Source organism: Meriones unguiculatus, chromosome 4 (assembly GCF_030254825.1).
Source record: "Meriones unguiculatus strain TT.TT164.6M chromosome 4, Bangor_MerUng_6.1, whole genome shotgun sequence".
Classification (NCBI taxonomy): domain Eukaryota; kingdom Metazoa; phylum Chordata; class Mammalia; order Rodentia; family Muridae; genus Meriones; species Meriones unguiculatus.
The window spans coordinates 105746937-105817222 of record NC_083352.1 but is presented as its reverse complement, the minus strand read 5'-3'; the positions used below and the strand labels follow the sequence as shown (position 1 = coordinate 105817222).

General features: G+C 47.4%; 2 protein-coding genes across 7 annotated transcripts; both read left to right on the top strand.

Annotated features, from left to right (window-relative positions):
- The first annotated feature begins 19306 nt into the window (after window positions 1–19306).
- Stx16 (syntaxin 16) lies at window positions 19307–42456 on the top strand. Of its 6 annotated transcripts, none has more exons than XM_021644404.2 (9): window positions 19307–20225; window positions 27561–27572; window positions 33454–33561; window positions 34394–34534; window positions 35287–35452; window positions 36337–36428; window positions 36859–37002; window positions 37764–37844; window positions 39714–42456. In XM_021644404.2, exons 1-9 carry the CDS (start codon window positions 20094–20096, stop codon window positions 39816–39818), a joined length of 981 nt encoding a protein of 326 aa, XP_021500079.1. In that variant the 5' UTR covers window positions 19307–20093; the 3' UTR covers window positions 39819–42456. The 6 variants fall into 6 exon arrangements, with proteins under 6 accessions (XP_021500079.1, XP_021500081.1, XP_021500082.1 ...); XM_021644406.2 differs by having other exon boundaries at window positions 19308–20174; XM_021644407.2 differs by lacking the exon at window positions 27561–27572 and having other exon boundaries at window positions 19308–20174.
- Window positions 42457–52731: 10275 nt separating this feature from the next.
- On the top strand, window positions 52732–66954 carry Npepl1 (aminopeptidase like 1). The gene is made up of 12 exons (XM_021644416.2): window positions 52732–53007; window positions 53512–53697; window positions 54060–54230; window positions 56338–56427; window positions 56886–56967; window positions 58538–58680; window positions 63368–63445; window positions 64398–64498; window positions 64800–64923; window positions 65201–65377; window positions 65733–65843; window positions 66370–66954. Exons 1-12 carry the CDS (start codon window positions 52858–52860, stop codon window positions 66529–66531), a joined length of 1575 nt encoding a protein of 524 aa, XP_021500091.1. The 5' UTR covers window positions 52732–52857; the 3' UTR covers window positions 66532–66954.
- The last annotated feature ends 3332 nt before the right edge of the window (window positions 66955–70286 follow it).

Here is a 70286-nt window from a genome sequence, read left to right as displayed (position 1 = left end):
GGCATGGTGTGGAAGCCAGATTCAACAGCGACATAAGCTTGCACAGGAGACACAGTTCACCCTGCAGCTTTCCTTAGGGAAGAGGTGAGAGCTAGGACCAGTATTACACAGCGCTCCACAGAACGCTGGTTTTCATGGGCAGTGGGAATGAGAGGCTTGCTTACTACCAGCCTTCTAGAAAACCATCAGAGCCTCATCCATCCTCCAGTCTGCGGACACTTCTATGCAGCGGCTAAATGCGGTGTCAGGAAGGCAAGCAGACCGGGCCAGCTCACGCCTTAGAAGAGATAAACATAAAGAGATGAGGTGCCAGTATCTCCTGAGGAGAACTACTGAGAACATGGCTGAGGAAGCAGTCATCAGGTTGGGACCTGGACACTAAGGAATAATGATCCAGGAAGAATGAGCAATGTGTGTAACGGTAGGGCAACTTGGCTAGCTCTGGAGACATTTGGCTTTATTTTTTATTTGTTTATTGTATATTTGTTGTTATTGTTGTTGATTTTTGAGACAGAGTCTCTCTGTTTAGACCTGGAACTCACTCTGTAGACTCACAGAGATCAGCCTGCCTCTGCCTCTCAAATGCTGGGATCAAGGCATGCATCACCATGTTCAGCCTTTCAGAGACATTCTTGAGGCCTCAATGTCTGGATAGCAGGAAGACCTGGTGGGCCCCTGGGAGGAACAGGCTTTCTGATTTGTTGTTTAGCGGAGGACAAATGCCTAGAAAGGAAGGCCCTTCACCACTTCCCAGAAGTCTTTCATGACTGCCTTTAGAGAGGTGAGCAGTGCCTCTGAGGAGTTGGGGCTTCCTGTACCAGCATCCTCAGGCTGGGGGATCTTCCGGCAGAGATGTTTGACAACTGATAGCAATGACTGGCAAGCATGGGCGGGGGGTGGTGGTGGTCATCCTTCCTAGAGACAGCTTGTTCTCCTCCCCAAACCCTAACCCATTGGCACATGTATGATGGGCTCTTAGAAATATTTGTTATTTGACTGGTTCTCCAACCTAGGTGAGAAGAGAGAGAAAAGTGAATAGAGGTGCGTGGAAGCATGTGACTGCTCCATGACAGATGAGATGGCCCTCAGAGGAAGGCCAACCATCGCACAAATCCGAGCACAGGAAATTGCTTTGTGTGCATGACACCAGGGGCTGGGGGCTGCTGGGGCTCTGCCCAGGAAAGAATCTTTTACACGTGGGCTTGAGAGAGGGTTTTAAGTAGCCTAGACTGACCTCAAAATTCCTATTTAGCCAAGGCTGACCTTAAGCTTGACCTTAGTTACTTTTTGTTGCTCTGACAGGATACCGTTACCAAGACAACTTATAGAAGAGAGAATTCATCTGGGACTCAGGGTTCCAGAGTGTGTCCATGATGGTGGAGGAGAGGTAGCTGAAGGAGGACAGAGGAGACTACAGCAGCAGGAAGCTGCGAGTGCACTGGGGATGTCAGGAGGCTTTTGAAACTGCAACCCCCCTTTCCTGGCCCCCCATACACACCCCAGTGACACACAGTCTCCAAGAAGGCAATACCTCTGATTCTAAAAAATTCTACCAACTGGGCCCAAGCAATCAAACACATGTGTCTGAGGAGGGTCATGCTCACTCGGATCAGCACAGGCTCCTCTCCTGCCTTCATCTCCTAGGTGCTGGAGTAACATGTGCATCTCTGCACATGCAGCTTTCGTAGCCCGGGGGGCCTGGAACTGAGTATCCAGCCCCCAAACATGGGGCAAATCTCCTGTCTCAGCCTGGGCTTATGGGTGTAAATCAGCCCACCCTTTCCCTACCCCAGGGAGGGGTTGACCTCAGGTCTCTGTGCTTTGAAGGCAAGCACTCCATCACTCAGGTTTGCCCTTAGCCATACTTTTTTCTCTTTTAGACTCAGCGAACCTTTTCCTGGAGACCTTGCTGGCCTCCCAGCATGTTTAGTTTCTGTTGCCATGGCAAACCTCCCTGAGGAAAAGTAACATAAGGAAGAAAGTTAACGTCAGCTCACAGTTCCAGGTTGCAGCCCACCATTTCAGGGATGTCAAGACAAGAGGACATTAAAGCTTCTAGTCACATCATATGCACACATAACCCCAGAAGCCAATTCATGGATGTTTATGCCCAGGTCACTTGTTCCTCATTTTATCCTCAAACCCAGGGAATGGTGCCACTCACAATGAGCAGAATTTCCCACTTCAGTTAAGGCAATTAACTGTAACCACAGATATGACCATAAGCCAACCTGCTCTAGACAATCCTTCACTGAGATTTTCTTCCTAGGTGATTCTAGATTGTGTCAAGTTGGTAACTAAAACTAACTACCACAACCTAACAACCATTTGCCAATGTGACACACAGGCATACCATAGTATTTTAAGCCATAAGTCCGCATCTTGTCCTCAGTTCTTCATGGTTCTTTTTCATAATATACAATATAGTCCAACCTTTAAAGTCCCAATAAGTAACAATTCTATTTTTTTTAAACTCCAAAGTTTCTTCACTGTGAGCTCTTATAAATGTAAGCAAATAGGTCATATACACCTACCATATAATGGCAAAGGAAAAAAAAATCCTATTCCAAAAGGAAGGGTGGTGGTTTGAATGAGAATGGCCCCCATTGCCTCATAGATCTAAATTTGAGATCACCAGGAAGTACCACTATTTGAAAGTATTAGGAAGTGTGGTCTTGCTGAAAGAAGTATGTCACTGGTGAGTAGGCTTTGAGGTTTTCAAAAGCCTAAGCCAGACTCAGTGGCTCTTTCTTTTCCTGCCTGTAGATCTGGGTGTAGAACTCTGAGCTCCTTCTCTAGTACCATGTCTGTCTGTGTGCCACCATGCTTCCAGACGTCATCATAATAGACTAAACCTCTGAAGCTGTAAACAAACCCCAATTAAATGCTTTCTTTTATAAGAATTGTGTGGTCGTGGTGTTTCTTCACAGAAATGGAACACTGACTAAGGCAGGAAGTATCTGGGCATTACCGGTGAACAAGAAGGTGAGCAAAACCAAAACCTGACAAGGAAACATGACCCTTGTGGCACCATATCCAGCATCTTGGGCATGTAACATAGCCTTCTAGGTTCCACAGGACTTAGAGAGCCCCACCCCAGCTCTGCCACCGCACACACAACTTCTCTTTTGAAGATCAGCCATCTCTAGTCCTGGCAACTCCAGTATCCTGGGTCTCTTCACCTTCACAGGTTCACACAGTGGCTTTTGGGAGCTTCTTTGCAAGGACTCCAACCCTACCAGACAGTACCCAGCCTTGGCTGAGCTCCACAAATCCCCTCAATCTTCCATCTTTGCCTTAAAACCTGGCACCATGCAGACAATGCTATGGCATTGATAAGCTCTGTTGTCAGACTAAGATGCATCCCTGCCCTCTTGAGAGACAGCCACATTCACCTTGTGTGCTGTCCTTGAGAAAAGTGTCTTCACATCGTCCCAGGAAGTACAGGGAGTTCCTCCACACTGATGCTGAGCTTTCTTCCCATTGGTTGCAGCTGGCTCTGTCATTCCTCCCTCCCCCCAACAACTCCAAGAGCTTAAAAACCACATGGCCAGGTTTATCAGAGCCATGCCCTTTCTCCATACCAATCTTTGCTCTGGTTTCATTTTTGTCACAATTAAAGTCCTCTGACAAAAGCAACTTATGAGAGAAAGGGTTTATTTTAGCTCATGGTTCCAGGTAACAGTCCACAACTGCAGGGAAATCAAGGCAGGAGGATCAAATCACATTAAGAGCAAAGAGAAACGGAGGAATGCATGCTGTGCTCAGCTCACTTTTAACCTTTTTATGATACAGTCCAAGACTGAAACTCAGGGAATTGTGCCACCCACAGTGGGCAGATCTTCCCACTTCAATGAACATAAATCAGGACAACCCCCTCTAGGCATGCCCATGGTCCAAGCTAATCCAGACAACCCCTCGCTGAGATTCTCCTCCAAGTGAGTCTAGATTTTGTCAAGTTGACAAATTAACCATCATACAGCAGAACAGGAGAAGGTGAATCCCAGGCCCCTGGATGTGTGCCCATAGCTAGTGGTACAAAGCCCTCCTTCACGTGTCAGAATGTGCAGAGTTTCAGCTTTCTTCTCAGAATGGAAAGTTCCCTGGCCGCCAATGCATACATGTGGGCTTGACTTACTTGACTGCTTGTTGGCCAGGACTCCTCTGGTTACTGCGAATTCTTTCCTTCTCTCCAAGTGAACAGTCACAGGGTGGTCTCCCAGAGGACTTTCTCTAAACTTGTCCTTGGTGGAACCTGATTTTGGGAGCTTCCAGAAGCCCTGTCTCTCTCCTGAAGTCTCCACCTTCTTCCCCTGCACAACATCCATGGGAGACACCGAGCCATATATTTCCAGAGTCTTTCTGCTGTCCCCAGCTTTCCAGGTGATCAAAGGAGGCCTTATAGTGAGCTCACTATATAGGCTTTATATATATAATATATATATATATATACTCACTATAGGCCTTATAGTGAGCTCACTATATAGGCCTCACTACCTTATAGTGAGTTTTTGGGTCAGTGGTCTGAGCGACATGGCCCGGCAATGTGGAAGTGCTTCCGGCCTTGAGATAACAAGAGTTTCGGGAAGCTGCTAGCAACAGCACACTCTGGTTGTCAGCTGGGTGATTTTGCCCCACAGTACATCTGTAACATCTGGAGCCTTTGGGATGGCAACGTGTGGATTATGCTTTGGGGATCTAATAGACAAGGGCTGGAATGCTGCTGTGGTTTCAAAAGCCACCTGGCCCTGGTGTGGGACATCTTGAACTACAGAGATACTCTCCTGGCCTGCCTATTCCCCAGGCGTCCCTCACTGAATTCCCTTGGGCTCTAGAAATAGTCAAACTTACCCATGGCACAAACTGGCCAAAGGATCCATGGGAAGAAAATGTTCTCAAAGGCACAGTGCTATTTTCTGCCTTGGACCCTTCCTTCTTTACCTAAACTTCCTTTTTTATTCCTCCGGGTATAGCCTGGTATACCTTAAAGACAGAATTGAGTGGAAAGAGAGTACACAATATTCCTGCCATCATTCCAGTAGAGGGGAGAATAAAGTCACTTGACAATATGTCAATCAGTGACAGCATACACATCAAGATGGTTGGGGAGATGGGAGGAAGGAGGATGGAGAAGGTAAGAAGTCCCTGCTGAGTCTTCTTTGCTGGCCTTCATGTGTGGCTCACACAAGTCCCGATGCTCTGTAGAATCTTCTGGCTTTGCTGTCTTTCCATCTGGAGAAGCAGTGTGGGCAGCCGATCACACGGATGTGGGAAGGAGACCTCCCAGCAGATTGGGAGCCTGCCAGCCAAGCTCTGAAAAAACTAAGTCCGTCCCAGATCACTGCAGCTGAGAAGGCCCAAGTTCTTGCTTCTGTCCTCCTCAGGGCTATGAGCATTTCAAAAGCAGAGGTCAAGGCCTCTCAGAGGCAGCTCAGTGGGTAAAGGTGCTTGCTGCCAAGCCTGAAAACTTGAGATTGATGCCTGGGACCCACATGGTGGAAGGAGAGAACTGACCACAAGTTGCCCTCTGATCTCCATACCTGTATGAACTGGCACTAGTCAGTTTATACTTACTACGGGCAAGTCCTTTATCAGTGGTCTTATTGGCCTCTCACCCTCTGACCTCTGCCAGATTTTTTTGTTTTATATCCCCTTCCTTTACTGTTTCCTCTCCCTGCAACACTCAATTCACTGGAAAGTTTCTTGGTCTCTAACTCAACACCACTTTCTCTAGAGGCTTTTTTTGAGCATACTTCTTCCATGTCTACTGTGTGCTTGAGACAGGGGCTTTGTGCCTTGCTGTCCATGTTTCTACAGCAGCTGCTGTGTAAGAGGGTCTGAATGCTTTGATTGACTTCCCACCTGTATGGGCTATTACGTAAGACCACTGTGAGTATCACAAGTAGTTCTCCAAATGACATCACTGAGAAGTGAGGGGATAACCTCAGGATGTCCACAAGAACTCTTTGAAGCTACTTCTTTCACCTGAAAATGAGACAATAGAAGAGGGTTCACGGAAATGATTCATTAGGGGTGCAGAACATTTATAAAGATAGTACCTGACAGGGATGGGCACTGTTAGACAGCTTCCCAGAGACATGTGTGTTGTTTTTTGTTTGTTTGTTTTTACCATAAACCAAGATCCTGGGATGTTTCTCATCAACTTGTACCACATCCCATTTGCCTGTCATCTGAAAATACCAAGTTGCTGTGGCAAAGGAGATCTGAGATCACCTCCAGGTTGGCCCCTCCATTACCCTACCCCTGTGAAAATGGTCTGCCGGGGCCTCCTACTTTGAAAACTAAAATATCCTTGGTTCTGACACCATCAACACATGCCTAACACTCTGCTGGCTAGGCCCAAAGAAGCCAGTGGGGAACAAGCAGAGACACCAAGATGGCCACTTTCCATCTCTCCCCCATGTCATGCTGGCCTTCAGCAATCCAACTTCAACTCAAAAGAAGACCCGTTCATTACACTCCAGTTTTGGTGGGTGGGGGCTTGGCTTCCAAGTGGCAAATAATTTGATTGTGTTCATGACTCTCTTGTTATCCCAGATCCACCTGATTCCTCAAAATATCCCTAAGATTAAGGTCTGTCCACCTGGATTGCTCTATCAGGAGCAGCCCCTTACATCATAGCACACTGTTTCCTGAGCCCACCTGTGTGTCCTCCATCTGCCGGCTCATGAGGTCACACTTTCAGATGTGACAACTGCCTGCTGCATGCCACCCCCCTTGTTGTCTTAACAATCTGGGTCCCCAGGTAAGCCAGTCATGTCAGATGTGGAGCCCACGGTGGCCTCCTGTGACACTCGGTTGGGCGGTGGCTTTATCCTCACAGTGAGGACTGCTTTTATCTCTCAGGAGGTTCAGCCATCCGTTGACTATTCATTTATTCCTTCATTCACTCAACAAATATTTACCCAGCCCTTGCTCTGAGTAAGGACAGAACAGAAATGAATTACGCACACACAATCTCACAGCTCTCCATGGTGCCGGAGGGGAGATAAGAAAATCTGTGCTTGCAGCTCATTGTGGAGCTTGCTGTTCTTTTCAGCAGCTGGGGTCTGCTGCTAACAATACCCTGATTTTCCCTGGGAAAGTTCTCACCCAGTTCCCTGGCCCCTGTTCTCACCCAGTGTGTCCAGGATGGAGGTGGGGTGGACAGTGCTAGATAGCTTGTTTGCAGATAAACTAAATGAGGCTAGGGAAAGCTCAGTGGCTTGGTGGTGGCCTGCCAAGGATGGGGGAGGTGATCTGATTTCATTTTGGTACTTTTGCAGAGGTTCCTGCCTGGAAAGAACCAGAAAGAAGAAAGCACAACCAGTATCTACATGTGGCCACAGGCTACCTGTTGATCAACTGTCCCGTGTTGGGTACAGACATTTGTCTGCCCGGTGGGCTCAAGTTCTTCCACTGAGTGTGTCGTTCCCTTCAACCTACCTCCACTTTTGAACTACTCTAGGACTAAGTGATTTTACCCCAAAGTGAAAAATAATAACAATTAGTTAGCTGGATGTGGCCCTTGGAGGAGACTAAGGCATGAGGATCGTGAGTTTGAAGCTAACCTGGGCTACATTGAGAGATTTTGATAAGATAGTGGTGGTGATGATGATGATGATGATAAAGAGATCAGTGTCAGCTAAGCAGTGAGACACTGGTTTTTGCAAGGGCAAGGAATGATAATAAGATAATTCTCTGAGATGTGCTCAGGGATGCTCTCAGCTTTCCAAAGCTTGACTTTGAGTTCACATTGTTCCCAAGCTACTGTGTGACTCTGGGCAAATAGCTTCTTTTTCCTGGACCATACAATGTTTAGGTATTTGTCGGGTACATGCATTATTTCTGTGTATTAGTTACATTTCTCACTGCTGTGACAGAATGGCTGACCAAAGCAACTTAAGAGAAGAAGGTCTTGATCGGAGTCAGCATTCAAGCAAGACCATCATGGTGGGAAGTCATAGCCACAACACTGAAAGGCATTTTATTTGAATTCAAGAAGCAGAGAGAGGCGAATGCCAGCATCAGCTTGCTTCCTTCTCATTGTAGGACTGTAGCCTACAGGGTGGTGCTGCCCACAGGCAGGATGGGTCTTCCCTCCTCATTACCCCAGCTTAGAAACTATCTCAGAGATATAGCTGGTGGCTTGGCTCTTCGATGATTCTAGATCCTTCCAAGTTGATAATCAGTATGCACCATCATATTCTAAATCAGTTAAAGAGAAATCAGCCAGGAGGCTTGAGCAGGAGCTAGAAGAGGCAGGTGGTGACCTGGGAAGATGGCTGCAGGACTCCAAACCCTGCAATGGTCACACTGTTCCCAATAGGATTGCTCAGCATTGATTCTCCCCTGTTTTTCCTTTGCCCTCAGGCATTGCAGGGCAGGAGACTGCCTCAAAGATCAAAGTATTTAGGTGTTGCTGTGACATTCGGTCTGGGACCCCAACCTTACAGATGGTGCTGCCTACACTCAGGATGACTCCTCCCTGCTCAGTTACCACAGTTTAGAAAGTACTAGGAAAATAACATGGCAAGCCACACAAATTACCCAGATTCACGTGGTACTTTTATCAGAGGGAAAAACTTTTAACTGAAAAGAGCTCCTTTGTGGGAGGAAGTCTGCTCCCCATGGAAAGATGGGATTCTGAAGAGGACAACAAGGAGCCTGGCCCCGAACAGGGGTGGGCGAGAAGGTCTTTAAGTGAAGCCCAAACTCACCTCCTACCCTCTCTCTCCAGCACACCCGGGGAAGAGAAAGACAGAGACAGATACTATTTTACCCTCACTCTTCAAAGGGAAATCTGTGTGGCTTTTCTGGCCCAGTTTGAAAGATGCCTTCCCTCAGGCATGCTTTCAGAGTAAGATCCAAGCTCCCTCCTGTGTCTTTCCAAGCCCAACAAAAGCGGAGCCAGCTTCAGGTTCCCAGCTCCTCCCCTTCCCCCCCCACCCCCGGCACCCTCCTCCCTATTCTGCTCTAGCCTTCTAGACTCCTTCCTGTTCCTCGAAGACACCCCGCCCATGCCACTACACAGCCTCCCCCTCAAAGTGCCTTCTGTCCTGGTGGCCTTTGCACAGCCACACCCTGCTTCCCTCCTGACTGTGTATGCTCAGAAAGATCTCTTGAACTATCTTGCTCTACAACAGGATGCTCTGCTTTCCGTTGGCACTCATTCCTCTCAGAGGTCTCATTATTGGCTGCTTGCTTTCTGGTTCCTCCCCTTAGAAAGAGATTGCAAGGCAGGGCTACTCAGTTCTTGTTCATCTTCTGCGAGTTGGGAGCCAGGCCTGGGCCATGATGGGTGTGTCTACCAGGAAAGCAGAAATAAGAGCTGTGTATAATGAATGTGCTAGGGTTTATAGAGACTGCCTGGACGGTTCTGGAAGCTGGCTAGGGAACCTGTTTAAGAATGTGTCTCTGGACTGCTGTGGATGCCTGAGATCCATAGCGCAGGCCACTGGGAGGAAGGCAGATTTGAAGTAGAGGGGAGGGGGAGCCACCTGGGCAGAGACCAGCACGATAGAGCTGTTATCTTTGTCCCTGACTGTGGGCTGAACATCTGAGGCATGCACACTTGGCCAGGAGTCAGTTCACAGACACGGGTGTTGTTGGGTTGCACGTTGCTTTTAGGCGGAGAAGTCCTCCACACAATGCTTGTCAGTTACAAAAATGGCCACTACCTCCCCTTCCTTCCACGTCTCCTGTAAGAGTCCCTGGTGACCCATTGAACTCTAATCATACCAGGAAGAGAATTCCGAGAAATGCAGTTGCATTAGCCAAGGGAACACATTCCCCAGCCATCATCACAGGTCTGCAGCAGCCCTGATTGATGGAGTGAGAAACAGCTTTGGGCTCCTCTATGACCCCCAGAGATAGGTATATCAGCCTTTGGGTGGTTCAGTTTCTGCTGCCACCTCCCAGGCCCCCACCTCCAACATCTGCAGGCCTGTGGGACTGTCCCCTTTATCCAGAGCCTGAGCCTCACCCACCTTTAAAAATCCCAGCTTCATATAACACATCCTTGGAGGCAGTTTACACTGAGGCTGAGTTGAGCTCATGCCTGCACATGTTGCTCAGGTTTTTTTCTCCGGAACAGCTATTATCTCGGTTGGACAAATATACAGTCAAATATACAGTTCTGATTTTTTCACATGATATTCTGTATCTTGGGTTTTCATAACTTTTTTCTTAAAAAAAATTTTTTTTTACATGTATTTACTTGGGAGGGGTGTATGTGAAGGTCAGAGGTCAACCTTCAGGAATCGTTGACCTCCTTCTAACACGTGAGTTTTGGGGGTTGAACGCAGGTGCTCAGGTTAGTGCCACCATGCCTGCATTGATTGAGTCATCTTGTCTGCCTGGGTTTTCTTCTTTTAATACTGTCCCAGAGCTCCTTCCAAATAGACACACACAGATCGACTTTATTTTGCTGGCTGCACTGGGTTCCATAGAGACGGATATTAGTTAACTTATCTTGCTAGTTTTTGTTGGACACTCAGAAAGTTTCCATTCCCACAAGGATAAACAACAGATTTGTCTTGGGCATCCTAGATTGTGTTTCTGCACCTTTCACACACGGCTGATTTCTGGTGCTCCACAGGAGAAAATAGAAATGTCCTCTCTCCCAGGAAGCCATAAAAACCATTAAAAGTTAAGTTTTAATACGGTCCACAAGCCAAAACCTTGATCTGCATTTTGTGGTGCTACTGAAAGATGCTGGACTCTCTAGGATATGAAGCCTAGTAGAAGTGAGGTCACTGAAGGTATGCTCTTGTGTGGAGTATTGAGGTCTAGTCCTTCCTCTTGCTCTGTTTACTTTCTGGCCACCACGAGGTCAGCAGTCTCCTTCAGGGCACACTCCCTCCCATGATGTTCTCTTCTGTACAGGTCCTGAAAGACAGTGCCAAATGACCATGCCCTGACCTCCCTGAAAATAAACATTTCTTCCTTCAAGTTGACTCTTTTCAGCTATTTTGTCACAGCAATACAAAGGTGACTCACACACATTGGCCTCTCTCCTTTAGCTTCCAGGTTCACAGTGCATACCTGCTAGGTGACAGGATTTCTGGGGGATGTTAACAAACATCTACTCACCCCAGACAGGGAGCTCACAACAGACCAAATAAGGAGACCACCCAAGTCTAACTTGGAGAACCAATGGATTTTATTGGGGTTACTTACAAGAATATGTGTGAGGGGTGATTTACAGGAGCAGAAATGACTCAATGTCAGCTGCATCACCAAATGTCAACCCAGCATGAAAGCTGAGACCCTGGAGCTCACTGCACAACCTGTAGGCAGCTCAATAGGTCAGAGAGTATTTCTTTCAGACAGCTCTGTTGGTCTGACCTCTTCCAGGCAGCTCTGCTGGCCTCAACTTCTTCCAAGCAGCTTGGTTCATCTGAGCTTCACCTCAGCATCTAAGCATGTCTGAGAGTGTCTCCTTACAGACCCTGATGTTATATACACTTGGGGAAGGAAGAGCCTGGCATCTGGTCAGTTTCAGGGAGTTCCTGAACCTATTTAGTTGTTTATTTCCTGTGTCCTAAGAAACTTCCCTACAGAATGGAATGATTCTCCTTTCCTTTGAGCATCTTGAACCTTAATGAGTTACCTTTACTACAAAGGATTGATGTGTCTGTCCTTCCTGTGTCCTAGCACCATTAATGATAGTCAATACACAGTAGGAACTCAACAGCTCTGTGAGTTCAATGAAGAGCTGACTTCAGTGACTAACATCCACCTTCAGCTTCCAGGCTTATCTGTACCCTTCCATTGGTTCTGAGACCTGCTATACCAGCTCCACCAGTGTCCCTGCTGGTAGCACACTCCCCTTCCGGAAGCCCTTTCCCATCACTCACATTTGGATTTTCCTTCACCTGCTCTGTCAAAAAAGATTTCGCTGAAATACATCTCATCCTTCCCCCACTGCTGCTGCCTGTGTAGTCACTTCAGCATATTTTTCCAAGCTCCATTGCCCACTAATTGTTTCCCGTCTGTTGGCTTTGTGTCCCCAAGCTAGACTGTGTGTTCTTGGAGAGTGTAACTGCCTCTGTGATACTACAAGCAGGGCTTATGGAAACTGTTCGTTCGATATTTCAATAGAGCAATTGGTTCCTCCACTGGTTGGGTCAGATTCCAATACTGAGTGCTGGATGTTGTCCCTGGGGCACCAAGGAAATGCAGAAAGTGACAGTCCTGCTGTCACAGCAGTGGGCACAAGTCACACAGAGAACTCCCATGCTGTCCCTTCCAAAAACGCTACACAGTATAAGCTTGGGATTCATATCCTATCCACAGAGGTGAAGTTGGTTGAAGTCACCCTCCTTCCTTCTGAAAATGCACACTGTATGTACCTTCCATTCCTAGCTCCTGAGATCACCCATACTTCAGGAGAAGAGGAGGAAGAGAAGGAGGAGGAGGAGCAGCAGAGAAAAAAACAGTGTGCCCAGAGTGAATGGAATTCACTCAGAACCTGGAGTCTGGATACATTTTCAGAAGTAATTTGATACAAGTCCTGCTCCAATGACCTTTACTTCCATCAAAAGGCATGAAGTGAATTTACCATCCCATCTTGGTGACACCTGGATGTCAGGACTGATATGGCCAAAGGAAACCCTGAACTTGGTTTAGAACTGAAATTGAGGACGGAAAAGAAAAAGATGGAGCTGGTGATATGTGTCTTTTTCAGACAACCCAACCTAGAGGTGAACATTGATTTCGACTACCAGCTGAGGATGAGTCAGCTTTTCAGAAGGAGGAGATATACTGGTGAAAGACACAAAATCACTACCCAGGTTCCTACAACTTTCTCATTAACACAGAGTTTCCTTGTGGCTTAGAGATGTTGCTTGCTGACAGGTAGGAGGCCCTCAGAGAATCCATTGCTCACCGCCCGGAGGAAGCACAGTTCAGGAGAAAGGCAGGCAGGGCCTATCCTCCACTCCTTCCAAATCCAGTGGAGTAGACAACACAATACAAGATGGTCCATTGTGTTCTATAAGCCATGTGTAACCACAGTGTTTGTGCTCAGAGAAGTGGCTGAATTCTTAGCTGTGGTGGGGATGAAGGAGGAGAGCATTTTCTTGTTGACGTCAGAGTTCTAACTTGAAAGGTGATTAGAAATTTTGCAGAGGAGAATGGTGTGGAGACAGGCATTCATGGTAGAGTATATCAAATCTAAAATGGACAGAAACAGCAATGTGGAGAGATTGGAAGTGGGTGTGGTAGGGAGGGCAGAAACACTTCTGGCTTACTAAGGCAGTCTGAATCCATTTCTTCTACAGGCAGAAGGAAGATGACGCAGAAATATCATCATCAGTGGACAGAGGGATCTTACAGGAGATGATTTCGGAAATATCCCACAGTGGAGCCAGCGCTAAAGGCCTTGAGTCTAGCTAGATTAGTTATTGCTGAGATTTTCCCAGACTAAAGAGGACTGGATCAGTGCAGAGTCTGTGGGAAAAGACTGAGGGGCAGACAGGTGCTTGGTCATTTAGACACAGTATCTTTGATGGGTGGTATGCCAGATGTTGTCAGAACCAGCAAGGCTGGTAAGAGCATCACAGGACCACTCCTTCGGACCAGGACTGGGGGAGACAGTGTGCATTCTAGAGAGAACCCAGAAGCTGAGGCTGCATCCGCAGAATGTTCAGAAGCTCCGTGCAGCTGGAACCAGACAACAGAGAGAAAATGAAGGGTGATGAGTTAATGGAGATGGTACAGTGGCAGATGGCTCCTGAAATGAACCTAGATGAAAGGTAATGGGATAAAACATAAGGCTGGACCAGAGAAATAGTCTAAAGGGGAAGGAGGATCAGCAGTAAGCCTGGGAAGAGAGGACAGCAACATGTAGACCCCACAGTGGATAGGAAACTGACTAAGGACAGAAATATGTTGCGCCTGAACACAGTTTCGGTTATAACTCACTAGTTGATGGAGTCTAACCCCGGCCCCTTTACCTGTCTAAGTCTTCAAGAGGGCATAAGACTGACAAAAGGGGTTGATCACTATTTTCTACTGGTTTAGGGTTTAGGGCTAAGGATATGACCCAGGACTTGTCAATGAGAGTCAACTGTTAAGACTTTTGTTAAAACCATCGAGAAGACAAGTGCCCTGCTTCCTGCTGGGGTTGTGATATTATAGGACACGAGTACAGAGCTTTCTAGACACCAATTTGTCACCTCTCGGGGAGGGCTGGCCTGAGAATGAAAACCAACACAGAGGAATCGAGAATGAACACACTGTTCACCCTCTAGATCCTGCTGTGCCTAGGGTTTTTATTTACTTGAGCCAACAGAACTTGATTTTAAACTTAAGCCAGTTTGATTTGAGTTCTGTCATTTGCAACCAAAAGAGTACTGACCCACACATGGCTGCATAGCTAATGAGGAGCTTCTGGTGACAAAGTGGCATCAGGGAGAAAGCTAGCACCTAGCCCTGCACTTGCACACCACACAAATTACCAGCGCAGGTCAGTGGTTATAAAAACAAAAGCGCCCAAAACTAGAAATTGACAAGCTGGCTCTGTCTCAATACCTGTCAGTAGGAAAACACAATGATTTCCTTTATATCACAAGGAGTGAGTCATACTGATGAGCCCCATCTTGGCACAGCAGCTTCACGCTCCTGCCAAGGGCGATGGTTATGATGGGAGCTTATTTATTTGAGGCCGTATGTGTTAACATCATCCCAGCAAAAGAAATGCAGATATGCTTTGCTGCTGTGTGCTGCTCCAAAGAGGCCCCTTGGTTGGCCATGAAGGCCAAAAGCTGGGGGTGTTCAATGTCATGTGTATCCTGAGGTTGACCAAGTGGGCTCTTGAAGAGAGAGAGTCCACTCCCCACAACTTGAATACAGTAAGATGGTGGCTTTACATTGAGTAGACCTGGGTTGTCCAAAGAGGTTGTTTCTAGAAAGACCCAGAAATAAGGGACACCAAATGCTTAGGCAACCTGGAGGAAGCCAGGGTGGCTGAAGAACCACCCTGGATGCAGATCGAGGACTTTCATTCCCTTTGTTCCCATCAGCCACTTGGTATCTTGTCTTTATGGAGGTTTTCAGGCATTCACTCTCATCTTTCCATTCAGGAATCCAGCCTCCCAACCACCTACCTTTCCATGCATTCCACAGACACTTATTGCCCCAGACTGTAGGGAGCGCTCAGTCTGGAAGGAAGTGATTTCCAAGCAGACTAGGAAGAGCCCAGACCTGCAGAGAAGAAGCCCTTAAATGAAGCCTTGGAATGGTGGCAGGTTCCACTGTGTGGACAGTTAGAAAGGGCTTTGGAAGCTGGCCCTCCTGCCCAGGAGTTCTCTGCTGAGGGACAGAATGGAGACCCTGCAAGCCCGATACCAGGAAAGACTGTGATGAAATGAACACTCCTGGGATAAATCATATCAACCCCCACACTATATTCTAATACAGCAATGTAATAGCAGGGACCGACAGTTTAAGAGAAAATGAGCAGAGAAAACACTTAAGATGGAGACCAGTCCATCCATTAGCTTAATTTTTCTGCCAACCAAGAGGAGACTGTCTCTACTTAACATTAGTGATAGCCCAGCCAAGGAAGCTCCTGCTTCGTGCAGAGCCTGGTTGAAGAGGCTGTTGTGGCCAGAGGGAGCTGTCTCGGGGCCTCGATCAGGCAGTGACATGATCGGATTTGCGCTCTGCAAGGGAAAGGTCACAGCGGCTGGACTGCAGAGGATGGATGAATGGGATGAGACGTGTGGTTGTCATGCTGCTGTTGGAAAAGTTAGAATTTGGGTACCTGAAGTGGAGAGGCAAATCACTTGAGGGCAAGAGTTTGGGTCTGTTGGGTCCCCTTTGACCAACAGCTAGCCCCTGCCACCAGTAGGATTTGAGAAATGCTTATAGAACTGAATTGTCTCGGACAGAAAGCTAATGGAGTCTGCACGAAACAAAACCGATGCCTTTTGCCATTCTCTGCTTTGAAATGAGCATCAGAGCTGAAGGCAGAGCTGAGATGCTTTCTGGGGTCAGAAACCCATGGGGCAGTGAGGAACAGTTTAGGTGGACAGAATACAAAGCTGTTGTTTCCTGTGTCTGCCTGTCCTAGCAGATCTGTGCAAGTGAGCTATTCTTGAGGCTTGGGCATGTTTGCTGCTCATCTGGGTAAGAGAAGGACCACCTGCCTTTTTAAAAGGTCAAAAATCCAATGGTGTCCATTGGGACTAGGTAAAATCCCTTCCTATGAGGAAACATTACAGACACATCTGGATTCCCAAACCATTAAACAAGAATCTCCAACATGTGCTTGGAGGATGTTCAGTTCCCATAACTATGCCTTCCTCTCTGAGAGTGTGGAACCCAACCAGTGCTTTCAGATGGCCGGACTGCTGCAAAAACAGATTCCCATCTTGCTCGCTGTGTTGAGCTGGGATTAACGGCCTTCCCGGCCACATATCCTTTAAACTTCTTCCCTAAAGGCTGTGTGACTCTCACAATGCTTCAAACCCATCTTGTCAAACCACTAACCTGTTCTTAAGAGGCTGCTCCTTCTGGCAGCCTGACTTCACAGTGTAAGTCCTTGTTTATGGCTCCCCTCGGCACTGATTAGGATGACAAAGAGACAATGGAACACTTCTTCCCAAAAGGAACTTCTTGGACCCATTGGCAAAACATTAGAGAGTGGCTCTGAAGTCTAAGAAACAGGACACGGAGGCTCTGTAAGCTGGGGGAGTATTTCAGAATCCTACCCCAGGCCAAGAGTGAGTCACAGTGAAAGCCTTTAAAGCAGAAAACCATCAACCTAGATTTCAGTTTCAGAATAACACATACTTGGCCAAGAGGGGATGCTTTAAAAAATATTTCTGAAGCTACTTGATAGAAAAATTGAACAGCTAAGAACATTGGCATATAATGATTACCCCGCCCCCCCACCCCCCCACGTAATGTGGGTCAGAGCCTATGTGGACATGACCACAGACAGGCAGGGAAACATGCCTTCTTCCCAGCTCTTAACACTGTTTCATGAACAGAACCCCGCATCTCCACGAGGCTAGGACTCAGCTGCTCCAGGCTGCCTTCTGGCTCCTGTGCTCAGCTCCTGGATTCTTCATCTTCCTGTTCCTGGGCTCTGGAGTTGCTTGAGGTGCCTATTTTGAGAATAAGAGAAAAAGATTCTTGTTCTATTATTCATATGTGCGAGCACTGTTCATTTCTCTCAAAGAGACGCAGGCTTGGTTGGTTTCCTAAATGTCCTACAATAAATACTTAAGATTCACCAGGAAGGTCCTCATCATGGGCTGGAACACACCACCAAGAATTATTCTGCTAAGCTTCCTGAATGCAGAAAACGAACAAATTACCATTCCATGTAATATTTGTCCGGGATCTGTCAGTTTACAAAGTGCCTGCGTTTGATCTTCACAATAACCCCAGAGAGGTGGATAGGGTACAGGTTGCAAAAATTATGTAAACTGCACACACACACACACACATATATATATTTAAAATATATACATTAAAAGAAGGCTCTAAAGGCTTTAGAGACGCTGGATGGAGGTCAGAGCATTTGGGAACTTAATTTCAGGGCTGAAGTATTCGTGCACATATTTAAAAACCATTTATTCAGAGCTTGTTAAAGCCAGATGAGATGGCAGTGGGTACAAAGATGACTAAAACACAGCCGTCCAGCGTAGGAGGGAGATCAGGTTCTAGCCAGAAGTAAACAAGCCCCTGCTTTGCAAGGAGGGAGGAGGATGTGTGCTCTAGAGAATGGAGGAGAATAGGCCCACAGCTCTAATCCAATGTTCCTGCGGGAGACCGGCTCTGGCGGTTGTTTACTAACGGCGTGTGCACTGAGAGGAGGAGGAAGTGGAGGAGGGGGCTTTGCCACGTGACTGGGATCGGCTCTCACCGAAGGGGTGGGCTGCTGGAACTCTTCCCTCACTGCAAAAAAATAACCCCCGGGGTCTGCACAGGGTTCCTTGCTTTTTCGCACCCGGGCCTGTGGTTTTAGAGCAGCCGAGTGCACGCTTCTACCTCTCCAGCGGGGCCTGGGCCGTTTGTTGTCCTCCGAGCAGCCCCCGCTGATCCTCGGCCGCTGAGGGGAGTGGGCGCCGCTGTCCGCCAAGAGCTCGGCAGCAGAGGCCTGTCCTTGTCGTTCTCGGCATCAGCGAGCACTGCTGCTCGCCGGCGCCTCGATTCTTACATGTATTCATGGTGTGTGCTTGAAAGATACTTTTCATGCGAGTGTAGTTGCATACGAACACGCGCCCTTAAGAGGAAAAGCACCCAGGGCTCCCGTGCCCGACCCTACGCAGCTCCCACGCCTGCCTCGCCAGGGTGCCAAGCTCCCCTTGGCTGGCACCCGGGAGACGCAGGAGACCCCCAAGTGTGGCCAAACTGGTCCCAATCAGACCTCAGAGCTGAGGCCAACATTGCGGACAATGCACCCCTTGAACCCGCGCTGCAGATGCAGGTCTGTCACCCAGGCTTGTTGGTGACCCGACCTCCTAGGCCGCTCTGCTCTAGGGATGTGGCAGCTGCAGCGCTGGGGGCCCGTAGGCGAATCCTCCCCAAGCCAGGCCAGGGTAGCAAGTCAGGGATGCGGGGTTCCAGAGACCGGGAGGCAGCCCGAAGCCCCAGTTCGACAGAGCGAGGGCATAGCCACAACAGAAAGTTCCTTTGCAGCGACTGGGACTGAGAAGGGGGGTCTTCAAGTTTACAGGGGAACTTTCCCACTTGACATGTACAACACTGTACTGACTGCTGCAGACTGTGGTGCCTAATGGTGGGTGCCCGACGACCCCTGACCGCCTGCAGCGAGGACTGCAAGGCCTAAAGCTCAAGGGCTTATTTTTCTTGTTGTTGTTCCTTTTTAAAAAAGAAAAAAAATAGGCCAGGTTGTTTTTCGGATACTTTTTTATTTTTTTATTTTTCACAGTTAAAAAAATAAAAATGAAAGCTATCTCAGCAGTGCCAGCGCCTGCAGTGGAGCGTGCCTGGCCTGCAGAGGCAGTCGTCTTCCACTTTCCCTCCACCCCCGCGCAGGACTAGGCTCTGCAAGAGCCACATGCTGCCTGCTTGGCAATCCTACCAGAAGTTCACAATTGCCTGGACCCCAGTCGTGGTTTTCAGCTCCAAGGCCAAGTTTTTGAAGCTTTTTTTGGGTCAGGACGCCCGCCCCAGAGCCTGAACACACTTAGGAAAAGGGAAACAGGACACCCCGGGAAATACCCCAGAGAGGGCGGAGCTGGGGGGAGGGGCAGGGCAACAGGGGAGCTCCCGCTTCCGGAACGTTGCAAGCAAAGCTCATGCAAGTCGTATGGGGGCACCCGCGAGTGACGGACAGGAAGAGGACGGGGGAACGCCTGAGCCCGGGACCACTGCACGGAAACGGCCCTGGGGGCTGGGTTGCAGCCGTATCCCGGGATGGAGGGTGTCGGCGAAGAGGAGTAAAAAAGCCGGGGAGGCAGGCCGTGAGGTCCTCGTGGAGGCCTGCAGCCTGATGGCAGTGGAGAACAAAGCCACACAGGAAAGAAAGGGGTCAGGTCAAGCTGAGCCCTAGGACGCTCTGTCGACTCGGAGGGAGCTGCAGACACTCTCTTGTAGTTCTGGGCTCCGGCCTCTTTTGTGTTTGGAGCAGGCCTTTTGTGAGGAGAGTTAACCAAATTTCGGAGTTAGAGCCACATGCCTGACACGCAAGCGCTAAGTTAGGGTTAGAGCGCCAGAAAGCTTAGGGGAGGTCTTAGGAAATGAGTGGGTAGGGGTCTTTTCCATTCCCTAACCGGATTGGCTAGTTAGACGCTTGTGGATCCAACGTTGGATTGGGGAGGGGTCTCCAGGACGTTAGATTTCAGTACAAGGATTGGGGGGATTCAAGTGCTTAGAGATCTGAGCCAGGCCTTGGGTAGGGGGAGCCAGACAATTGGAAAGCCTAGGTACGTTATTTGGGGAGGGGTCTTTGCGCTTTGGCGGAGCACAAAATTGTGTCTTTTTGGCCTAAGGCCAGGAGAGGTTTCTATGCAAGGGGGAACCGGCTAGGCCAGACCAAGAGAAAGGGTGAAAAATCAGGAATATAAGAGGGCGGGGGACCCTGAAAGGGGGGTCACAAAGGGTGAGAAATGGCCACCAGGCGTTTAACCGACGCTTTCTTGTTGTTGCGGAATAATTCCATCCAAAACCGGCAGCTGTTAGCCGAGCAAGTGAGTAGTCACACCACCTCCAGCCCTCTGCATTCACGTAGCATTGCTGCGGTGAGTCTCCTGGCGGCCTCTCCAGACACACACACCGTGTGCCCTGTGGCTCTGCCTGCCTGTCTGTCTGTCTCTTGTCTGTCTCTGTCTAAAAGGAAAAAAAGAAAAAAAAAAAAAAAGAGGGAAGAACAACAACAACAAGACGAAGACGACTAGTAGTGATACAGGTGGAAGGGAATCCTTGGCCAGGGGACCATCCCCCCTGGCCAACCCCCCCCAATGGGGACCACAGTATCAAGCCCTGCCCTATCTTACTTGACTCTTCTCACTTTATGGGCCTCCTAGCTCTCCTCCCCCACCCTCCGTCGTCACAGCACGACAGGCATTTTCAATTTACATATGTTTTAACACGAGGACTTGGAACCTAGGCCTTTCTCGAACCTTTTTTTGTTTTGTTCTGTTTTGTTTGAAGCTCTCCTCCTTTCCCCACCCCCCTGCAATGGCCTCACTTTGGTTCTGTGGGCCAGGTGGTTGGTTAGCTGACTCAAATCCTTGCTGAGCAAGCTAACCTCCCACCCCCCCACAGGAAGGAGTTGTGTTGTGTTGTGCTGTGTGTGTGCGTGTGAGTGAGCCTATTTTCTTTTCCCACCATTTTTCTTCCAATGGCTCCAAGTCCTCCGTGTGGCCATGCACTCTAAGAATAATTTTTTTGCTGTTTTTCCCGAGGGCTTGTGTTGGTGATACTGCAAGGTGCTAGGCTCTTCGTTTTCCATTTCCCACACAGGAAATTATGCTGTCCCCTCCATTCGAACCTTTTTTTAAAAACATGATGGGGACGTGAAAATTAACCCCTCAAAATAGCATATTGGTTTTGATTTTATTGACCAGAACTTTACTTCGTGTAGCAGTAGAGGGCTTGTTGTTGTTCTTTCTCAAAGCAATGTTCCAGAAAGATTGCTGTATGTGGTTTGTTTTTAATGGAGGCTTTGACTTCTTGAGACTGAGTTTACTGCCCTCTCAGATAGGGGGCAGGTCTCAATGGCCCAAGCAGATGAATATTGTTAGCTTTGTAAGAATACCTTTAATTGAAAGGGAAGGTTTGAACAGAAGCAGCCTTAAAACATGGGGCATGGACAGTCATCGATGCCAGGACCATAGGGGATTGTATTTAAAATACGATTGTGAAACCCTGCACCTTTCCCACCATTTAGACACTGTATTGCGTTTTAATTTTTTTCTTTTGTCATTTATTGAAATGCTGATGAAAAATTGAGCTCTGTGTCGTGATGGCAGTGTGTTGTCAATGCAGTTGCCCCTTTTTAAGTCACCATGGAAAATGGCCATATTATTCACAGAAAAGGGATTTTAAGCCGTGGGAACAGTTTTAGGAATAAAAGGATGCAGGATGTAAACTTTGGTCACAAGACATAGAAAACTAGCTCGGGGTGTGGTGGGGCTTTTGTTTACATTTGTATTTGAAGGATTTTTACATTTGTAAACTGAAAAAATAATATTGCATAGAAATAAGTAGGAAAAAAAATCTTAGCATGGAAACGGGTTCATTCTAACACAGCTTTTGAAAAGAGTCTCCAGAAATAAATGGAGAAATAGTGAATGGAGAGAGAATGAATACAATGTGGTGGGTCTTCAGTTATGTTAAATAAGAGTCGCCTGTTCTTTATGATGATTTTATGCTACATCATGGGGAGGAAAAAAAAACAAACAAAAAAACCCCAGAACTAAACCCATGCTAAAGCTTCTAGGGTCACAGTTTTAAGTGATAAAAACATATTCTTTGTTTTTTAAAAATTTAATTCTGTAAAGTTCAAAGCAACCTGAACCTTTGAGTACCATGAGAGAAAAATTTTAACCATTAATGTAGAGAGTTTAAAAAATACAGTGTCTTGGACAGGCAGCTTTTGAAAAAAAAAATGTTGCTGAATCCAGCTGCTTTTTAAATGTTTCTCTAAATTAGATTATTTGAATATATTTTTGTATGTCTATATATGTGGAATAAAGTAATTTGAAATGCTTAGCTATAGTATTTGGTTTGGAAAAGCAGATAATGTCAAGAAATATACAGACATATTTAGAAAATTCATACAGTTTTTTTAAAGTGATTTATAAATTTAACAAAAATTCATGTTGAAGTCAAGAACGTTAAAAATATTTTCATATGTCAGACTATTGGAAATATTGAAAGGTTGTATTAGCCAGTACCTCCGGAATTTTTTTTAGATAACTGAAAGAAGTCAGGTCCGTGGAAATGCCTGTGTGATCAGTTCGAACTAACCTCCTCCAAAAAAAGGGGGGGGGGGCAGAATTTTGCACTCCAACAAAAATAGTTTGCCTAGATTAGAATTTAAAATGCAAAAATGCAGTTTTACATTTCTACATTTTAATTGTGTTCATTAAAAAGCAAACACCGTGCTGTGATTCACTGTGTTTAGGACAAGGTGTTATTTTTTAGTTTGTTTATAAGTTTTTTTTTCACAAATTATTTCTGCACACAAAATAGTCAAGAATAACATGATATTAACAGAGTAGAGATCACAATTTTTTATGACTCTTTTGGAAGTCAAAAAAGCATTATAAATTATAAATATTTTGAAGAAAAAATATGCTTAAGACAATTTTTAAAAACTACAGCATCGTTCATGCATTGCTTCTAGCTCGGAACAAATTTGAAACCATATTTTTGGCTGGCAAATTTCAAAACCATGTAGTAAATCAAACCTTTATCAGTCAACTTTGAATATTGACAACATTAGGTGATATTAGATTATTCAACTAATAATAAATAAATTTGTTTATTTTACTAGAAACCTATGGAAACATTTAATACTGAAATGACACTTTTTCATATATTTTGCTTTCAAAATTGAGGAAGCAGGAAGGCAAGCCCTTTTTAGTTCTTAAATCTAGTGATGCATTTTTATGTCAGGAACATTTTACCACTTTACATTTTTTCAGCACATTTTTCATCTTGAAAAAATTACAAATAAAAATTTGTCTTAGTCAAATAAGACAAAAGAGGTAATTTGTAAATGCATATTTAAACTTAGATAATTAAAAAGGAAGTAACCAAACCCGAGAATTTAATTTTAAAAAATCATTACCTGGGGTTTTAGATTTCTAATTAGAAGGGGAAACTAGACATTGATTTTGGTGTGTTTATTGCCTTGTGTGTAATTAAAAGAAAATATGTAAAATAATAGATTTTATTTATAAATTTAATATTGAGTTTCCCATTCTTATTTGAGGAGAGCACTACAGAAATGATTGCAGAGTGCCGTGCGAATGTACGTCTCTCACACAAGTCAAAACAAACCACAGTGGAAGCCTTAACATTTAAAACATTAAGCCCATATTTTTTATACTAATGCTTTGAAGAAAAAGCTACAAGTTTACTGGTGATTATTGCTGTAAGAGGCGATGCATACATGTAGACTTACAGCTCGGTGCAGGTAGACCTGTCACAAACAGGGACGGATTTGAGGACGTGGAGCAGCCAAACAAGCTTCAGAAAGTCCCAAGGGCCAGGTGGACCTCAAGGTCTTGACCCAATGTCCCTTTTTTTGGAACCCTCATGTTTCCCTGCTGGATACTTCTGTGATGGGTAGTACATTCCAGCAGCTGTCACATTTTTTTACTTCTGAAATGTCTTTTCCTTTATCAATGCCAGCAATTTTCCTGTCTCCCACTCCACCGTGGTCTGTCCCTGGTGTCTGCGGCAGAGGACACTAATTCTTCCTGCATGTGGACCCAACTGCTGCCTTGCTCTCTGGAGGGTTTTTCTAGGTTCAGTCATCCCGGCTCAGACGTATAGGTTAAGTTTCTTCCCTGTAAATGAGGGCTGTCTTTTCTGTGTTCTTTTAAAAATTCAGTACAAAATGGGTACAAGATTCTACTAATTTATGCTTTTGTGTTCATATTAGTATAGTTAATTGTGAAAAACAGACTGGGGTTGGAATTTTATGTGTAAGCCAAAGGCACTTGTTGGTAATTTTCAGGAGTTGTGTCTGCCTTAGGTTTGGGCATCCATCACATTATCCCTCGGGCAGCATATGATAAAGGGAGAGTGATGGATGTAAGTCTGGGAATTTAGTCTAAGCCCTGCTCTGCTGTGGATGTAATCTTTTTGGACATCTTTTGTCTCGTTGCTAAATTGAGGATTTTGAGTGAGGCGATCTCTGGTGGCCCCATCAATTCAACAGTTTTCTCTGCAGTTCTGTTTTAATACTTCTTTCTCCTGACCAGAGCACACAACCTTACTTTTAAATTGAAAAGGAGAAATCCATAGTCAACAACAGTGTTATGGCTGTCAGCTCAAGGTTACTGATGAAAAATACTGAGAAGTAGCACCAAGCCTGTGCAAACGTAACTTTCTTGACATCGTGTCTGCCAAGTACAGTCAGTATCTCATGTAGGCAATTACAAGCAGTTGGCTTCAGGAACCTAAGTGGATTTATGAAGTTAAATTTTATATATTATATATATATAATATATATATTTAACTTTTTTTTTTTAATCTTGGAATGAATGAAAGGGAGAGGCTGAGTTGGTTTAAATATTTGTTGTTCTTGTTTTCTTGCCTCTTGAGATGAATCTGAACCAGGGGTGGGAGCAGTTGGTTAGTGTTGACGGCCTGATCTATACTTCGCTGTAAAAGCATGCACAATCTATAAATGGAAACTGGAGTTAATTGCTCTTAGATTAGTTTGAAACTAGCACATTATTTTTAATAAAATGTGTGTTTAGGGGTGGGAGAAACCTAAGGATTAACCACAGTTATGAGGAACCTGAGGTCCTTACTCTGTCTTGACTGTAATATTAGTGAAGATTTATTAAGTGCTTACTGGGTGCCTGGCAAGGCTGAGCCTTTTCCATGTGTAACCTTGTGTTGTCCTGGATGAAGCTGGTGCTCATGGTTCATATGAGCAGAATAATGGGTGGAGGAGTTGGGAACTGACCCCGGTCACCTACCTCATGAATGTGAGATTGTGGGTAAGGCCCTGGCCACACTGGCCCTGGCTGCTCCTCAGGGCCTGTGGAAGGACTTAGTTTAATTACATTTTTTTTTCTCTTGCAGTAGGCTAGCCTGGTTTTTTTATTTCTTTTTACAGCCATTCACAGTCAGTTTTAACTTGTTCATCGAAGGGCCTCAGTCTGCTGGAAAGTCATGTCTCTGTCTGAAGGCTCCAAGTATGAAATCATTGTATATTTCTCTTTAGATGTATTTGCTTTTCTGTGTGTAAAGATTCCATTTGAGCAGGAAGGTTGACCTGGGAATGAGGGTGCTTTGTTGGATGAAAGTGAAGCAAACTGTCAATTTTGGCAGGAACAGGAATAAAATAAACATCAGCATAGCACAGACCTGTGCTCCTAGCTCGTGCTGCTCAGCTCCTCCAGACCTCTGAGCAAACACAGATGGGCCTCTACTTCTCAGTTTTATGTAGGACTCTCGTTTTCTAGACTATAAACTCCAAATGCAGTTTGGGGTTTTTCAGTGTTTGCTTGGTTGCATGCCATGGGCAGGTCACAGCCTTGGTTTAGACAATATAAAGGGTTAGAAGGTGGTGACAGGGAGGTGTTATCATTGGACTACATTATGGTCTTTTCTGATGGTAATTCTCATGTTTTAACTCAGGTCTTGACTAAATTGTCTGGTAATTTTGTGGTAGGAGTTTTGAAAATCTGCTTTTTAAGAAATAAAATGAGGGTGGTCTTTGAAAAGGTAGTGTTCTGATGCAGTCCTGATGTGCAAGTAATTCCAGGAATGATTAATAAAAACAGAGGCTGGAGGGTGGGATGGGGAGCAGCTTGGTGCACCTGGGCTGCCCCTTCCTTGCCATCAGCTAATACTGTTACTGTGATGTTGTGAAGTATAGTTGTGAGTATTTCTAAGTGTTGCTTTTATTCCTAGGATCTCATGATTGTAATTTCACCTCTTAGTGCTTAGTAATTGTAGGAAAGAAAAGAAGAGGGTGTGTGTGGCCAGCTAATAACCCAGCGGCACAGGCTCGCGTGAAGGCTGCTTGGACAGTGGCTCGCAATACTGCTCTTGAAGATGAAGCTCCGGGAGTGCCCGCACAGGGGTCTAGGCTCCAGCTCCACTGCAGGATTATCTTGCATCTGGTGTATTGATAAAAGACATCCATGCTCTCTTTCTGGACCTGCTAAGCTTTTTAAAAAATACGTGTTTTGTTTTCTTTTTAAAGCAAAGTGAGATGAGATAACAGGAGATATTTCCATGACTTAGTCTCCTCAGCCTCTACCACAACAGCATGCCTGTGTGATGCATCTTCGCACCAGCGGGGGAAGTGCAGGAGTGCAGAGGCTCTCTCCGTATATTTCTATCCGGGGCATTGTGTGATTGCTGTGTGTGTAGATTTTGTTGTTTTGTTTATTGCTAGCATTATGTGATATTTTGGTATCAATAGTCAAGCTTCATTTGTATTACTAACCTTTAAATAAGAATATTATGTTAATTATTTTTTTAAATTTACTGCTAAACAAAAAATCAACACAGTTGATTATTGAAATTCACAACTAATTATTTCCATGATCAATACTGTAGAAAAAAAGAACCTTGTTGTTTAGATTATCTGTCATTAGTAACTGTCTCCTCAGAAGATAGAGTTCCATGTTGATCTAAAAAAGAATCTTTAATTTTCAACTGAAATTAACCCTTGATTGTCCAATGCCAGCTTTTCACACTGGTTTGTCCCTTTAGTTTATAGTACTGTGTAGCACTCTACATAGCTGTGCCTAATCACAACACATACCGGGCTAATGCAGGAACGTTTCTCTCTCTTCCACCCGTGTCTCCATCACCGGGGACAAAGCCATGGCCACATGATTTAATTAGTGTGGTCCTTCGGTAGAGTTGCTGCAGTATTATTTAAATGCAGTCCTTGGTAAACACTTTTGTGGATTGTTTTTATTTTAATTTTGTTACACTGGCTGAGCTGATTGGCATGTTAAAAATGCATTTATATGATAGTAACATTTTAGCATTTATTTTATCTTTAAGGAGATTCAGAAGTGATATTGCAAGTAATAATTGATATTTATGAAAAAGATTACCACTGTATTGTAGTGAAACAAAGCAAGCATGTTTTTGCTTATCTATAATGTGTTTTAATTTTTACACCTATTGATTACTATCTCCTTTACCAAAAGAACTGCAGTAAATAAAAACACAGGTTGATGTGGCTTTTTATACGAAAAAAAAAAAAAGAATCCAAGACAACTTTATAAGTATTGGGTTTTGTAGTCAACTTGAGTAGCTTTATACATTCTCCTCACCTGATGGCCTTGTGTGTCTGTCTGCCCATGCCTTTCCTCTTCTCTTCCTGCCTGGATGGCCCGATGGCAACACCGCAACCACAGGAGCTGGATGAGGTACTGTGCTTTGGGTATTTCTGCGTATTGGGTGATTTTAGTGTATGAAATAACTGTTTCCCTGCAGTCACATATATGACACGAGCCCTGGCATGCATTTAGAGTTGATTAAATTATTCCGTGAAGTGCATTGATTTCATGCTTTGCTCACACCATGTGAAGTGACTTAAAGATGTTTAGGAGCCATGGTTCCTATTTGGGAAAATTCTCAGTTTGGAAGCAGCCACGTGTTAGAGCTGCTTGAGCAGGAAGCAAGCTACCTGCTTACAAGGATGATGACCTTGGACTCCTGATTGCCGAGACAAAGGTATAGGCCATCTGATGGAAGCCTCAGACAGGTAGCAATGGAGCTGTGAGTGCTGCTGCCACCTCACTAGTCCCTGGTGCTCCAGTTGAAGTGAGGGATGCTCCGTGTTTGGGCTGCTGCTACAGAGGCCCACTTCTGCCCCTTCCCAACAGCATATGTTTGGTTTTCATGTCTTAGCATCTCACCAGTAAGGGGAAGAGAGTATGTATCTTGTCACTTGATTTTTAGTAGCCCTGCCTAAAGGGACGGGGACAGGGAAGTGACACTACTGCTGACTGAATTAGTGGCGCTTTTTGACTCAGTGATGAAGGGACAGTGAGGGCTTTTCTGAGGGTTGACCTTTTACACAGTAACAGAGACCAGGCCATTTTATTTTAATATGTAAGTTTGCACGGGAAGGCAGATCAGGAGATCCGGATCACTTCCTTTTACAAATCTGCAGGTGCCTATTCCTGGGTATGCTCTAGCTGTACATTGGAAGAGCCTAAACTTACAGTTGGTGATGCCAGCAGACTGCACCACTCAAGCATTTGTCCTTCGGAGCAAAAGGCAGAACTCTTTAATCCTCATGATTGCATAAGAATCCCACCTGTGAGGGCTTAGGCTGAATAAGCTTCCTGATCCATAATCAGCTGGGAAGGATACTGGGTACAAATGGTGATAGACTCCTAGTCTCCTTTTTTTTTGTTTGTTTTATGAAGAATGATCCATATTTGGGTGTTAAGAAAAGATACACGGAACTCCATTAACAGCCTGAAGCTCAGTGCCTCTGTAGGTGTGGAGGCTAGGCCATCCTGTCCCCATGCAGGGTTCTCAGTGCCAGTGCCTTTAGCCTTGGGCCAAGGAAAAGCGAAGCTAGGGAATGGATTTCTTGGGGCACAGCAGATGTAGATGGGTTTGCTAGTGAAACTCCTGCGAGGTTAAGGCCTGACAACTAGACCCAGATAGACACACAGAATATGGTACCAGAGCAGTATGTCAAGGTGTGCCTCCTCACTGAGTATATTGCAGCTTGGAACACCCTAGAGGACGGAGGACAAAGGTGTGGTTGTGGGAGGGCAGGTAAATGGTTGTAACACCTCAGGGTCACACTCATGGGGATCTTGTCTCCAGTCTTTTCCCCTCCTCTGGGCAGGTTCTAGAGACTAGCATTGTATGAAAGGAGCTTGCAGTCCATTTTGTGTTTCTTTGGGGTTTTTGAGTTAGGGTAACATCATGTAGCTGGGGCTGGTCTCCAGCCCTTGGCAGTCCTGTTTCCTCAGCAGCCCAGGTCCTGGGGTCACAGATGTGCACTGCAATATTTGATCTCTATTTGCATTTCTATTAGCCTCTTCTAGCATGTCCCTGGAGGAAGTGGGTGTGTTGTTGTATATGGAGCAGTCTTTTTACTGGGGCTCTTGGCTCAGCACGCCTCACTTCCCTCCCTTCTCCAGCACCATTATGTTCTTCATGAAGTGTAGCTTCCAGAATTATATTCGACATACTTTATTTACCTCATCCATTCATTCCACCCATTTACTGTTGACTCATTCAGCTAATTATAATTGTGTGTTCATTACTGTGAAGTGCCAGGTGCTGAATGAGGAGCTAGGGATGTTGTTGGGAAAGGTGTCCAGAGCTTGCTTCCTGGGGGAGGTCAGGCTTCAAGGTAGTTTCTTCTGGGAGTATTAACATCTGCACTTGGGCATCCTGGCATGAAGCCATGGATCTGAGAGCCCCCTACTCCATACAGGTAGCCCTGCAGGCATACAGGTTAGCCACTCAAGCTGAGGACCCTGGAGACATTGCTCAGGAAATATGCGCCAGAGTTTGGCTGAGGAGGAGAGCATTCTCTATCCATGTTGCTGGGGTGGTATCTGCTTTCTCCTCTGTCTTCTGTGCCTGGAATCTTCCAGAAGATGGGAGCTTTTTAAAAATTAGAAGGTATAAATATCAGGATCCCAAACCACCTAAATCTGTGGTCCAGCCCTTGTGGCTTTGAGCAGATCTCCATGCCCAAGGGTTTCAGCATTCACTGAAGGAAGGAGCAAGCCCTCAGGAAGGATTGTGTCTTCAGTGGCAAAAGCGCTCAGTGCTGTGCTGATGGGCAGGAGTTGCTGCTACTCTTTTTTTTTTTTTTTTTCCTAGCTTGTATATATTTAGGAAAGTCAGTGAATTAGCAAGATTGTCATTATCAAGACAGTGTGTGACTCTCAAGGTATGTGTTCTGTTTTGTGTTCCATTTAGAAAGTGTTTTCAGTAATTTCATAATGAAAATAAAGCATTATTTTTAATCTCAGATTAAGATGGTTTGTGACACCTTGATTCTTTTGTCCATTCCTCTTGAACCTAGAGATTTTGTAGGCCATGTTGTCTGTTCTCATGCTTTGACTTCAGGATACACAGGCCCATTCCAAGAGTTGCCAGGCTGTGGTTTGTAGCATCCCTTCTGGATAGTTGAATGTTGAGTGCTTGTGCAGTCCAGTTGCTTGTCAGAGCTGCTCTTGTTCTACTGTTGAACTTGGCTTAGACCTCTGTACTGTACTGTCCCTCAATCTCACTGAATTAGCCCATATGTGCAATTGGGGATTTGTAAGAGTGGAACAGTGAGATATTTTAGGAAGAGTGCATATATGTTTCTTCTATAGGTCAGGTGTCTGAAGTGGAGCAGAAAGATAGACACCCTGCAGAGAAGTCTGGACACTGCTTTGAGCACTGCCAGGGGATTCAGCGTTTATATAGGAACAGGGCCCAGAGGTAGGTCAGTCAACCATGGTTCTTGGACAGCCCCAAGTGAAGGACACAAGAATTTTAAATTTTCAATTCTCTAATGTGCAGCCTGTGTAGCACTTTTTCTTATTTAAAAAAAAATATTTTTTAACTTCAGAAATGCAAGTTTATTTAAGAAAAGACAATTCATGTTGGGTTTGGGGAGTAGGGAGAGTTAAAATCAGGCAAGGATGAATGGAGAGAAGCATGGCTAGTGTGGGTTTTGTGGGAAGAGTGGCGGCTTGGAGACCAGTGTGCTCAACACAGCATGTTTGGTAGAGGAGGGAGGTTTGGGAAGTTGAAAGGGGGATTATTTATTTTGCCCGCAAGATACATTTTCATGTTCCTGTTTGTTCCCATTTCAAATAGTTGACGTTATCTTCAATTGTTTTCCCTTCTCAAAATACATGTTCTTTTTCAGTAGTACAAACTGTGATACACATTACAAACCTTTACCGATAAGAGACATGGAATGTTTCTTCTCAGTAGGACAGGGTTTCTGTCATGATGAGCTATGGCCGCAGACTCTCTCAGGGACAGATAATTGGCCACATGCAAGCCTGCAGTCCTAGTGCAGCATGGGGAAGCAGTAGTGGCTGCACAGTCTGGCACCTGTCCTTCTTGAAGTCTCCTAGTTTGTCAGTTTCCCTAGGACGCATGAGAGGGTGCCTGACCTTAGTTTGGATGTCCATTGGATGGGGACATGGCTTATATAAATGAAAGTGCCGCTTAAAACAATGCAGTCCACTCTGGCTGGATGTTCAGTTGTGACTCCTACTGAGAGTACAGGTGAATTTAAAGATGCCATCTTCCCACGTAGTCCAGTTTAATATGCATTTGTAAACAGTAAAAGTAGCACTGCCTATTTGTTCACAAATCAATCCTTTCTTTTTCAAAACACAGAGATAGAAACAGAGATATGTATGTAGATTGGAGATTAAGGTCTATGGCTCATTAGTAGTACTTTGTCAATTGAAACTTGTGCTTTTTGTGGTTTTTCTGCAGTTGAGTGCAGGTTCCACCCTCTTGTAGCAGTGAGTCTATTGAGATCTGCATTTTTATAACAGGCCAGAGCTGTGGCTAAGCAAGAGATTTGCCTTTGGTCAGTACACTTCCCAGGAGGGCAATCTTGGTGGCTGTGGAGTGGTTGTTTTCACATGCTCAGGACATGCCTGTTCAGACCGGCACTTCAGTACTAGAGTCTTCTCTAGCCTGTGTAGATGCTTCAGGAAGATATGAAACTCTGGGTCTCTTTTGCTGTCTGTTTTTCTGTCCACTGTCCTGATTTATTTCCTTAGTGAACTGCAGTTGTGTTTCACAGGTAGCTAACAGTGAGCTTGTAGGGGAAGGTTGGGGATTTTGGAATCAGCTGGCCCAGGTTTTAATCTGTCACATTAGCAGTAGCATGGTGCCTTAAGGCAAGCTGCTTAACTTTTCTGAGTTTCAATTCTCTATTATAGATTGAAGTAAATTCCTCAGCTCACCTGGTTTTAGTGAGGCTTAAAATAGTAAATAAGACTTCCCGTTAGTGAAGGCTTAAAGTGGCGGAATTGCCAGGGCTTGCAGTCGCCTGTGCATGCCTAGAGGACACACCATTAATTTAGGCATAGCAGTACCATGGGCCTGCAGTGGCGAGGTCGGCAATGGTGATGTGGACACAACCCGCAGGCCTTGGTCCAGTTCTGCCATCGTGGCCATTGTTAGATGCTAGGGCAGGTGGAGACAGGCTACTTAGAGGAAGGGAGTGAGACAGGGAAGGAGAGAGAGGGAGGGAGAGAGGAAGTTGGGGCAGGGGTTGCTGAAGTTGGAGTTGGAGTGAGCTCTCCAGGGTTGTAGGTCTTTTTACTTGAAGAGTTTTTAAGGTTATTTTTTTTCTTGAGTGGTAGTTTTCTGTTCATTTGTGAGAATTTTAGATTTGCCTCTATTGTTAGGTAAACAAATATGAATTTGTCAGATGCATAGCAATAAATGTAGGTGATTACAAGGAAAGAAGAGATGGATGTTGCTCATTTACAAAATGTGAGGACGTCTATAAACCACTGCCCATGGTATTGTGGGTATCATTTGCTTCTTAGAAATTAACATTTAAAAATCTGTGCTTTGGAGGACCTCTAGATCCTTTCAGATCCATTCATTACCTCCAGGCAAAATAAATAAATAACCAGGGTAATCCTATGTTCTTTTTTTCCTCCCTCCCACTCTCAGAAATTTCAAAGGCAATATATATTGCAAATTTAAAAAACAAAAACTACCTGTTGTTTCAAAGTAAGGGAAGTGTTGCCAGTGGACATGCAGCTGAAGCAAAGACGCGTCTGGCGTACAGAAGGTGGCTGCTGCAGGATTGCTTTGGCCCATGTGCAGAGTCCTGCTAACCCTTCCAAGTAGTTCTTGGCATATTTTAACTTGTGGCTAATGGCCTGATGACTGAGGTAACTGGACCAACATGATTTCCACAGCAGGCCTGCTGCTGTCACACTTGTTCTGCTTCCAGCACAGCCACACCCAACAGACTCACGATCTGCTTCCTGCTGTCCTGGCTTAGGTCTGTTGCTGAGAAGTCTTTCCTTAAGGAACTGGGTCTCTGACATTTTTATTACATTTCTGTAGCCAAGTCAAAGTTGTGTCCACAAGAATGTCCAAGAAGTTAAGAACTGGTGCATGAAAAGATGGGAATGGGCTTCAGACCCTAGTGTGTCATACGTAAGCTTGTAGTACAGGCATGGACATTTCCCTTGCACTTCCACAGCCTCTCGGGGGGGGGGGGTAGGGAGAGCCACATCCACATTGACCTCTGATCATGTCTCAATGTCCGTTTTTTACTCGTAGCTTGCTGATGACCGCATGGCACTGGTGTCAGGCATCAGCTTAGATCCAGAAGCAGCAATTGGTGTGACAAAGCGGTCACCTCCAAAATGGGTGGATGGAGTAGATGAAGTAAGTTAAGCATTAGTTCCTAAGTGTTTTGTTTGTTTGTTTGCCTTTTAAGTTTGGATAACAACATAGTTTAGAATATGTCGGATGAGTCAGTTTGGCTACAGTTAAAGTGTGTCCTCAGACACACACTTTTGAGTTTATTCATGTATATATACCACATGATAAAGTACGAGTGGGTCTGTCTGTCTGTGCTGATGATTTGGACTTACTATTAGCAGCAACTACCTGACTTAGAGAAAGAAATGACAAATTATGGAATAAGGAAGAGTGTGTGCTTGCTTGTTTTAGATTTATTTATTTATTTTGTTTGTTTGTTTGTTTGTTTTTTTCCAGGCAGGGTTTCTCTTTTTAGCCCAGGCTGTCCTAGAACTAGCCCTATAGACCAGGCTGGCCTCAAACTGCCTCCTCTGCCTCTGTCCTGCCTCACTAGTGCTGGGATTAAAAGCATATGACATACCTACTGGCTTATTTTACTTTATGCATATTAGTGTTTTGCCTACATGTATGTCTTTGTACCAAGTATGCAGCGCTGGAGATCATAAAAGGACATTGGATCCCCTGGAATTAGAGTTACACAGATAATTGTAAGCCACCATGTGGGTGCTGGGAAATGAACCCAATGTTCTATAACAGCAACAAGTGCTCTTAACTGCTGAGCCATCTTTCCAGCCTTTTTTGTTTTTTTTCTTTTGTAACTTGAATTTAAAATTTATTTGTGTGTCAGTATGCCACCAAATTGAACTGAATGTAGATTCTGGTGTAGCTAAACGTCTTGAATGCAGATGGAAAGCTTCGAGGCATGAGTAGAATTCTAGTGACTTTATTTGTTTAGATACAGTATGATGTTGGCCGGATTAAACAGAAGATGAAAGAGTTAGCCAGCCTTCATGACAAGCATTTGAACAGACCTACTCTGGATGACAGCAGCGAGGAAGAACACGCCATCGAGATTACCACCCAGGAGATCACACAGGTGAAGACACGAACTAGTCCCAGGGAGGTGGAGACCAGACCAGCCTTTGCTCTACCCTAAACCCAGTCCATGATGTCCTAGAGTTTCACAGTCCAACCTAAAACCCTAACAGGCACTATGAGTGCTTTTCCTAGTGTGTGGTTTTCTTGGAAGTACAGGCACTATTTTTCTATTGTTTATAGATTACATAAAAATTAGATTCAGCATAGTAAGAGAGTTGATCATTTAATGTTAAAATGTGTGATTGCTGGCACACATTGCAATTTTATGCTAAACAAAGTTCTCTAAGAAGATACATGGGCATTTTAATGGAAACACTAATGGAAGACTTGAACTAGTCTTCAGGTGATGTGGCTGGTGTCTAAGCTTTGATGTTTGTGCTTTGAGAGTGGACATTGAGTATCTAAAGCGTGTTTTGTGCTTGAGCAGCATTGAAATGTTTCTCCTTCAGTCTCTGACTCAGCCTTCTGATCTGTAAAGTGGGCATAAAAATCACACTAGTACCTGTCTTGGGTTCCTCCTATAGGAAGTCAAGGAGTAGTCAGACATGCAGTGTCCAGTTAGTAGTTAGGTCTTCATTGTGTGTATATGAAACCTCCAGTCACCCCCTTCCACTCCCGAAATGCACACATGAGCATGCATACCCCACCCCCCAACCTGGACTTTCTATACCAGCCTGCAGGGCAGGCTGCCTCCTGGCAGAGGCCTTGGCTAGGAGAGGCTTTTGATGTTAGCCAGAGCTATTCTCTCAGCTCTTCCATAGGTGCCAGCGTGCTGTGCAGGCCCTGCCCAGCCGGGCACGAAGGGCCTGCTCCGACCAGGAAGAGCGGCTACTGCGGAATGTGGTGGCCTCCCTGGCACAGGCCCTGCAGGAGCTGTCCACCAGCTTCCGGCATGCACAGTCCAGCTACCTGAAACGTGAGTGCTGCCGGCCCTGATTGAGGGACTCTTGAGTAAGAAACATTGTGTTTTCTGTCTTCCTTTGGGGCTGTTTCTCCATTCAGCACTCGCCTTTCATCGTTAACAGCTAGTTAGGCACATTCACACCTTTTGAGCAAGAGGAAGCTGCCTCCCTAGGGGACCCTTGCTGAGGAGAGAAGACCTGGCTCCTGGCGCAGTGGTACAGACAGTTCTTGTCCAGGTGACTAGCATTCATCTCTGGCTGTCCACAGACTTTGAAAGTCACAGCATATTTAGAGAAGGCTTGTTGATGTGACATTGGGTTCTGCAGGCTCTGATGATACATGCGAGAGCCAGTTCCTCCACACAGTGCCATCTGCATGGCCCTTGCGGCTTGAAAGCAGGGTGCAAACAATCTCGCCTCAGCTCTCCCTCTTACTGGGTTTTTCTGTATTGGCACTATAGTGGATAAAACTCCACTTACCCTGAAACCCTGCTCCCTTTCCCCCAGCAACCCGCATATATGTGTCTTCACTTCATTTCTCCAGAATCTGATCAGAATGCTTACTAGAGATGCTCCAGAAGAGAGATACTGATGTGTGTTAATATATTATAACAGCAGTTAGAATAACTGTTTTTGTTTCGCTTAGAGAGTCTCAGATGATTGTGTCCTGTCTGTCTTGGCGTCCCGCGAATTGGGCATTTAGAGAGTGGCTGCCCTGAATACCCTGAACACTTGCATGCTGTTGCAATGCTTTAACGCAAGGCTCCCCCTCTGGAGGTGGGCTTCTTTAGACCTGTTTAAGGGCCTCCCCTTGCTGTTGGGTTTTACTCTAGATTGCCTTTTTAATGGTAGAACAGTAGCCATACACATTGAAGTAAAGTGGGCTCCTGTCTGCTAGGCATGAAGAACCGAGAGGAAAGATCACAGCATTTCTTTGACACATCAGTGCCACTAATGGATGATGGAGATGATGCTGCTCTGTATGGTCAGGTATGTGATGGGACAGGCATCTGCTCCTTTTTTTTCCTAACTTCCTTGCCCCTGTGCAGTGCATGGGGGACAGCTGCTGTCTTGTATCAGCGGGATAGTTCTTGCTGCAGGCGGAGCAGCCATGCTGTGCCTCCCTCCCACCCCGCCCTCAGTTGTCAAAGGGAGGCCTGCAATATGCTTCCCGGAATGCAAGATGCAGAAAGCGGTACCCGGGCCCAGTGTGGCTGCAGATGGCTTCTTTCTGCACCCCACTTCAGCTGCTGTATTGCACACCATGCAGTTTGGGGGTTAGGGTCCTTGTTTCCTATCAAGACAGTAAGTTATCTGTTGTCAAATGCTTTAGAAAAATATTTTCAGAGTTTATTTTCCCTAAATGTTGTCTGAGCTAGCCTTCACAGCTTTCCTAATAGGGAAACTCTTGTTTGCACAGGGTTTCACAGATGACCAACTGGTGCTGGTAGAGCAGAACACACTGATGGTGGAGGAGAGGGAGCGAGAGATTCGTCAGATTGTGCAGTCCATTTCTGACCTCAACGAGATCTTCAGGGACTTGGGAGCCATGATTGTAGAGCAGGTGTGTGTGCTGCAGGGTCACACTGATGTCCTTGCTAACCCTCCCCATGGTCATGTTAAACCATTAAACATGTACTTCTCACATCTCGTGTATGTTTGTAGGTAATATGGGCTATTGTGTTTCCCTGTGAAAATACCATTTTTTTTTAATCTGGAGAGAGAGAGAGAGAGAGAGAGAGAGAGAGAGAGGTTATTCATTGTTACAGTCTGATTAGGGTGTTTTATTGTCTTGCCAGCAGGGATTTGTTTGGGTCCTGGTCCCATGAAACCAATTATAAAGTAGAATGTTGAGGTACCATCAGAGTTGACTGCTTAGTTGCCATGTTTCTCAGTGAATTTCCCCCTTTCCTGGTCCATGCTTCTTGTATGAACCAAGAGACCAGACAGTTTACTAACCTGTCCTTGAGACCCAAGTTGTCATTTTAGACAGTGTTTGGAGCATCCTGGCCATGGTGGTGGAACCTAGCTAGTATTCTCTATCTGCTAGATCCAACTTTCTAAGTAGGAAGAAGTGGAAAGCCATGGCCCTTCACTGTCCAGAACCAATCTCTATGAAATAGGTTTCTAACCCCTAGTACTTCTGAAGGTGGCATGTCTAAATCAAAAACAGAAACCTGGTTTTGGTTCTTGCTGCAGCTGACACAGTCATTTGGGCACTGCTTGGGGTTTGATGGTCCCAAGGTCTGTGATACACGTCTCGGGGTTGGAAGTTCAGTCTCCTGGCTATTATCATTGACTGTTGGCACTGTCTCCTATTATCAGGGTACAGTCCTCGACAGAATTGACTATAATGTTGAGCAGTCCTGTGTCAAGACCGAGGATGGCTTGAAACAGCTTCACAAGGTAGGAGCATTCTTAATGCTGGGTCTTTAGGTACTTTTACCAAATCTTGGGAATTCCTAGGAAGTTTTCATCTTCTGTCACACATCCTCAATGCAAGAGGCAGAAATGGACTTCATTGTTCCACTGGAACAGGTGTGGGGCTTGCTGTAGTTTGGGTGTCAGATGGACCTCACCTTGAGGTCAAACAAGGCTGGGCACCTCTTCTGTGGGGTCTGGGGTTTTCTTTCCTGTTTAGAGAAACCAGTCGGTTAGATCATTCTTGTTGTATGCTGAGAGGTTGTCTGCCTACTGCTGCTAATGTGTGGTGTTGGGGTTCACGTCTGATGTGTTGCTAATGGAGAGCTCTCAACTCAGGTAAAAGTCTAATTGTCCCTTACTGAGTCACTTCCAGAGAAGTTTGTGGTAGTTAGGTGGGGGTTGTGATCTTGTTGGTGAGGGTCCTCTTTCGTGAGGTTTCGCTGCATTCTGTCTGTTTGTTTAAGAAGTTGGTAGAAATCATTTTAGAAATCTTATGAGAAATGGGCTCATGTGTTCCCTTGTGAAGGGAAAGTAGCCAGCCATACTTGATAGATAGAATAGTCCTGTCCACCTTCTTGTTATCGATACCTGCTATGCCTTCAGCCATGCAACAAGTGTTTCCTCAAGTCATGAGCAGTTACTTTTTTTTTGAAAGCAGAAATCACCCCATCTCACCATGGTAGCCTGCAGGCTCTGACCAGAAACCCTTCGGATCCCTGTGCTGTTACCTCAGGATAGGGACAAGTCTTGCCTAGTAGGTGTTTAGAGTAACAGAGGCACCAGCCTGCCCCTCACAAGCTAAAGCTACCTCACTTCTCACTCGGTAGCAGGTTTGAGCTGCTGCTAAATTACCCATCGGCTGTGAAGTGTATTAAGTCACAACTGGGAAATGTGCTTTGTGTTGTGACACAGACAGAGGGTAAACTTCCATGTAGGAGGGACTGGATCGGACACAAGCTAAAACTTTGTTTTTGGTCTGGAGTTGTTTGAGTTCCCCAGTGTGTGGTTTGGTTTGCATTGGCTCCTTGGTTCTTGGGGTTGCTCTGAGGAATGGGGCTGTCAACAGTCTACATGGTGGGAAGGCAGCTGAGACTCGGGAGTTCCTCCCATTGGCCATCTCTCAAGGTGGTCTCCTGCCCTGTTTCTAGGTGAGGAAGCAATGCTGGTGTGGGTTCCCTGAGGACTCTCAGCCTCCAGTCCCTGCAGTCTCTGAGAATGTTCTTCTTTGGGGGTCTGTGTCAGTCCACAGCCATGTGAAGGACATTAGTGTTTCTGTGCCACCACACATTGATGTGTGTGGGGCTCCACAGTCCTTCTGTAGGAGAGGGACAAGGTGGGCAGCGCTGGATGCTGCATGTACGGGAAGGTGTGCAGACGGGGCTTTGGAAGTTCTTCTATATGCCTTAGCCCTGGGGTGGGGGTGGGGTTATTCCTTAGGTGGCTGTGAGACCAGCAATGGGCACATTGTCCATTTCTTCCTCAAACCATGAGGTTTCCAGGTTCAGAGGAAGAGACCCTAGGGCCTCTTGGGGGGGGGGGGTCACTGGTTCCATGCTCTGGTCACCCTTTCCTGCATGGGCACGAAAGACAATGAACATTTGTCCGAGGTGCAGAGACCTTCTTGAGAAGCCAGAGTAGGAAGTAGCAGGCTCAGTGTAATTTGGTGTCTCTTAGTCTGTGTCCTCACAGTCGATCCCAGTGTGGAACAGGGTCTTGGTAGTTGAGCTTATTCACATTGAGGGAGGTTCTAACCATGAGGCCTGGCTTGTAATGCAGACTTGAGACCATCCTGAAGAACCAAGGCTTCTGTGAGGTCTGTGGGGAAATGACACCTTCCCTCCTCTTTTGTAGGCAGAGCAGCACCAAAAGAAGAATCGGAAGATGCTTGTGATCTTGGTACTGGTTGTCATCATCGTGGTCCTCATTGTGGTCCTCATCGGTGTAAAGTCTCGCTAGTGGCACCAAGTTTTTGAAAGTGCTGCTGCATGGATTCCTTGGGTGTGAGGGCTTGGCTGGCGCCCCACTACTGCACTGCCTTCAGAGCGCAGCCCCTGGCTCAGCAGTGGGCAGTGGACCTTCGTGTGGACGCCTCCTAGCCAGTGGACTGGAGTACAGGCACTGCTGTGTGTTCCCATCTCTGTACAGAGTTTAAGAACTTGATGCTGTTGCTGAAGAGACTGGCCTGTGAGCAGCTGTAATGTGACATGTGTTAGAAGGTGAAAGGAGTGGAAAGTTTACAGGCATTGCTGAAGCTTCCGCATGATATGTGCGCACTCATTTTTAGCACTCATATCTGAGCAGCATGTTAAATAATTTTTGGGAAAATTTTTTTTAACCATTTGGTTTTTAAGAAGTTTGGTACCAAAAATTTATGAGTAGAGGCAAATGCCTCTTCATCTTCCCAGCTGAAAACAAACCAAGAAGTCCTTCAAGGATTTATAATCCGTTCCCATTAAGTTAATTTAGCTTTCCATCACTGTTAACGATCAGAGTAACAAAGTGTGAAAAATAAGAAACCATCATTGATGTTAATTAACACATTTAGACGGGCCAGTTAAACTAGCTTCATGCGTTTAAATCAATTGTAAATAACGTATTCCTCATTCAGAATTTTGCACTGCATTTTCTACTGTAAACTGAGAGGGGTTACTAAGCAAAACCTCCTGAATCAGAAAGTTGGTCATTTGAACCAACCTCACATTACAAGAAAGCTTGACAGTGTCATGAACTAGATTGAGCTAGTGTGTCCCCAGCCATTCTTACTCAGTCCATTACTTACATTCTAGCTATGTAATGACCTGTCCAAACCTGACTCCATTTAATGAACTGTGAATTTACACAGAGGCCATTTTAAATGGGTCACCCCATTTAAGATTAGTGGATCTCAAATTATTAACCAAACATCACTCCATTTCAAAGTAAAATATTCTCATGATTTGATTTATCGACTTTTCCGCTGCCACTTAGCAATGCCCAGAAAGCAGGTATATTCCTGAGGACAGTGAGAACCTCAACTAGGGAAATCCTGTGTGTATGCATGCTTTGTGTGTCTGTGTGTGCCCGCGAAAAATGCCTGTCTTTGAAAGTATATGTTCATATCACATGCATATCAGATCGCCAAAGTAGGGTTCTGTTTTCCTACCTGTTTACTTTATGGTGCTTGTGTGCTCTGCAGAACTAGAGTAATATGGACTGTGATGGAGCTTTGAAGATGAGAGTGTGAGTGTCTCATTGGCTCTGTTATCATCAACAGTGCTGTAATTTTAGTGGTCTCTGTGTAACTTTTGATGGCTTTTTAAAATTGTCTCTGCTTCCCTTAAATTATTTAAGAGGATGGGCCTGTTAAGTATGTTACATTTTTATTTGGACCAGGCATATGAAATGCCTCTCTAGAATTCACTGAAGGGTATCTTGAAACCCCAGCTCATATCTGGAAATGGAGTCATAAAGACCCATCACGAGCTCAGCTGCCCTTCCTGGGCTGTGGAATGGTGGGATTCAGAGGTTTACGGGATTCTTTGGCAACATTAGTACAGGTGGTTGGGAAAGAGGAGTCAGCACTTCAGAATTGAAGGAAGGGTTTACAGCCTCCTCTTCTATCCTGAGGTTAGGTAAGCCGCTCCTGGGTAGGCTGCTCAAATCGGAGGTCCTGCTTCAAGCAGTCTATGGAGGCCATGCTGAATAATTGTGAACACCTTGAAGAAAAGTGACCTTTTAAGAAAGGATCACTATTTATTTTTATTTATTTCCCTGAATAGGATTTTTGGGTTGGTTTTCCCCCAACCCACTTGGGTAACCTAACAATTGTGGTTAGGAATTGTCCCAAGGACCTGTGGGGAGAGGGACTTTTTCCTTCTGCCTGAAGGCAGTGTGTTGCTGGTCTGAGCTCAGCTACTCTTGATGGTCATCTTGAGGGGCCATGGGCAGGTTGGCCTATAGCTGGTTCCAGAGCCTTGAACACTAGCTCTTTGGAGTCCCCACTGCCCTTTTCTGTTGAGCCTGTCCCGGGGGGAAGGGGAAATAGAAGATCTGAAGCCTTTGAGGGCAAAAGAGAAGTTAGTACCCATGTCCTGGTAGGTACCTCAGGGTAATTTCTTTTGGAAAAGGACTCTTCTACCTGCTGACAGCCACTGTCTGTGCACTCATCGTGCCCTTCAGTCTGGCCTTGGAGGTGACAATCATGCAGGCTAGTCTCTCCCGATACCGGGGAAGTGCCCTGGGGAAGAAGCCCAGCCCCTGGACACTAATTCCCTCTCCTGTTCTGGTGGCTCTTGTAGAGTGGGATGGAAGGGGAGAGGAGGAAGTGTTGGTCCTTCAGGGCTCCTAGCTGAACATTGCTGTCTGTCATTCTGTTTGTTGAGGGTGGGGAGCATTGGGGTACTGGCTGGGCCACTGTGTGAAGCAGTGTGTGTCTAAGTTAACGGATGTACCACTTTCTCTGCTAATTGAGAGAGCATTATTTATTTGTTTTGACACAAGTGCTTGCAGTGTTTCATCCCAGCTAATGGCTTCTTAAAGGTAATAAAACCCTTCAACCTAATTGGTCAGATAAGACTTTTTCCTTGTATGCTTAAATAAAGCAATTAGTGAAGCACTTCTATCCAAAATGACTTTTTTTTTTCTCCTTTTTTTTTTTTTAAAAAAAAACTAATTTACTCTTACTGGAAACTTTTTGTATAAGAAAGCACTCTCACAGATTGAAGAGCAATCCCGCATTCCTAGTATTAATTTTAATGATGGGGGTCATATTTTCTTCAAATGTGTTTGTTTTAGCCATGTCTGGGATCTTTGGGGCCATGGCTATTTATTTTGTGCCTGAGGCCTCTGCCTCAGTGTCTGAACGCCGATTTGTCTATCTAATGGAGGCCCGCAAAGGGACCAATCAATTTGCAATCCAATATACAAAAAAGGAAACCACATAAAAGACAGATAATTATTTTTCTTTATGAAAACATGCTTTATGTGAGCACAAGGGCATGGTTGGCAGTCTTCAGAATGTGCCCAAAGTGGTTTGCAATGTGCAGGCTCCAGAACCTGCCATTAGTAAATGTCTTCCTACAGTGTGGACAGCAAACTTTAGGGACAGTGTTTGCTAGGAATGCCCAGGTCCTCCTCAAGTCCGGAGCAGAATATTGATATTTGTGTACATGCATTCGTGGGGTGAGGTGAGGTGGCCTTGGGGACACGATGGAGGGTCAGAGTCTGGGGTGGCTGTCATAGCCAGTGGGTTCTGACAGACTTGAGTGCTCCCCACAGAAGGTGCAGTCTTTTGTGTCCTGCCCTCTTGTTCTCGTACTAGAAAATATGGTCCCTTTCTTCTTATCAACCGTTAGCTAGCCCAGAAGTCACTCTCATAAGGCTAGAGAGCTGAGTCTAGTGGTAGTGACATTCAGTCCTTGACTACTATACTGACATGGCTTGAGATGGGAAGGCCTATGAATTGATATATACACATACTTTTTTTTTTTTTTTAAGATGGGGTCTGTGTAGCCCAGGTTGCCCTTCAACTTGTGAGCTCATCTTTACCTCCCAAGCATTGGGACTACAGGCAGACAGCTGCTACCATGTATGCACAGCTGCACCTAGTCATCTTTGCAATGGAGTCTGTGGTGATCTGGGCTTAGAATGGTCACATAAAAGCACATACGGCTGAACAGTGCCACTAAGCAGAGCGCTTTGAGATTTGGGCACTGAATCAGAGTTCGTGGGCAGTTGAGGTGCGTGTCGCCTTTGATTCTTATCTTGACTGTTGGAGGACAGGCTGGGATGTGAAACCCTGCTAATTGTGAACATCGTATATATGGTAAGATCAGCCTTCCTCATTTGCCACTGGGAAGTCATAGCCAGCTTGTCCATCTACCCAGATGTGTGTGAGTGTCATAGCAGAGCACGCCAGCTGTGAGCCTCCTCACTTGGATCATCAGGGTCCCTTCTATCTCGTCCACATGGGATCCATGTGAAGAGACCTTTTCACGATGGGCCGCTAGTAGTTGGATGAAGGAGGGACAGCAGCATCCATGATTAGTTACACAGGAGGCGGTCCATCTGATGTGCCTCTCAGTGCCTGTGAGTGCGGCTCCTGGGTGTGTATTTCTGTGTTTACCAGCTCTTTGAAACCTCTGGGTTTTTTGGAGTTCTCTTGACCACCCACACAGCACCTTTAACCTTTTGTCTGATGGTTTTGTTTAGTTGTTTTGAAACTGAAGGAAAGCAGATCCTGTGAGTTGATGGGTGTCAGAAGAAGCTAATGAGGGCATTGGACATGTAGACAGCTCAGGTAGAAGTGCTTCCTATCTGGGACTAGAATTAGACTGGGGGACGCCGGCTGTGTGCGTCCTGTTCCCCACACCATACCACCCTCAGACAGACTAAACCCTTCTAGGCTGGGTTTTCGTACCACATCAAGGGACATTCCACAGAGCCAAATGGCAGAGACTCATGTACAATTATCTGGTCAATTGAGGCAAAAGAAAATAATCATTTGTCCAATTGTGCAAATGAGCTCCCTGGACTATCCTGAATGCTGAGATAATTGTGTGGTCCTCCACTTTCATTCCATAATCTGGCGAAAATGGGCTATTTAAACAAGGCTTCATTTGATAATGCACATTCAAATCAGGCTTCGTTAAAACAGACCACTGGGTTTAGCATTTTCTGTTTGTCAACTATAATTCTATAATTGCTTTAAGCTAATCATCCAAATTCCACCATTAGTAGTCACTATTTCTCATTTACAGATGTGATAGAGGCCAAGTGCCCTGGTGTGTATCATTTGGTCTCATTTTCCCAGGAAGTGCTGAGGGAACCAAATGTCTGTTTTCTGCCTTGGCATTCTGACCTAGGGTATCACAGTATTTCTCTCTTTTATCCTCTGTGGGAGGGAGACAAAGAAAACCACCAAGCCTTCCCTTTCTCCAGATGGGGAAACTGAGACCCATGCCCAGGTGTAAGGCAGGTTAGAACTGGAATTGTCAGCTTCCTAATTTCTAGACCAGCACTCCTTTCTGCTTATTCCATTTTAATTGTTCATTTCTTTCCATAAAATTAAATGACCTTCTTCAAGAAAGATTTAATGGTCAAGATGTGATTTGGTAAAAAGCTTCCTCAAGGGTTTTTTTTTCTTATTATTATTACAAAGATGAGACCAGGCTGCAGCTAAGAGAGATTTGCAGACAGTGGTGAGCCATTATCCCCAGTTCAGTTTTTTGTGTAATTGGTGTGAAGAGATTGCTGCTGATGAATCAGCCTGCTGCCGAACAGAAAAATAATGATTGTATGGTGACGCCATCGGGTGCACGCACATGTGAGCCTGTGGTTGTTTACAAAAGGTGTATGCGTGCGTGAAACGCTCTCCGAGACGGGTAATGTCATTTTAAAGTTGTAAATAATAAAAAATAGTCCCTGGAAGACCAGATTTTACAATTGCCTGAGAATGCGGCACTTCATTTCAACACTATGCGATGGCTAGAAATTGATTTTTTTTGTTTTTGTTTTTTTTTTTTAAATCCAATTAAGCCTCAAGGTTGGTTATCCATTTAAAAGGTCGGATGAGTTAAACAGTGACAGTACCTTTGGTTCATGCTAATAATTAGATTTACACAGAACTCCAGCCCTCGTATCTGCCTTATGGAGGCATATGTTTTCTGTTTGTACAACTCTGAGTTGCCCAAGCCCCCACTTGATGGTACAGACAAACCAGCCGAGCAGGGACCCAGACTTCCTGAATCCCCGGCAATTACTGATCCCATCATGGCTTCCCCTTAGATTTCCAGTCAACCCTGGGAAGTGTGGGCCACAGCATCCTGCTCCTATCTTTTCTAGAGTCCTGAGAGCCCTGGAGATGGGAGGCAGCCTCTCACTTGAAGACTCAGTACCGTCCAAGTTTCATGTGCTGCTGAGTTTAATGTAATAAATCCTGGTTTAAAAACAGTGCCCTACAGCACGCTGCTGAGCGTACCTGGCACAGGGAGAAGGCAGCTTCTAGATGCCTTCATAGGGTTCTCACAGGTGACGTTTTCAAGTGTTACTATATTATGAAGATGTTGGAAAAATCATGAGCCTGAGTAAAATGCTTTTTTTCTCTGCTTGGGCTGGAATGTCACTCAAGTTGTATAAATGGCTGAGACCTAGCATTTCACCCTGCACTGTAATGTAAGTGAGGCATTCATAATCAAACCAGCCTGAAATAAGAGACCTTCTAGACCTTTCCATCCATAACTATGAACCAGCCTTAAATAAAGACCCTTCCAGAATGTCCCATCTGTAACTATGAATCAGCTTAAATAAAGACCCAGAATTTTCCATCTATAACTTTGAACAAGCCTGAAATAAGGGACCTTCCAGATTCAGCAAGAAGAAAATATTGAATTTGCTTCTCATTGCTCACCATTCCAAGACAACAAAACCTAAGAATTTTAGATTAGCTTTTTGCCTCCCCCACCCTTTTCTCACACCACTCAGTTGTCCAAATCCTCAACAACAGATTTATGATTCTTTTTGAAAGGTCTGCGTTGGATAGCACAGATAGACGTGTAATAAACACAAGGGTGTTTGGGAAGTAAATGTGACGCAGGTTGCAATGAGTCATCTCAGTACACTGGAGAAATCCGCCTTCTAACAGGATCCTGCCAGGGAAGGTTTTTCCTCAGGAAAAGATTTGATCAGAATAAACATTCACCCCCATTTTGCTTTTCTGTAAGTCTACATGTTCACAGGTTGAGTTTGCTTAAGGGAATATGGGGCTGTGCCTGTTGTTAATCATTTCTCTCTTCCTTCCTGCACCCTCTCCAGTCCCAAGGCTCCAGGTCTTCAAAATGCCCTTGAAAACTTTTGCAACTACAAAAATAATTGTGCTGGTATGTGGAGGTAAATAGGAATTTAGCTCCCGAGACATGAGGGTTATTGCTTCCTTGAGCTTGGAGGCTAATTCAGGGACTAGCTCAGCCCCTTATCTTCTCCAGGAGTCCCAAGATCCGGTGTCCAAAGGACCGGGTTCAGCTTGTTAATAAATGGTTCTGCTAGTACATTTTTATTAACACACTCTCTCTTGCCCTGATGATGGCAGAGAGTGAGGACAGTCATAGAGATGAGATTGTACGACATGTGCTTTTCAAGCAAAGTGCAACAGATTGTGTGGGGTCTTTTGTGTGAGATGCATGGAGGTAGTAGTATATTTTTCTCAAAGAAGAGGCAGACAAGATAAACCAGAAGCTAGTAGAAATGGCTACCTGTGGGGTAAAGAGGTGATTTGTGAGGGATAAATAGAAAGCAGGGACAGGAACAAGCCCTTTTTCAGCCTCCCTTTTTTGCAGCTAGGATTTTTTTGAGCTAGATAAATGTTTCATGTGTTCAGAAAAGAAAATACAAAAAGAAGCAAGAAGAGCAAGCCACCACCTAAACACAAACATGAACCTAAGTGTCTGTCGCAGATGAGCTATGCAGAAATGAACTGAGTCCCTGACATGTCAGTGGGCATGCTGCAAGCATAAAGAGAAGAGAAACGGCAGAAGCCTGGTTCCGTTTGTAGTGGGGAAAAACAAACGAGCATCGATGAGGGAGTAGGAGGAAGCTTATGGAGGGATCCGGATGGAGTCTACAAGCCCATGAGGTCCTGTGTTGGCCCATCTCAGCCCAACAAAAGGACCAGAAACAAGGATCCCATGGCAAGCAGCAATATGGGATCCAGTGTGCCTTTATTTAACCAACTGGTCCCAATACCACCCAAGAAACCATACCTTTCTGGATTTTTGGACAAGAAGGAACAGAGTGAGCTAGTCATCTTACAATTGTAGATGAAACAACAACAAAACCAACAAACAAAAGTCAAACCAAAACAACAATATTAAAAGTGTTAGAATGTGTTAGGACATATGAACCCCTCCAAGGGAGCTGCTCCTGGCCTGAGCGGCCATACTGAAAGACAGGCACTACCTGTGAGTGTTCATAAGAACCTGAAGCCAGAGCACTGGGCCTCCAGGGCCTCATGCTCGGTTATATTCCCCTTGGAGGCAGAAGTTCTGCCTTTTTGTTCTGTATTGGATTTCTACTAGTTGTAGCCCAGTCCTGGGGAGCAAGAAGGAAGCCGCTACTCAGAAATAGCTGGAAATCACAGCCTAGAGGTTGGAACCATGGGGCCATTATTTGTACCTAGTACCATATTACAGTTGGGTTGACACTGAACACCAGGGCATCCCAATAGCCTCAAAGTGTCCCTCCAGCCCTGGCAGGGGGCTCAGTTTCCCCATTAGGAAAAGAGAAAGGATCCCTTTTCTGTAGGTGAAAACAAATGTCTGTTCTGGCATCAGGGTTCAGAACACCAAATTAACAAAATGGCAACGGGCAGTTTCTTTACTCCCTTCTGAGAAAACAAGACCAACAGTGCAAGCCTGAGCCCTTTGCTATTGTGCAGCTAGTCCATGAGGGAAGCAGGGACTGGGAATGTGGCCCAGTTGGTAGAGTGCTTGTCCAGCATTCATGCAACCCTGAGTTTATTCCCAGCTGATCATGGCACACACCTGCAATCCTAGTACTCAGGAGGTACATGCAAGAGGATCAAAAGTTCAAGGTCAACTTGAGGTGCTTTCAAGAACATCTTGGGCTGTTTTAAATATATATATATTTAAATATATATATATTTTATTATATATATATATAATAAAAGTGACAGAAATAGTGGTTATGAATGGCAGAATTTGGACTGTACAGTGGACATTGCTTTTAATTTTATTGTTTATAAAGAGGACCTGTACTTTTACCAGGAAAAGACCCCCCTCAGACTCCACTCAAAAACCAAAAGTAAGCAACACTTAGATCCTGTACCTCCTGAGGGACAGTGGAATAATATAGATTTTTGCCAAACACCTTTAGCCCAAATCCGATTGTGAGGTAGCAGGCAAATACAAACTTCAAGGCCTTTTATGTGACATGTCCACGTTTTGTGAGAGAAAGGCAGGGATTATTTTGGATCCAAGGAGACTAGGGAACCTGACAGGCAAATGGAACACCTGATCCTGGCTTGGATTCTGGCTGCTAAAGGGAACAGCCACAGAGGATGTCTGAGGACAACGAGGAAGTCTCAGTGGAGACCCTGAGAGGATAGTGTTATCTGAATCTCCAGTGGGTCTCATGGGCTGCTGCGGGCATGATGTGATCCAACCAATGTTCATTCCCAAGACAGACTCTGCATAGGGAGAAGCATATGCAATTTGCTTTAAACAATGCAAAGAAATAGATGCCCACACATGTGTATGCATGAATATGGATAGATTATAAACATACACAGTCTTGCCAAAGGGCACAGAAGTGTTCTCATTATACCAGTTTTTCAACTTTTCATAGCTAGCGAAGCTGTTTGTTTGTTCATTCATTTTAATGTTCTAGGAAAATGTGTTTTGCACAGCAGCAAGCTCCTCTTCCTCTGGGGTAGTCTGGTGTGAGCAGAGGTGAACCATCCTGTATACTGGTTACAGAATGCAGCCAAGGCATCTTCTTATCTTAGGGAACCCAGGACGTGGTGTGGAGAGGTGAGACACAGCCATCACAGCCTGGGGCAGTGCTCACAGAGGTCCTGGACATGTCCTGGTTTTTAGTGGCCTGGGCTCACTTCTAGGTTGGTGGCTTCAGCAAAGTGTCACAGAGTGGGGCCCGAGCTGGCCTCACAACACTGTAGATCCCTGTCAACCGGCAATGAACCTGCCATCCTTTCACCTGAGCTCTGACCCAGGCCTGACTGGTGTGCATTTGGGAACAGGGTACAGACTGTGGCTGAATGTGTATTTCAGGTACATGCTGGGTCTGGTCACCTGAGTTCAGATGCCCTAAGTGGACTGTGCCCTTCACCACACCAGGGCACTCTGTGAACAGTTAGTTCCCTGGGCAGGATCACACAGCCGGCACACTTCAACTCATCCCTCCCGACCCAGGTCAGAAGTCTGTCCTAACCCACAGAGTCTCCCTTGCATCAGTCCCAGTGACTAGGTATCTAGATCTTTCGTCCATGTGACTCCTTCCACCCACACATTTAAGCAGCTTTCATGTGCTAGAGCTGTGCACACCTCATGTTTGCTAGGTAAATGTTATGTTGGTCTGAGGAGACTGAGGAAGGACGATTGCAAGGTCAAGGGCAGCCTAGGCTAGAGGTGAGCTTAAGACCAGCCTAGTGACATAAAATGGAAAATGGAGAGAGATCTAGGGATGTGATTCATGGCTAAGCACTTGCCTGGCAGGATGAGCACCTGGGGTTCAGTCCCTAGCACCAAAATAAACATGACAGGGAAATGAAGGTGCCGGAAGCCATGATGTCTGCCTTCTCATGCCAGATATGCTAGCATTGAGGAAACTTGTGGATCAGTGAGTGGAATCTGCCTCAGGGGACACATCAGGTATTAGAACTGTCTCCCAGAGACCTAACAACTCCTGAAAACTTTGCTCTGGTTTCTTCCAGAAGCCTTTGAACTTTTCTGATGTTTCTGAGCTGCAGCAACAACCCTCTGTGTGTGGAATTGGTTCCAGCTCCTCACAATCGCTAAGTCACTGCTTGGGTTGCAAGATCTAGCCGTTTGCTTTAAACTTTCTTTTTTTTTTTTTTAATTTTTCCTGGACAGTGAGGTGTATCCTGAGCTGTGGATTAATACCTTCATAAAAATGTCTGTAGACAAGTGCCCTGTCTTATTTATGTTACTGTCTGAGAGGGAAAGAAGTTTCCTGAGACTTTTCTCTTACCTGTCACATGTTTTTGTCTTGAGGAAATCAAGAGGCATCCAAAAGGAAATGTCCAGTTTGTTTTGGATTTCTTCTCTTCTGGCATGGCACAAAACCAGGAAATGGGAATCCTTGCTTATACGGAGCATCTAGCGTTCCCCCTTGCTGTGCGTGTAGTAAGTGTTCAATAAGTATTAGCTGAACCAAAGCTTCTTCTCATCCATCTTTGTGGTTCACACAGAGATCTAGGGATGTCATTCATGGCTAAGCACTTGCCTAGTGGCAGGATGAGCCTTGGGGTTCGTTTAAAAATAGGGGAGGATTCTGTGAGCCAGGCCACTATTGTCTGAAACTCTGTGTGTGTGTGTGTGTGTGTGTGTGTGTGTGTGTGGTGTTACACCTGTGTATGTGTTCAAATGTGTGTGGGCACATGAACATGTGTACACATGTAGACGGTTGACCTTGTGTGTCTTGACTTAATGAACCTCCATCTTGGTTTTTTGGCATGTTTTTACAGTTACATATATATATATATACATATATATATGTATATATATATGTATATATATAGTTTGTGTGTATGCTTGGATGCGACACAGTGCTAACGGGGAGCCAAAGAACTACCTAACAGAGTTGGTCTGCTCCTTCTTATGAGGGAACTGGGAGTTGAACTCGGGCTTGGCAACAGCTTTTGTCCGTGAAGCCATCTGAAAGGCCCCACCTTGTTTTTTGAGGCAGCGTCTCTCACTGAACCTGAAGTTAACCAGCTGTGTAAGACTGGCTGGTCAGTGAACCCCAGCATCCTCCTGTCCCTGCCTCCCCCATTACAAGAGTGCCCAGGATTCAAACTCAGACCCTCAAGCCTGTATGGCCAATACTTTACCCCCAAGCCCTCTGAAATGCTTCTTGAATCTCTTGGCGCAGATTCCCTGCCCACCTCCAGCACCAGCTCCTGCTCTTTACCTAGGCTGCACTCTCTGTCATCATGTCCACCACCCCACCCCCACCTCCCTGAGTCATTCCTGCAGGGAACATCCTGCTGAGCACTGGCCTCTGGAAGTCCTATTTCACCCATCGGGATCCGCCTGAACCTGCCATCCTCTAGGAAGATTGCACGTTGTCTTGGCCGCCTCCTGAGCGCCGTGTGCCTCGCACTGTATTTGCAAACACCAGAAAATCAGAATAGATCTTTGAGGAACACTTAGTACCCTTTACAAATGTGTGAAAACATTCAGTTGCTGTAAAAACTCCTTTTCAAGAAAATAAGGTCCGATTAGCGTTGACTTCTGTGTCAGGGGAGCCCGTGTTTCAAAGGAATTCCCTCTGCTCATTCAACTCCTAGTTTGTGATGCCCCTTCCATACTGGCCTGCTCTGGCCTAGGTGTTGCTACCGCAGAGGTGAGGGAGTGGGTGTCATGGATGGCTTGCTGGTTCCTGCGGGGTCAGAGGTATAGAATGCAATGCTATGAAACTGGCTTTGCTACGCATTTTTTACTTCTCTCTCTCCGTAGGAAGGGTGGTTACGGGGGTGTGAGTGAGTGCCTCTTCAATGGAAGATACCTTATGGAGGTTGGTTTGCTCCTTCAAGATCCAGGGCTAGAACCCTGGTCCTCAAGCTCTGCAATGATGCGCCTTTTCCCGCTGAGCCATCTTGCTTTGCTAATTTTAAAGTCTAATGATATAGAAGAAATTCAGATTAAGAGTGACTTATAAGACTGGACGTCACTCAGGGGTGCCAGCCTGAGGCATGACGCTGTCAAAACCTGGGCAGGGGTAGCCTCTGGCTTCTTTCAAATGACTTCCTATAACCTCCCCCACACTAAGCTTTTCCTCCCCAACACAGGTGACAAAGTGCCCGCTGCAGGGGCAGCTTGCTCCAGTGGCTGCATAGTGACCTTTCTGGCAAGTGTTTGGCCGAGGAGACGGCCTACGCTGAATAAGAGGGGATCAGGAATGCCCAACTGTCCGACCCAGTAGCCGCGGCAGCCCCTCGCAAATGGGGCTTCATCGTATCCGGCTAACTACTGGAAGCGGGCCTGGGTAGGAGCCTGAGCTGGAGCAGTTCCAGGGACTCGCGCGCCACTCGCCCCCAACGGTGGCCCGGAAGGCGCAGTGCGGCCCGCGCCCCGCCTCCGCCGGCGCCCCCTCGCGCCCCGGGTGGGCCCTGCAGGGCGGCGCGGCCCGGCGGCGGCGGGGAAGGCGGGGCGGCGAGGCCGGGCGGGCCGGGGCGGCGCCGAGCCCCGCCGGAGCAGGGCGCAGGGTGCTGGGCGACCCGGCCGGGGGCGCCGGGGCGAAGATGGCGAGCGTGGGGTTGCAGTTCCAGGCGAGCGCCGGGGACGCGGACCCCCAGAGCCGGCCTCTGCTGCTGCTGGGCCAGCTGCAACACCTGCACCGCGTGCCCTGGAGCCACATCCGTGGGAAGCTGCAGCCCCGGGTCACCGAGGAGGTGAGCGGGCCGCGGCCGCCATGCACCCGCCAAGCCCAGGCCTTGGGACACAGGCTCCGCCTCGCCCGCGCGCCCCGCCGGGCCCAGGGCGCTAGCCGGCGACAGGCCTGGTCTTCTGTCCCGGAGGCCCTGGCTGCAGCGAGGCCTGGCCTGTGTCGCCGGCCTGCCTGGGCCCAGCCACCTGCACCCGCACCGCCGGGCCTGGCCTTCCAGAGAGCCCAATGGCAGCTTCCCGCGTGGTCTCTGGCCTTGAGACCCGATTCCATGGAAATTGGCCAAGGCCCAGGAGCCGGGCTTCCAAATGTTTGAAGCAGAGGGTCCCCAGACAGGCCTTGCCAGCCCGAGGCGCAGTCCCACGAGGGTGGAAGGGTGCCAGAGAGACACACAGCTTGCCTGGTGGTGCTTGGGAAGTCTTAGACTAGCAGGTGTGGCCATCAAGGCATCTCCCGACACACAACACACGTTTTGAAGCCGGGCCTGTCTCATGTCTCCTTTCTAATCTAGCTCTGGCAGGCAGCTCTGGCCACGCTCAACCCCAACCCCACGGACAGCTGTCCCCTCTACCTGAACTGCGCCGCAGTGGCAGCACTGCCTTCCAGAGTGAGCCGGCATAACAGCCCTTCTGCCGCCCACTTCATCACCAGGCTTGTGAGAACCTGCCTGCCTCCTGGAACCCACCGGTGCATCCTGGTGAGTGCTAGGCCGTTCAGTGTACCCAGAGAGCCCATGGCCCACCTCAAGCAGAGCTTGCTGTCCCGTGTGACCTCCCGTTCTAACTCTTCAACCACCGAGTGATTTACGCCAGATCAGTTTGCGTGACAAATCAGAGATGCCAGCTTAGATTTATTGAGGCCTGGGCTTATGTCTGTGCCCTGCTCGTCTGTCTGGGAAAGAGCGGACAACATCTGGTGGCAGACATATTTCTCACGCAGCCTCAGGTTACTGTGGGGCACGGAACTCTCTCGATTTGTCCGCTGTAGGGCTGGTGTTGGGACGGACCTCGGGGCATCCCTTTGTAGCCTCAGTTCCATCCTGTTTCTCTCTCACTACAGATGGTTTGTGAACAGCCTGAGGTTTTTGCCTCTGCCTGTGCCCTGGCGCGAGCCTTCCCACTCTTCACACACCGCTCAGGGGCATCCCGGCACACGGAGAAGAGGACGGTCGTGGTGGAGTTCTTCCTGGTGGGACAGGACAATGGCCCCGTGGAAATGTCCACCTTGCAAGTGGGTGTCTGGAAAGAGCAGCGGGCCCCCTCCAGGAGGGTCTTTTGTGTTGTGTTTTCAGGTCCCCGTTTGTTCCATTAGAGTTTGTTGAGTGCCTGCTTTGTGCCTGGTACAGTTGTGATTTTATTCTGCACTGTTGTACCCTTGGGTGGGTAGCACTTTTAAGTGTGTTGTGTCGCTGAAGCCTCAGAGGAAACCCTTGCAGGCTGGAAACCGTTGCCAGCCTGTCTGTCAAGGGAGGCACCTGAGTGAGGCTGCCTTCCCTGTCCCCAACCCCATTGCTTTGACCTCACTCCACCCAACACCCAGAGACCAGCTTGTCCGTCCACTTTGGTCTCAGAAGTGCTGTCACTTGAGCCCTAAGCAAGCCCCCTCCTTGGGGCCTCTGTCCTCTGTCTCCCTGATAAAGTGAAAAAGCAAGCAGGCCCCCACCTCAGCTCTCTGTGTTCTTGAAAACAGTCTAGTTGCTTTGCTTCTTTTAACCCCCTTTCTCAACTAACACATCCAAGCCTGGTTTTGGCGCCTTCTTTGTTTCCGAAGGCCACAATGTAGCCACTTCTCCTTGAAGCATGCCCTTTGACCCGACTAGCCTTCAGCCTCTTGCTTTCTCTTCCTGGCTTCTCTGGCCACAGTGCCACCACTCTGGTAGGTTTCAGCTACCTGTGGACTTCATCTGGCAATCGACACTGAAGTCCGGCCATGTCTGTCCCTGTCTATAGGGAGTCCCTCTGAGCTTCAGGTTCACTTCCTACCAGATCCCAGCCTTCTTCCCGCAGCCTGCTAGCCTCGGACACTCTCGACCCTTCTGCCCAGCCTTCTACCCTCCCACAGCGGACTCCCTGCATCCCTCAACTAGCCAGGTGTGCTCATGTCTGGGCACTCTGTGGTGCAGTGCTACCTCCTCCTTTTTCCTCACCCGGGCACCCCCAAGACCCTCTTTCCTAGAGCCCCAGGTCCTGTAGACTTTAACTAGTTGCTTCATCCTTGTCTCTACTGACACTGCTCCCAGTCATCTGAGGGTCTGTCACGATGTCTGACATGTAGCAGGCCTTACACAAACGGGCACAGAAGGGAATGGATGTTGTCTCTCTTGTCAGGTGGGAAGAAAGGCTCATATTCTCTTCCCTCACTCAACTCCGTGCCTGTGGAGGGTCTGCAGGATTACAGCTACCTCCCTTGAGGCCAGTCCTCTCGGCCCAACACACATCCCACGCAGGCCACTGACTGTTGTCAGGTGGCAGGGGCCTCAGAAGCACAGCTCATATTTGAGCTGTCAGCTCCCAGGTCTCCACTCGGAGCCTTCGAGGTTTAATTACCTGGGACAGGCAGTGGCTCTTGTGATGATCAGACAGCGGGGGCGGTGGCCGGCTGGCAGAATCGACCTGTGCCTGCCCTCCTGACATACAAGTCTGGGGGAGGTGATGATGAACTTCAAGCTGCTGCCCTGCGCCCCCGCACGCCCCTTAATATCTGTTTCTTGCGGCCAGCACAGAGGCACTGACGTCGCCAGCTATCCCTGGCTTCTGAGGTTTTGGGTATATGATGGGATTAGATGGAGGTAGAGGGATACTCAAGTCAGCTAGGAGGAAGGCCCTATGGCAGAGAAAGGTGGGCAGGTAGGGGTCTAGAGCTGGGCTGGCTCTGAGGAGGCACGGGACCACCCTCCTCTGGATACACCTAGCATCGACAGACACTATTGGGCTGTTTCTGGGTTGTTTTTGGCATGTGGCTAGGTGTCTGGTAGGGTCTGTGGTCACAAGTTCCTGTCCTCTCCTGGGTCCTTTGAGACTCATGTATTCTCTACCGCAGAACTTGGTCCTATTCCTTTCATAGCCATGGCCCAGGAGGGCATTCAGTGACAAGGAAGACAAGGGTAGTAGACCTCTGCCTCCAGGGGTGTCATGGAAAGCATCTTCTCAATATCCCAGGGTGGTGTGTAATGGGATCCCCAAAGCTTCTGCTCCTACCTCCTCCTTCCATGCCTTCCTTCCATAGCCCAAAGCATTCCCGTAGAGTATTATGTTTCTGATGGGGAGCTGGCTTGGAAGAGGACATCCCTTCCCACCCTACCCATGGCCCCAGTGATGAACTTTTTCTTTTCTCCTAGTGTTTAACCAATGCCACAGAAGGTGTGCGGCTAGCTGCCCGCATCGTGGACACACCATGCAATGAGATGAACACAGACATCTTCCTTGAGGTTTGTGGCCTTATCCTGCTAGAAGAGGGGCCAGACTGGAGTGAGACGGTCACTAGATCACAGGGAGAGGGCAAGGAAGCCTTAAGGTTGTCTGTGCCTACTGTGGCCTGGAAATCCCAAAACTTTTCATCAAATTCTAAAAGAGCATTATACCAACAGTCCGCCTTGCCCCCAGAAAGCCAGCATCCTCGGCTGAGGGCATGGGTAGGATGGGACCTCACTGAGGACCTCTGTAGGACCAAGACCACCAGCTGCAGGAAGCTGAGTGTGCTGGGCCAGCCTTCCTCTCCCTTCCCCCGGGTTAATCATAAGAGGCACAGCCACTGGCCTCCAAGGTGGTTCCTTTTCCCACCACCCACCCATGGATAGACTCATCTTTGGCGTGAAGCCCAGCCTCTTCTTGAGTCCAGCCTTCTTCACGTATCTCCTGCTGTTGTTTTTTCCATGAATGTGTCCAGGAGATTAGCCAAGTTGGAAAGGAGCTGGGGATCACCCCCACCATCATCCGGGATGAACAGCTGAAGACCAAAGGATTTGGAGGTGCGTAGAGCTGCCCTCCCACAGCCCTCACCCTCCAAGGGAGGCTGTGGGAACCTGAGGGGTAGGTTTAGCAATGGGGCCATTTGGCACAGGGTCCCCAGTTTCATCCTGCTGGGAACCTGAAGGGAATTGAATCAGCCTGGGTCCAGCCCACGACTAGAGCCTGGGAGGCAGTGCATCCCTGGGGGAGGTAGGGGCAGCCTTCCAGGTTCTGAGGCTGATCCTGGGAGCTACTAGACCCATGTCCTCTCATCTTCCATCTTCTCCTGCCTTCCACACACACCCCTGTTCAGAGCCAGCTCAGTGGAGCTTTCTTTTCCTCGAATACATGAGTTCATGGCCATTTTTGGCGTCCCAGTGAACAGTGTTCTCCACATAGAACATATTTCCTGTGACAGTCATGTAATGGGGGCTATCTTGGGCTACAAGTCTCTCTGAAAGCTCCCTCCTTCCCTGATCTCTCATACCTAGAAACTTGAGGGGAAGCTGGGCTATCTTGAGGTGCTTTTAGACTGAGCAGGCAAAAGTCACTGTCACAGTTGTCAGTGACTTTGAAACAAGTTCCTTCCAAGGACCTGGGCTCAGGAGCAATACCCTTGGTCACGTCCCTCTGCCGACTTTGTTTTCTCCTGCCGTAGCAATGTGAAGACCCCAGGAAGAAGCTCTTGCTGGCTGCTGCCTGGCCTTGGGGCTGGGGAGGCACTGCTGGTCAGACTGTCTCCTCATTGGGGTCCTCTCCAACGGGCAATGTCTACCTGAGAGCAAGGTGCCTGGGGACAAAGTTGGGAAGCATGAGCAAGCAGGATGTTCACCTAGTCTTCAGGAGGCCTTGTCACTTCTGCTGAGCCTTGTTACAGAGGAGACCCTACGGCCACCCCAACTAAGGGAAAGAGGGTGGCAGGATGGGAGTGCCTGTCAGTGTTCCTGGGGCCAGCTGCCATAGCTGTGCCAGCCCCCACGTTAATCAGTGACACATTGAGTTAATGTTGGGAAGTTTCTCTGAGGAGGTGGCAGTAGGTAGGAGGACTAGGAGTTTGTCAGCCATTTTTTTTTTGCTTTCCTCATGGTGGCTAGTGTTTGGGTGGGCACCTTGAGACATAGCCTCTGTGCTCAAGCAGGCCTTCTTTTTTTTTTTTGGGAAGACGGAGTATTGAAGCAAAGAGGGATGAAGGGAAGTATTGGTGCAAAAGCTGGAGGAGGAAGGCTCAGAGCTCAGAGTAGGGCACCAATGTGGGCGGCAGAAACCTTGAAGCATCATATGAGAATCATTTCACTCTATAGTCCTGTTCTTTTCCTCCTGGTCATGATATAATACATACATACAAGTGTATATACATACATATATATTTCCCTCAGCGAGTTTTCTGGCCTAACAATATTTTGCAGTCTTAGATGTTAGAACAGATCCGTACTCTACCATTCCACACTGGATCCAAGCAGGAGGGGGAAGGGAGATTCATTCAGGGTTGCTCTGCAGAAGAAGTATGGCGCCAGCACCGGAGTCTACAGGGTGTGTGGAAGTCCCTACTGGTGGACCCTTCTCCTCAGCCTCTTCTTTTTCTCTACACAGGAATCTATGGCGTTGGCAAAGCTGCCCTCCACCCACCTGCTCTGGCCGTCCTCAGTCACACCCCTGATGGGGCCACACAGACCATTGCCTGGGTGGGAAAGGGCATCGTCTATGACACTGGTGGCCTCAGCATCAAAGGGAAGGTGAGATGTGGATTTTGGGGTACAATTCAGACTGGCAAGTTTGAGTATCTGGTGCATTTAGTATCAGGAGTGGGCGACTGTTTTATTTAAAATCCCTCCTCTTCTATCCAACACAATTATTTCCAGGACTACTCAGGAAATGGAACTAATAATACAACTTTAAAAATAAACCCAATAGCAAACATTCTCTTTTATTGAATTCCACACATATTATCTTGCCAGCTGAAATTTTTTGAAAAGAAAAATATTCCCATCCAAATAAAGAGAGCAGCAGCATATTAACACTTCAGATAGCATTAATGTATTTTAATATGGAAAAGACTCACAAAGCATCGTTCATCTTAGGCTCTGCTAATTGCTAATGGACTACAGCATCCAGGATGTTTATCTGGGTTCCTCATCCTATGAATCTGACTTTATCCAACCTTCTGCACATGTGTTGGACACACAGGGGAACCAGGGTTGTTCGTCTGCCCTACTCGGAACCCCAGACCACTGTTCCTGTAACGCTGGGGGTTTCTGTCACCCCAGAAAAATGATGCCAGAGGTTTCTGGGAAAAAAAGAAAAAAAAAATCCAAGCTCACATTGTAGAACTTGCAATGCTGGCCATCTCTGAAGTCTCTGAGACCCACAGCCATCACCTATGTGTGCATCAAAATGTCTCTAACACCACGAACAAAGGTTTACAGAGAACAAAAGAATAGTAGGTGTTGGGGCTGGTCACGCTGTCCTTTCCCTGGGGCTCCATGCTGTACCCGGAGCATAGATGGCCCCCTCTGCAGCTACCCCAGCAGCCTTGCCCTTTGTAGCATTTGCAAAGCATCAGCGGAGCCTGCCTACCAGGGTCAGTGGCCTTTTTACTCCACCCACAAAGAAGAGGGTGTTTAAATCATAAAGCCATAGTCCACTGAGTGGAGACGACCTTGTTGATATGGGTAAAGCAATAGTAACTACAGCAGTTGTTTAAACTTCAAGGAACTGAAGGTTTGGGGGAGGAATGTTTGGTTTCCACCGTCATATAGAAGCAGGATAGCTGCTTTATTGCTGCTGAAAAATCCCACGCAGGCCACGTCCCTGGCATCTAGCATACCAGGCCTGAGCGCTGCCCTTTTGCTCTTACCTTGTGTGGGAGGCAGAGCCCAGCTTATCCTTGATGTGGTCATGTTGATGAGTCAGAGCATGGATCGTGGCTTTCCAGACCAGATCCCTGTGATAAAAGCTGTAACTCCTGTCACTCAGGAGGAGCAGTGAGCCAGAGGTCCTCCCACTCAGCCTCTGCTGTACAGTTTCAAAGAAGCCAGGGACTCCAGAGGACTGAAAATGCAGCCAGAGCACAGGGCTCCAAGCCATCCTTCTAGAACTTGACAGCTAGTCCTCCTGTGCTCAAACTGACTTGCAAACATGTAGTAGACGCGATGACCACATTGGGCATGCTGGTTCTTCTTAACCAACCCTCTTGCCCCATACCCTTGAGAACATCTCACCCCACTTCAGGGTGAACCAGGGCACTTTCTGAGTCTTACTGAGTACCAGGCAGGGCAAGACAGTGAGGTTTCAGGAGCTAACGTGCAGGCGCTTCCACAGCTCCACTCTAGGGCCGGACATAAAACCCAGCCTAGCAAGGAGGGTGGCACACGTGGTACCTCAAGAGCGAACCAACAGTATGGACCTCTCGGCGAGTGAGCTGGCTGGCACCAGCAAAGCTGCTGGTTTTGTGCAGCCCATCTCAGCTCTGCTCGCAGAGAGTTGGGTGGCAGCTCAGCCTTGGTGGAGCAGCAGGTCCTGGGAGGCCTCAGACGGTCTCCCTGCCCTCTCAGCCCTCTCTCAAAGTACCGATCCTAAGTGAGTTTGGGTGGTAATGCTGATTATTGCCTGGTGGGTCCTGTGTAGGAGATTAGAATTAAAACTGGGATCCATTTGAAGACAGTGCACCATGAATAGTAAAGCTTCATGAAGATAATGTAATTTTCACAATGAGAAACAGTTCCAAGTGTGGCATTGTACATTTATCAATCTCTCCTTCGAGAGAGCTTATCAGAAGAGATACTGTGCCGCCTGTGCTGAGAGCCTGGGCCACATCTTCTCCCTGGGGTGCATCTAGACAGTCTGGCCCCACACGTTTCAGAATGACAACAGGAAGGAGTCGTGCCCCGTAACCATTCTTTGATATTCTACCCAAGCTCCAGATGTGGTGTTTGAATGATTATTCTGACATGGATCCCAGAGCAGTAAGTGAGCTGTCTAGAGTGTCAGATGTCTGTTTTGTACATGGTGGGTGGATCTTTTGGAGGCTGTCAGCACACAGGGCTATGCATGAGCAGTGCATTTGGTTTACCTTTCTGACACCAGAAACTTCACAGTCTTTTATGTCACCGTTAGCTCATCAGAGAAGTCCTTGAGCGTGGGGAGGCTGTCAGATGACATACACAAGTTTCTTGAAGTTTCGCCTTGTCCCGGCGAGCTCGTTAGCCTGTGATGAGTGCTGCCCTGTGCTGTCCCAGTGAGGCCTGCGCTCTTGTTACTGTGTCAGATGCCTTAGATGGGAACTGTCTCTTGCTGCTGCCTCAGGCAGTGGCTGCCTGGGCCTGTCACTCTCATGACTGCCCTGTGCTCCGACTGACCTGGAAGAGGCAGCAGAGGTGTGTCGCCATGGAATAAGGACAGTGACTCGCACTCCAGTGAGATTCTTATCTTTTTAAAAATTATTATTACTTTTAAGTATTATTTTAAATATTATTATTATTATTAAATATTATTGTTATTTTTTATTTTTTTTGTGTGTGTGTTTTGTGAGACAGCACTGGGAACTGAACTCAGTCCGCTCAGAAAGTGTTCTCAGCCTCTCTCCAGCCCTAGGAGAGTTTTTAAACTTAAAATTATCAAACTTAACATTACTGCTTCATGGAGGGGCTTTTTCAAGTGAGGTCATCCTGACTTGATTTTCCTGGAGTATATGAACAGGAAGCCAGTGACCTAGTTCACTGTGAGACCGTATTCTCCAATAGACCAGGGCCCTGACACTTTCACTACCTGTGGCTTCTGTGCATGTGTCAGCGTGACAAGGGCAGATGGTACCTCAGCATTGAGAACCTTTTCCTTTGTAACACAGGGGAGTCAGGAGGCCTCACGTAAGCAGCTGAGCTTGGCAGTTTGCTTGGGAGGTGACACCTGTGCAAGGACACACTGTGTTCCATGAACAGCTGTCACAGACATTTCCTGGGTGGGTCATTTTGAAATGTTTGCTGCTGGGTCTGGGGCCCCGTTTCTTCATGTCAGCAGGCCTGTGCTTTCTCTCTGGCTAGGTCAGAAACACGGCTTCTTTTCAGTATTCAAGATGGATTGTTTTCACCTGACATAACTATAAAAGCGGCCCTGTCTATGTTCAAAAATACTTTGAGCTAAAATTCAAGCTCGTGATACAACAGGGACTCCAAAAATCACTGTACATTTCATGCCAGAATTTGTATTTCTGAGGACCTGTTGTTATTTAAAATATAAGCCTGTCCATTTGGCAGTTTGGAAGCCTATATAACGTAAATGTGTTCCAACATAAGTAGTTCACAGGAGATGACATTTACATTGGTGGCAGGGGTCTTCAGCTGAATGTGGTAGGGCAGAGATGCCCCCTGCTGATAGCTGGATGGCAGTGGCGTAAGGGATGGCCCAGGCACGCTCTGTGCAGTCAGATAGGAACTGCTGGGTAGGGAGAGGGACAGACACAGAGCTGGGCCTCCCCAGAAAAAAAATAAATGAAATAAATAAAAAAAAAAAAATTACAGGGGTGGGCAAGGAAAGACCAGTGAAAGAGGCTTCAAGCGGTCTCTGTAGGAGTAGATGGAAGACGGACCAGGATGGTATGAGCATCTGTGACAGGGGCTGGAAAGAAGTCAAAGCTTCGGAAAGGCTTGGGTACAGGGCTCCTTCTTGCAGAATTGAACAGGACGCTATGGAGGCTGTAGCCTCGCTGTGGCTGGAGTTGGAGAAACCAAAGGTGAGGGAATCAGCAGACTGTGTGTCTGACTGTAGTTGGACTCAATCGTAGAAACCAGAGAGAGCCACACACAGGTTGGCTGCCAGCTAGTGTTTCAGGGAGGATGGGATAGCATGGGCCTAGGGTTACTGTGTCTTTCCCTCCTCAGAGTAGACCACAGGAACTTGTGAGTGTAGAACACAAGCAAAATGGCTTATTGGCAAAAACATCACCTCTAGGGTCCTATATCTGAGGAAGAACCAATAGGTCTGATTGCCACTCAGTTGCCTGGCCAAGCCTCTTGAGGTGCTGCCTGGGTGACCCCACAATAGCCTCGATTTCTATGGAGTTTGGGTAGTAAAGAGGGTAGAGGCCTGAGTATACACTCCCAAGCTGGCATGGTGTCCGGGGCTCTGTGGGAAAACCCAGTCATGGTGAGTCTGGCCACTGGTAGCTTGTTGGCCTCCATCATATTATCTATTGCTCCATTGCCCCCAAACTCTGTATAGAGAAAAGGTACATCACCACCATTTCTGAACATTACTTCCTCTTGCTTTGGTAGAACACCGTCTTTGGCTAGTCAGTTTCATGAATTGTAGGGGTACTCAGGTAGCCCTGTGGGAGTCAGGGCCCTGGTGTGCCATGCAGGGTGGAACATTGGAGGCTCCGCTCTCTGTGTTCATGTGGCTTATACCCTCTGTTTTGTGTCACTACAGACCACTATGCCAGGGATGAAGCGAGACTGTGGGGGTGCTGCAGCCATCCTGGGAGCCTTCAGAGCTGCCATCAAGCAGGTGAGGGCACGAGTTCTGCCTTTTCTCCTTCAGACTCTGCTTGACCCTCCTCCCTCCAGGACTCCACTCCCCTGGCAGTGGCAGGGGCTTATCAGGGGTTGTTTGGTAAGAAGACCTTGTTTAGGGTGCTTGCTGAAGCTTCTCTGAAGGAAGCCATGGCTGGATGTGTGTGGAGAAGTCTCATAGTCCTGTTGTTCCTTTGCATCTAAGACATGCTGGCAAGGAAATGCTCAGCAGGGTACCCACTGTTGATCATGAAGGGTATTGGACCTCCAGGAGGTCACAGCCAGCCACTTAAGGAAAGCCCCCTGCTGTGGAAATATGCAGAGAGAGAGAGAGAGAGAGAGAGAGAGAGAGACAAACAGACAGACAGACAGACAGACAGAGAGCCTGCTTCCCCTGGTTAATTCAGATGTCCAGTTGGTGCTGACATGGCCCTCCATCCTCTTGAAAAGGAATGTGCCTCAGTGAGAGCCACAGGATAAAGAGCAATGGCGGTGACTCAGCCCATGGGATCTGTGAGTCCCCACAGCCACGCTGTAGGGGTCAAAATGAAGTAATACAGAGATGGAAAGGTTGTTTCTTGCCATTGGGCCTGGGATTGTTACCTGCAGGAGGAACTGTGCAACTGAAGTCACCGTCTGCAAATTCCTCAGTAGTAATTTGGTAAGAATGGTGATCAGGAGGCTGAGGCAGGAGGATTGCTTCACATTTAAGGTTTTCGGATGCTGTGTAGTGAGATCTGCTGTACGGTTTGGACTCTGTGCAGGGCTTTTCCCCTTCTAGTAGAGACTTCCCGAATTTGTGCCTTCAGACCTGAGCTTCACTTCCTCAGGGCCCCAATCTGTCTGTCTCCTGCTGTCTGCAGGTCTGAGGGCACTGGCTCTCCCTCTTTCATCCTCTCCAAAGCTTCCAGTCTATAATGGGACCTCTCACCTGCTTCTCCTCTCAGGGTTTCAAAGATAACCTCCACGCTGTGTTCTGCTTGGCTGAGAATGCAGTGGGGCCCAGTGCCACCAGGCCTGATGACATTCATCTTCTGTATTCAGGAAAGTAAGGCTGGCTCTCTCTTATCTCTTGCATTGTTGTTTAGACCTGTGGCTTCTTCCCAGAGCCAGACTAGGTCAGCCTGATCCTAATGGTGGGTAGAATTCCACCCTGCCCTCCATGTCAGTGCCCTCTCCCTCGGTCCCTTCCCTCATCTGTGATACCTCCTAAGGGATGAGGTGTCTCATACTCCTGGGGAGGGCATGTGTCATGAGATAGATAGAGGAGCTACTGGGGACTGGGCCCCCCTGTACCAGAGGGGTCACCCAACACTGCATTCCTGCCTGGGGCTCTGTACCTCACCCAGGACTGTAGAAATCAACAACACGGATGCGGAGGGCAGGCTGGTGCTGGCAGATGGGGTGTCCTATGCCTGCAAGGACCTGGGGGCTGACATCATTGTGGACATGGCCACGCTGACTGGGGCACAGGTGAGCGTCACACTTGACCCCTTCACTGCAGCCCCCATAAGCCTGACCCCTTTTGGCAGGTGAAAGCGAGTGGCTGTCATTTTGGAGGAAGGCAGCACATCTCATACTGTTGAACCAGAACCCTTGCTCTGATGCTTGCTCATGGTTCCTTTCTCGGCCCTCCTTTCCACCTCTTCCTTGGCATATTTTCCTGTCTGCCTGCTGCTCCACTGCTGCCTTTTGAGTTTTTCTGCCGTCTTCCCTGGTACTGGTTGCTTCCCTTGTGTCTTTTGCCTAGGGCATTGCCACAGGGAAGTACCATGCAGCGGTACTCACCAACAGCGCCGAGTGGGAGGCTGCCTGCGTAAAGGCTGGCCAGAAGTGCGGGGACCTGGTCCACCCACTGGTCTACTGCCCTGAGCTGCACTTCAGCGAGTTCACCTCAGCTGTGGCTGACATGAAGAACTCAGTGGCGGTAGGTGTGGGGCTGCCTGCACTAGTGACCATAGCCATGGGGAGTGTGTGAGCAAGAAGACCTCTGCTCCCGAGCACCAGGGGCAGCTCAGATGTCTGGTGTCACTTTGTTCAGGACACTCTCACTGAACATGCCCGGTGAACAGACCCCGCACCAGGATCTGACTCATTTGCCCCTTCAGGTCCCTTGTCCTAGGGGGAGAAAGATGCCTTGTTCCAGGTTAGAGCCCTCTTCAGCCTCTGGGTCAGCAGATGCCTCTATGGCTATAGCTGAGGTGAAGGGTGGGTTAGACAGAACCATCCAGACCCTTCCCCTGCTGCAAATGGTATGTCACCCTATGTGCTCTTATCCTCAGGACCGAGACAACAGCCCCAGCTCCTGTGCTGGCCTCTTCATTGCTTCACACATCGGATTTGACTGGCCTGGGGTCTGGGTCCACCTGGACATTGCAGCTCCAGTACATGCTGTGAGTGCCTCAGGGAAGCTCCTCAAGGCCAGGCAGCTGGCCCATGCCTGCCAGACACATCATCATTTCCTCCCCATGAGCTGGGCTATTCCCTCCCTCTTGTCCTGTCCCCACAGATCTCCTCTGGCTCAGAGGAGCTGCTTAGCTCATCAGAAAGGTTGTGTTATATGTCAGATTATCTGTGGCCCAGCCTCCAGCCAGCTGTGCTGCCCCTGACCTCTGGTCTCCTCATCCCTGGGAACAGAGTAGCTGCTGTGTGCTGCCCTCCCAGCCAGCCTAGCCTATGCATAATAGGAGGCCCAGACTATCTCCACCCTGATCTGTAGCTATTAAGTAGGCTGTGCCCGCTACCCAGTTTCTTCTGTTGGCCCTGAACATGTGAGGACATCTTCAGTAAGGCTCAAGACACCTGAAGTCTGGGTGTGTCCTGGGAGCTCTGTGTGGAGAAGGGAGATACTGGAGGCCTGAAGAGGCCCCTCTGTGCAGAGGTGCTCCTTAGCCTGTGCTCTCCACCTTCTGTCTGCAGGGTGAGCGAGCCACAGGCTTTGGTGTAGCTCTCCTACTAGCACTTTTTGGCCGTGCCTCTGAGGACCCGCTGCTGAACCTGGTGTCCCCGCTGGACTGTGAGGGAGATGCCCAGGCGGGCGACAACATAGGGCGTGACTCCAAGAGACGCAGGCTCGTGTGAGGGCCTCTTCCCACCTGGTGACACAGGGTCCCTTACCTCACTTTGCACTGACTGATTTATAGCAACTGAAAGATTAGATCTTCAGATGACCTTTGCTCTTCCCTTTGTGTGCCCACTGGCGATGGGAGTGAGTTGTTCTCTTCTCAGAAGACAGCTTAGGGGTCTGGTAGGGTCTGGGGAAGGTTGCCACAGATCCCCTAGGTCAGCATCTGCAAACTCTGTCCCTTGTCCTCCACCCTGGTCTTCAGAAACACCTCAGGTCACCTGTGTGGTGAGTTACCTCCTGATCCAGGCCCCTGCTCTAGCCAGGGCTCTCTGGGATGTCCAGCCAACCTGGGTAGGTGTGACCCTGTGCTGTGAAGCTGGAAGAGCCTCACAGCCCCTCCAAGTCATTGGAGTTGTATTAAATGTGGTCACAACATACCCTTGCCTCTGCTGGTTTTTCCTGACTCTATCTTCCAACCAGCCCAGAGTCTGGCTGAGGCTGAGTGCAGAGCTACTCCAGCCAGCAGCCCTCCACCTCCTTCTTCTGGTCCTGAGATGGCTAGTTGAACCGGTTTTACAGCCCAGAGTCATGAGCTCTGGGGCAGAGGACAGCAGTCCTCTGGCCTGTCTCCACACTTGTGGGATGGCTTCTAGAGGCTGTATTCATGTTGGGGTGGACCTTGCTCTCCTCCGCCCTGAACATGAACCTCCCTGTTCCTCCTGGAGAAGTCCTAGGCCACAAAGGACCTGGTTTGGAAAGCGCTTGTGAGTCCCAAGAGCCCAGCCAGAGTTCAGGGTCTGGACACCACGCCTGGGCTTTCGGTATGGCAGAGGAGGCAGGACTTGTAGTATCTGAAGATAAGTTTACTCCCCAGTTTGTCTTTCAACACAGTACATCCCTGTGTGACCGCCTGAGAGATCAGGGCCAGGCCCCAGGGAGTAGGGAGGGGGCATCCTACACCTTCTGGAAGGGGTGGCGAGTCAAGTTTGCAGACTATGCACACTGGAATGTTCTAAGTCCACTGACAACCTCAGCCTAGGCGCCCCAAGACTCCAGGTCTCTCTAGCGTGGAAAGAAGGTGTCTTGTTTCTGGGTCTGATACCATGCAAACATTTATCAATCACCTACTGTGTACATAGCCCCAGGTGGGCCTGAAAAGTCAGAAGCCAACTCCTAGGTCTCAGCCTTATATGGGAAGGCTTGTTTTGACAGTTAATAGCCATTGTGGGCAGTGGCCAAATGAGTGGGAAGCTATGGGCTTCTGTGCAGGGGGAGCCATGGTCGTGCTGGAGGGCAGGAGCCTTCATGGGTCATTAGCTCACTTATTTCCTTGCAGTAGGCAGCTCTCACCAGCTTCCCCTGGAGACAGCCCAGAGGAGGTAGGGGTCACCGAGGTGGTCTGGCTCCTTCTCTGAGGCAGCTGGCACCATCACTCCCCCCACCCCATGCCAGGGAGCTGTGCCCATGTGGACACAGGAAGCAGGGTCATAGAGCAGCAGGGGAACTGACTCTCCCTTGTGTGGGCACAAAGGCAGCCACAGGACTAGGGACCAGCTGGAGACCAGCTGCAGGTCCAGGGCCTGGATGGCATGCTCAGTGTTAGGGCTTCCGGGGGTGAGCCAAAGGCTCTGCTTTCCCCAAGACCAAAGGGCTTAAAGGCACAACTGTTTCCCCAAGCTCTGCTGGAACCCCAGCATTAGGAGTCAGAGGGTCACAAGACAACTACTGGGCGGATGGACACCCTTAGAGTCACGTCAGCCTAGGCTCTGCAGAACAGCACAGAAGAAATGTGGTGTGCCCAGTGTGGATGAGGAAGACATGCAGAGCCAGCTGGGCCTCCAACATCATCATGATGGTGGTGGGCTTCAGTTGTCAACCTGACACAGCCTACAGTCACCTGGGGAAAGTGTCTCACTGAGGGATTATCTCCACTGAATTGGCCTGTTGAATGTCTGTAGGGGGTTGTCTTACTTAAGTTCAACGCTGTGAAAAGACAGAGCCTACTGTTGGTGGGACCGTTTCCTAGGCAGGGTGTCCTGAACTGTGAGACAGTGGAGTGATCCAGTTCTGAGGACCACTGAAGAAGCATTCTGAGTGAGCTAGGCTGTGGTCATCACCACCATTGTCACAGTGGCACTCTGACCTGCTCAAGGAGGGAGCAGAGCCTTCACCTTCCAGGCTGGGAGCTGCCTAGCTTCTGGACTCAGAGAGCACGGAAAAAAAAAAAAAAAGACTTCCTGTCTGAATTACCACAGGGAGCTTGTGCTTCCAATGCTAAGGGAACATGGAGGTACATACCTTGTCCTTTTAGGGAGCAGTGTAAATGGCCTGAAGTGGCTTAGAAGCACAGGGGTGGTGCTGGAAGGCGTGACTTTTACAGATAGGGGGGCCCTCCCCAAGCTCACCTTCTCTGGCCGCTCCTCTGTCCCCAGTCACCAGTGCCTAAATTGTACTCATAGCCATAGGCCTGAGCACCTCAGCAGGACCACTGCCTTGCAGGACAAAGCCAGCTTGTCTCCATGCTGTAGCCTGAAGGAGTGAGAAGTATGAGATGGAAATAGTCAACAACCATGAAAGTATCCCCATTCAGGTCCCAGAAACACAAGAAGCCACTTTCCCAAAGTCAGTTCTCTCTGTGCCAGCGAAGAGGTGTTAATCAGCTTCTCTTTCACTGTGACAAAATACCTGAGGGAATCAGTGAAAACGGAAAAAGCTCATTTTGGCTTATGGTTTCAGAGGGTTCAATCCATTGCATTGATTTATAACAGATATAAGAGAGCTGGTGGGAGCTGCTTACCTCCTGCTAGCCAGGAAGCAAGAAGAGATGTCCTTCATGACTGCTTCTGTCTACCAGGCTTCACCACAGTAGCATTCAACATGAACTCCTCAGTTGCTTAAACCACCAATAAAGTTAGTGTCCTGTCTAGTTCTGTTTCTGTTACTAAAACATCCTGACAAAGAGCAGCTTAGGAGAGAAAGCATTTATTTTAGCTTAGAAATTCTTGGCTACAGTCCATCACTGTGGAAAGTTAGGGCAGCAGGAGCTTGGAGCAACTGGGCACATTGCACCCACAGTCAAGAGCAAAGAGAAATGAATGCATACACACTTGTGTTCAGCTCAGTGACTCAGCTCTTCACAGCTCAGGATGCCCTGTGTAGAGAATGATGCTGCCCACAGTGGGCTGTGTCACTCCCCTTATCATTAAGCTTAAAGACAATCACCCACAGATATCCCCAGAGTGTAGATAATCTCTCATAGAGATTGTTTCTAGATGATGCTAGGTTGTGTTAAGTAGCCGTCAATCTCATGACCCCACCACCTCAACATAGCACCACCTCCAAGCATGGATGCACTGAATGTCAATCTCCAACACAGTATCTCCAGAGGACAGATCCATTCAAAGCTAGATCCAAACTGGAAGGAAGAAACAAGGGACAGTTGGTGCCAGATCCAGCTTCTTTGCAAATAACCTGCTGCTACTTGGATCTTAGAAGGCCCAGGGCTACTCAAAGGAACTTCAGCAGGGTGGATGATCCCTTACAAGACATGACAGGTATTTTAGGAAGTAGTCCATGCTCACCTGACCCTTGGGAGGGCTAAGTTGGCCTCTGAGGCTCATTGAGATGGAAAAGATAGAGGCTAGGGGAGATAGCTCAGCCAGTGTTTGCCATGCAAGGGTGAGGACCCGAGTTTAGATGGATGGCACCCATATAAAAGCCATCACTGCAGTATGTGTCTTAATCCCAGTGCTCAGGAAGTAGAGACATG

Excerpts from the sequence above, each read along its gene's own strand:
- Stx16 (XM_021644404.2), top strand. The coding sequence starts at position 20,094 with ATGGCCACCAGGCGTTTAACCGACGCTTTCTTGTTGTTGCGGAATAAT. Across the intron at positions 37,003-37,763 it reads GAGCCATGATTGTAGAGCAG|GGTACAGTCCTCGACAGAAT; the intron begins GTGTGTGTGCTG and ends TCCTATTATCAG. Across the intron at positions 37,845-39,713 it reads GCTTGAAACAGCTTCACAAG|GCAGAGCAGCACCAAAAGAA; the intron begins GTAGGAGCATTC and ends CCTCTTTTGTAG.
- Npepl1 (XM_021644416.2), top strand. The coding sequence starts at position 52,858 with ATGGCGAGCGTGGGGTTGCAGTTCCAGGCGAGCGCCGGGGACGCGGAC. Across the intron at positions 54,231-56,337 it reads TGGAAATGTCCACCTTGCAA|TGTTTAACCAATGCCACAGA; the intron begins GTGGGTGTCTGG and ends CTTTTCTCCTAG. Across the intron at positions 65,844-66,369 it reads TTGCAGCTCCAGTACATGCT|GGTGAGCGAGCCACAGGCTT; the intron begins GTGAGTGCCTCA and ends TTCTGTCTGCAG.